The sequence below is a fragment of the Apium graveolens genome, chromosome 3 (genome assembly GCF_009905375.1).
Source record: "Apium graveolens cultivar Ventura chromosome 3, ASM990537v1, whole genome shotgun sequence".
Lineage (NCBI taxonomy): Eukaryota > Viridiplantae > Streptophyta > Magnoliopsida > Apiales > Apiaceae > Apium > Apium graveolens.
In genome coordinates, this window is record NC_133649.1 from 224419876 (window position 1) to 224491964 (window position 72089).

The 72089-nt window shown below is 36.8% G+C and overlaps 2 protein-coding genes and 1 non-coding gene across 8 annotated transcripts; all 3 read right to left on the reverse strand.

Annotated features, from left to right (window-relative positions):
* Nucleotides 1–2166: 2166 nt before the first annotated feature.
* Nucleotides 2167–13419, reverse strand: LOC141713137 (histone deacetylase 5). Of its 4 annotated transcripts, none has more exons than XM_074516420.1 (16): nucleotides 13053–13419; nucleotides 12534–12735; nucleotides 12014–12160; nucleotides 11808–11920; nucleotides 10682–10893; nucleotides 9696–9760; nucleotides 9198–9368; nucleotides 8841–8927; nucleotides 8084–8213; nucleotides 7878–7999; nucleotides 6544–6737; nucleotides 6190–6319; nucleotides 5252–5316; nucleotides 5060–5160; nucleotides 2918–3415; nucleotides 2167–2507 (listed from the first exon to the last, which is right to left on the reverse strand). In XM_074516420.1, the coding sequence occupies exons 1-16, from the start codon at nucleotides 13238–13240 to the stop codon at nucleotides 2167–2169; spliced, it is 2766 nt and encodes a 921-aa protein (XP_074372521.1). In that variant the 5' UTR covers nucleotides 13241–13419. The 4 variants fall into 4 exon arrangements, with proteins under 4 accessions (XP_074372521.1, XP_074372520.1, XP_074372523.1 ...); XM_074516419.1 differs by having other exon boundaries at nucleotides 8081–8213; nucleotides 13053–13418; XM_074516422.1 differs by lacking the exons at nucleotides 2167–2507; nucleotides 2918–3415 and having other exon boundaries at nucleotides 4695–5160; nucleotides 13053–13412.
* Nucleotides 13420–29863: 16444 nt separating this feature from the next.
* Nucleotides 29864–44290, reverse strand: LOC141713138 (poly(ADP-ribose) glycohydrolase 1-like). 3 transcript variants are annotated; one of them, XM_074516425.1, is made up of 11 exons: nucleotides 43698–44290; nucleotides 37864–38034; nucleotides 36930–37033; nucleotides 36142–36346; nucleotides 35594–35698; nucleotides 34894–35012; nucleotides 32796–32939; nucleotides 32449–32539; nucleotides 31633–31833; nucleotides 30735–30797; nucleotides 29864–30142 (listed from the first exon to the last, which is right to left on the reverse strand). In XM_074516425.1, the coding sequence occupies exons 1-11, from the start codon at nucleotides 43743–43745 to the stop codon at nucleotides 29984–29986; spliced, it is 1410 nt and encodes a 469-aa protein (XP_074372526.1). In that variant the 5' UTR covers nucleotides 43746–44290; the 3' UTR covers nucleotides 29864–29983. The 3 variants fall into 3 exon arrangements, with proteins under 3 accessions (XP_074372526.1, XP_074372525.1, XP_074372524.1); XM_074516424.1 differs by lacking the exon at nucleotides 43698–44290 and adding an exon at nucleotides 38239–38630 and having other exon boundaries at nucleotides 36142–36343; XM_074516423.1 differs by lacking the exon at nucleotides 43698–44290 and adding an exon at nucleotides 38239–38630.
* A 7167-nt stretch (nucleotides 44291–51457) lies between these two features.
* LOC141715981 (small nucleolar RNA R71) lies at nucleotides 51458–51564 on the reverse strand. Its single transcript, XR_012572718.1, has one exon. It is a non-coding gene; the product is annotated as a small nucleolar RNA R71 (small nucleolar RNA).
* Between the last annotated feature and the right edge of the window lie 20525 nt (nucleotides 51565–72089).

Sequence of the window (72089 nt, forward strand, 5' to 3'; positions counted from 1 at the left end):
TGGAATGAAGCAGTTGAATGGAAAGGTTTCAAAATGCCAGATCAACGATCTTCTACGTGATCTTGCCACAAACCAAGCACAAGACCACAAGTTGTTGGTTATTTTCGAGTCAAGAGTAAACAATCACACCCGATTGTTGGAAGAACAACTACGTCATGTTACTTAAAATAGAATTTATGGGTACTTCAAATTACTTGAACTTAGATTTGATGCATATCATTTGCATTTACCGGCGGTGCTTAATGTAAGTGGTAAAGTCGAATCAATGGAAATGAAGTTGACGTACCAGATTTTAAAATTTCAAACTGTTAGATATAAGATTATGATAAGTGTATCCGCATAATGGCCAGAATTGCAAAATAGCTGATGCTTAAAAAAATATCGTCAATATTTTGATACTAGTCGAGGCTTAACAAAAAAAATTACTGAATTTTAACTAAAAACTATGATTTTAATGGAAAAAAATTTACCAGAACAGTTGATGAAATTAAAAGATTTCGAAGATCAGGAAGTTGAGGATGGGGATGTCAAACAATGGATTGTAAAAAATTGAAGAAGATTAGGGTAAAAGTAGAACGTTTAGGGGGCGAAGAACCCACAACTTTGATTTTCAAATTTAGCTAATATGTCACGTAATGATGTATCACATTGTTTAGTTCTTCTATTAATTAAGAATTATAGAGAAGATAGTGTATTTTAATCGGGAATTTATTGAATGTGTCCCAAATTAATAAATCACTTTATAAAAATATCCCACTTTATTAAAAATTATTCATATATTCTATAGTTAAAATTTAACTTATATATAACCACTTTATATATATATATAAATTATAAAATTAATATATATCTATCAAATATTACCAGAATACCTTGATATATGTATTTTTAACCATTTTGTTTAAATAAGTCTATTAGGCCTCTGGCTCTATAGTAAGTACACTGAGCTCATTACTGGTGGTTAGTATATCATGCTTTTAACTACTTGGCAGGAAAACATTAAAATTAACCTATATACTCTATTAATTCTATTTTTAATAAAATAATTATAATTTACTATAAATGAAATACTGTGCAAGTAATTAAAATAATAATTTTTGTGGACTTTTATTTAAGTGCAACTAATAGTTCTAAATATTTTTTGGTTTATGATAAATAATAATAATAATTTAATTTGAAGCTTATATTTTATTACTAAATTATAAAAATTAAGGATATAAATGTCTTTTAAATATATATAGTAGTAAAATTAATCATGATTAACTTTAAATTAAAAATAATATTTGATTTAGGATATATTTCTAACTAAAGATAAAAATAGGACATATTTGTAAAGAAGCTTTTGAAATAGGACATATTAGAAGAAAAAAAACCTTTCTAATTTTTCTCCTGCTTATATTTTCTCGGATTTAGAAAACAGAAATAGTAATTATTTGTCCCAAAAGTATATCAATGTACAAATAAATCAGATGTATGAATGAATACATAACAGATTACTGGATGAAGAAACCCCTTTCAAAATAAAATTTATTTCATAGAGTCAGCTGCTACAAGCATAACCAAAAACAAAACAAAAGCAAAGCATAGTATGTTAATTTCTCAGATTTGAAATCACACACACAAAAACAAGAAAAGATGATTTCGTGTGTGCAACTTCATCATTCAATTCAACTTGAAACACAAAAGATGGTTGATGCAACTCGCAATTGAAAGATCTGAATAAGGTAAAATTCCATCTATATTTCATTTTGATAATACAATATATATATATATATATATATATATATATATATTTCAACATGATGTGTATATCTTAGCCCCCACAATTATACATTTAATATGTATACCTTGAATCCCACAATTATAATTTTCTCGTTGTCTTCCCTTGTGTTCAAACTAGCATCTGTACTAGATACCCAAGTTTGATAGTTAATGTACACTCATCAACAAACTTGCCCCTTGCCAACTAGATGAGAGGACTAATTCATCTCAAGTTTGTAGGTAGATGAACTGCAGACTAATCATTCTCATCAACAAAACTTTACCCCTTCCAAAGTACTTTTGATAATGTACACTATCACCAGATTCAGAGCAGCAGATATATTGATTTCCTGCTTCTCAACATTTTAATCCTTGTTTGCTTCAGTTGTTCTCGTCGTTGCCACTTCAAAGTGCTGAAATCCCGAGCCGAGCAACTTCAGATGCAAGAAAGGGTCTGAAACTGTGTTTAGAGGGGTCAAAAACATTGCCTTGGCCAATGCGTTCGGCGCATTTCTTGTAGCCTAAGATAAAAGCAGCATGTTTCGTCCTCACAAGCTCCGTCTTGCAGTCTTTCAACTGCTTATACTTTTCCCTGATGTTCAAGAGACTTGATGTAGGCTTTAGGGTAGCGTTATCACCCTTCTTGCTGACCACACCTACAACCTGATTCTTCAAATTATTTTTTGCTAACAATTCAATCATCGATATGTATGATAACGGATCTGCCAGGTCAAATAGAGCCTTCTCTGGAGACGAAAATGCAAACAGCGAGAATAATCGTTACTTTTGGTGCAATGTACATGTCAAAAGACGACAAATAATATCAAGCAAACTCGTGTTAGGCCGAAGCATAGTGGGAGAAACATGAAGAGCAAAGGGAGTGTGGAAAAGAGGGGGGAGCATGGTCACGAGGCAAATACGCTTGTAGATACATTTGACAACTAACGAGAAAAACTGTTAATGCATCTCTTGGTACATTTGTTGTCAACAAGTCAACAAAGTTGCACATAAAGTTAGCAAACTTTCATGTGTATGGTTTATGGCAAACACTTTGGAAAATAACCCAAATAAAGCACGCAAGACAAGAATGGCATGTGCAAAGATGCCTAGAGGTTAAAAAAACAATTGCAAAATTAAGCAGGAGAGATGGCATTACCAGTTGGGACAGTGGCTGTAGAGTCAGGAACATCATCCAAATGATTGAGCATTTCAGCTGAAGGGGGTACGAGTGAATTTTCTTGCTGATTGTCTATGGGGTCATACGTAGGATCCAGCAAAAGCTTCTTATATCTCAAGCCCTTCTCTTTGGCCTTCTTCACACACTCATTGTAGCCATCAACCTTTGCATTTGAAAGAGCCTCCTTAAACCTATCTCTCTGTTGTTGGAGTTCCGTCTCTAACACTTCAATTTTCCTTTTCAAGGATGCTATTTCACCAGTAGATTTCAACTCTACAATGTACTTCTCATGTTTGGCTTGTTCAAGCAATCTCTTGGCCATCTCCTGATTAATCTTTTCTAACATAACCTCGCTTTTTGCTTCCTCCAGTTCTTGAGTCAACTTCGATAGAGGAAGTTTCTCTTTGCCAACTGCAGATGGAGGTGGGTATCTAGCCACTTTTCTTCTTTTGGATCCATGAGTCGGGTTGTCAGACACTGCACAAGAAAGAAATCTATCAGCAAATGGAAGTGCAAAATTCTAAATACATCCATTCCTAAAGTTGTAGAGAAAACCAATAAATCTAAAACATACCAATTTCACATCCAGTGTTATCTAAACAGAATTGCAAAAATCAACGTGCTAACATTAATTCAGAAAGGTCTAAAATAAAATTGTGAAATCAAATTTACTAACATTCACTAGAAAGTAGTCATCTACACGTTTTTCGTTACCTAGGGCATGTATCTCATTTTTGCCGGACGAGATCATAGTATCTCAATTACTCCCCAAAAAAGTTGAAAGCACCTAGACTTGCGAGAATTTGGCAAGTACATAAAAGAGCATATCCATTCACATATGGTAAGTGTGCCCAAAATCCTTGTTTGATATCAAACTCAACGATAAGCAAACGAATGTATGTCGCATGTAAGCAACTGAATTAATTAAATAAATCGGGTTGCATAATGTATGTCTCTTCCGCGCATGTAAGCAACTGAATTAATTAAACAAATCGATGCGACCCGAACCCTAAATTCAAAACCCATTCAGATCCTTTTAGCAAAATCGACAACGCGCAACGGCCAAGCCCCTAAATTCAAGACCCATTGGGATCTTTTGAGCAAAATCGACAATGCGCACCGGCCAAACCCTAAATGCAAAAAACCCATTTGGATCTTTTTCGCAAAATCGACTATGAGTAAAGAACGTGTGTCAATGTAAAAACTACCCAAACCCCTAAATTCAAAACTCATATGGGTGTTCATAACCAAATCAACAATGAGCAAAGAACGTGTGTGGGTCATCCTTACATTCAAAACCAATTTAGATTTACCCCATATACTAAGTTTTAATAACTACAACAAAAATTGAATAGAAATGCGTTGAACTTACTTTTTTGGATGCAAAGAAAAAAGTGACGAGAAAGAGATTTGACCGGTTATATTGCCGGCATTGTCGCCGGAAAACAAACAGCTCGTTCTTTGAAAAACCCAAGTGTTGAAAATGATGAATAGGGTTCAAGATTTTAAAGTAGCTTTTCATATACACCCGGGAGGAAATGTTTTGATACTCTTATTACAAGACTCGGGGTTAGTTTTGTAATTTCAGTTTTTTTAATATTGTGTAAGTCAGTGGGGCCCATTTATAATCTTGATGAGACAAGGAGAATTGTAGTATTTATAAACGCTCGATGACAAATGGGGTTTATAGCACACTTGAAATGGGCCATCACATGTGAATATGTAGCCCAAACGATAACTAGTAAACACTTAAGGGTGTACCAAAATAAATATATAATAGAAGTTAAGAATGATGTCGTGGTTACATTTGGTAAAAAAAAAATCACCAAAAAGAGCGTACAATCCTAATTTCACAAAACATTCTACAACTCCAAACTAATGACTGACTACACATTCATATTGTACACGCCAAATCAAGCCAAGCAACCCTAACTCTCCCTCTCAATATCAGGCAGGGTCCGAGGTAGACAATGCTCTTACGTCACCTTAAAATCAAGCATGGTCCGAGGTAATATGTATGCAGGTCAATGCATGCTACATCAATATAAGCTTCAATTTACAATGTTTTAGAATAAGCTTCCTTAATGTAAGAAATAGCTGCGTCTTTTGAAAGCCGCTTACTTTCTGTTAGCCCTTTAACCAATGTATTGGCATATCCTTCGCAAGGTTGACAAAGTGGAAGCTTCCCGGTTCTGAAGCTCTCTATGTCGGAAACAGGGCACCTAAATAAATAGCAACAAATTTACACACTGTTTGTGCTCACAGTTTTAAATGAACAACAGATGATATGAGGATGAAAAGAAATGTACTTACGTCATTGTAAGTATAGGAATATCTTTTTCCTTTCCCAAGTAAACTACATTATGGTACCAGCCCGTCTGTACATGAAGCATCTATGGTTATGCAACAATAGACTGTATGACTGCAACAACACTCTCGCAACAGTTTATGCAAATTTGCAATAGGCCAATAGTTCAAAGCTATTATTCCTAATTTAATTGGTTGCAAGTGTAACTAAGGGATGAGGATCTAAAGTAGCTCGGTCAGTGCTCAGTACAGAAAGTAAGGTCATTCTTTACATGAAAAATATTTATCATTGGCATATTAACGCTCTTTTTTAGGATCATACTTAAAGTGTGTATTCAGCCAAATGCCCCCTAACAAACACGCTCATTAGAGGGGAATCTGAGAGAAGTTGCTGGGGAATCAGAGAAAAGTTGCTATGCACAAACAGTAAAATTTTCTGTCAACACTGTCATATTATCATGTTCTTAATACATCTGTAGTAATAGGTCTGGCTGGACTGATCAGCAAAGCTATCAAATTAGTTTTTACGAATTATGCTCTTTTCTTCAAGCAAATAGGACATTTACATATTATTGCAAAACAAAATAAAACTGCAACAAAAAAATTCCACACATGTTGAAATTATGATCCAAGGGTAAGAGTGAGAAAGAGAGAACAAAAAAACATGACTTGTTACTGGAAAATTATCGATTATGATTGGGCCACGTTCCTGGCTTATCATTTTGTTCAGAGATGTTATTGTAAATTTGAGGTGAGCGCAACAAAGTTTGATATCTCATTTAAGATGTCATCCACTGTTTAATTAATATCTTCAGGCTTCTGCAGGCTTTTTCATGTATAAAAGAATTTTTTCTCAGTGGAGAATTATCATTACTATAAAAGCATGCATAAATAAACCAAACATTGATGCTCATCTGTCATCATATCAAATCAGCAATACATACCTTTAGTGCTTCCACAGAAATGAACTGCTTGTCTGTGACTGAATGTAAATCACTCATATCAAATAAAGGAGAAGTTGCGTCAATGCTTGAAGTGTTCTCTTGAAGCAAGACATCATTGAACTGCTCAAGCCTGTAAAGGAATTGCAGGCATTGAATTCAACCGAAGAATTCACATGGACTTGAAATAAATAGGATCAATAACTGTGTGCACTTCCTAAAACTTATTTTTCTTTCCAAAAATAATTTAAGCATACAGTTTTACAAAAGCAAATGTTTAGCAAGTTTCATAATAAATTACTAGCCAAGATGTGTGATAATTATGTGGAAGAAACAAGAGTCATCTGGATCACTTACGTAATTTTATATAAACACATATGAGTTTCATCGCCTTCGGTGCTTTCAGGGTGCAGAAAAGCAACTCCTCCAGGGCCCCAAGTACTTGTACAATCATGACCAAAGAATAAACGATGTGGGACAGTCTTCCACACAGTTTCTTTTGGTTGGCTTTTGTCCATTGAGCCTGAACATTTCTTTCGCATGCCCTCGGTCTATGTTTAAACAATGTGCAAGGGGATCACAAAAACATAAAAATAAATTAAAACTAGTGCACTGTAGAACACAATCTTTTATCGAGTAGTGAATACTGAAAAGCTTTATTATTTGCTATCATCTGAATCCAGAACCTTAGTTATTCCCAAAAAAATTCTGATAGAAGTATAGAAAGCAAACTAAACTTGATACAAGTAAAGCATTCTTGTGTGTTTCTACATAAGCTTTTCCCAAAATATCTAACATTGTGTTCCAGTATCAATGAAGGAAAAGAAAAGAATGGAAAATGAGATACTTTCTTCTCTCTAAATCTTTCCAAAAGTGGGAAGAGGATTTTGGGGAACAACTATACAAGGACTTTCTTTCCAAATCTTTAGGGATCTTTTCTTTTTTTCCTTTAAAGTTTTTGGGAACAAGCTGAAAAAATCAATTCTTCGACTTTCTTTTCTTTCTCTCAAATAAAAAAGTTTCTGGAACAGAGTCTAAATGTCACAACTGACAATTTCAGGTTAATCTTGTCTGAAGTAATAAAGTATGGATCATAAAGAAACGCTCTAATCTGGGATGAATAATAATCTTTGACAAACTTGATTAAACAAAGGAAATATGGAGACATGAAAGTCATCTGAACTGTGTCCTTAGCTAATTTCATTTCATATTCTAATTTATTTTCCCACAACTTTAATGCAACTGCAATCCTTTCATTTTACTTTTAATCATCCTTCCGCACAAATTTTAAATGCAAGAGCCTACCCGACAGATATAAATGATATTGTGTAAATTATAACAAGATATCAACAGATAAATCTAACCTGATTTTTATTGGATGCAGTAGATTATTACATTAAGAGCTATAAATGAACTGAGGTTAATTTTGTTAATTTTTCAAAAAATTTGCCTCGGCTCGTGTAGGGAAATGCTCGGACCGGCTCGGTTCCTTTACAGCCCTAATTATATTTGTATTTTGTAAAGCAATGATAGAGGTTGTTCGCTGATTCTTTAGACCAATATTAGTATAAGAGGCATCAAGGGGGTTTTACCTAGTTCTAAAAATTCCGCAAAGAATCATAAGCTAGCTAGTCAAGTAAGTATGAAATGATTGTGAGACCACTTTTAAAGATGCAGCTTAAATGCTTTACCTGTCCGCCTTCAATATAGCATAGAAATCTTGATCTGCTCATATTAGATCCAAACGTAGCATACCAGACATCAACCTTTGAAAGCTTTGATCTCCAAGGAGGAGAAGCAGAGCTCACATTATCTGACATATTTAAGAAACTCGTTAGACAAAAAGATATAAAATAATTATATGGACATATGAATTATGATTTTGTTTGGTTACCACGAATTTGTTCATCAACTTTGAGTTTCAATAGGGGTTCTATGACATCCTCAACAACCTTCTCATTTTCCTCTGATTCTACTCTATGCAAATCATCATCATCATACTCCTCTTCTGAGTCGGAGCCATGGTACTTGAAGAAAAATCAAATCATAAGAGTTATACTAGTGAAGGTTAAAGGCAAAATAATGCATGTACCAAAATGATGGAGAGCAAAATATGCCAAAAGGAACTGAGGTTTGTTCTTGCAGACAAAATATAAAGAAAAAGTAGGAGTTTAGGCAAAAAAAATGTTTACTGCTCTAAAGTAGGAGTTCCGGATGATTCACAAATCTTACAAAATTATTTGAATATCACCAGAACTTGTACGAGGTGCTTGACTTTCACAGATATGTTCGTACTTGGTTTAAATTTGTATCAAGTAACAACATAAATGACAAAGAATTATTCTCGTGAAAAATAATAATGTCCAGTGTCCACTGCAATTGCCTTTTAAATACAATATTCTAGTAAAAACATTATCGTTCCTGAAAGTCAATTGTTTCCATGAACTTTAAGAATGGACTGGCAACAATTGGCCGCTATAGTTTCTTTTGGCGCTAACAAATCACATGGACATTATAAATGAGGGAGGGACTCGTGACACAAGAAAAGGCTAGATGCTAGAAACACAACACTAGAAATATCATCTGCATATCTAGTATCTAAGTGTAATAGGGTATAGTAATCCAGCTCTAGATACGTGGAAGGTATTGCTAACCTGAATTTGAGGTGCTTTCCTGCTGTTCAATTTTTCAGGCAATTTCTCAGCAAGTATTGGCCAGTACGGACACAATTCTTCACGAACCTGAAGAAAAATTCTATCTCGAGATCAGAAGTTCTGTCCATATTAGATGCATTGAAATCCATATTTTAATCTCTTATTATATCAAAATGAATCGTCAATCCAAATCTATTTTGGACAGAATTAATCCAAATCTATTTTGGACAGAATATGAGCAACAAAGGACATCCATCTATAATTACAAAGAGATACCCAAGTCATAGATGTAATGTACCAGCAATGAAGATGATCCAAGTGTAATTAAAAGAAATAAACAAGAGATAAGTAATGTACCAATCGTATCACTTGCCATGTGGAGTCAAATGGACAATTCTTAGAAGTTTCACTCCTATTTTTGTCCTCTAGCAACACCTTCACACAAGCAAGTACAGAATTTGCTATAGAAACAGGGTTGTATCCTCCTTCTAATGCCATAACAATCCTTCCCCCAGCAAACTCCATCAACTGGATAAAGCGTCCTCGAAGAAATTGTTTTTATTAGTATATTAATATACCTTTCAGATTTTCACAAAAAGATTCACAAAACCAAGAGGGAAAAAACGGGACGGTACATCCACAAGTAAAAGTTAATAGATCCACAATGTCCTCATCAAATGAAATATCAAGCTAAGCACATTCATGAAAGACCTTTTTAAAATACTTTTACATAATTATGGAAATATTTAAAAAACTTAAAACCTTAAAAAACCCTGAGGTAAACATTTTAAATAACATTTGTAGGGTACAGTTCAGGTAACTAAATAAAAGTCACAAAGTCACTTTGGTGCTCACCTTTTTCAACATGACAGAAAAGCCGGATGGTGTAACGCAACATCCACCAAGAGGATCATTGATGGCTGTACCAATTATACACTAATTAGAACGTGGCTCAAAGTTTTACACACTTACTACATGCAGAGGATAAAATTTATTCTTAAAATATTTCTAATAAAGAAGCTAAAGAAACAAAACGGTGGCCTTTCAAATATGGGTGAGTTATAAAACAAATGTTGAGACACACCAATTCATATATAAAAATTGAAGTCTAAATGGTGTTTAATTAAGATGAAGGCATGAACTTACTACTTTTGCTTAACAATTACTCCCTCACTCTCAAAATAATAGTCCTAATCTGACTTTTGTCAGTCGAATTGACCGAATTTTATTAAGCAAAAAAGTGACCAAATTTTAACCCAAAATTACACATTTTAGAAAATTAAACACATTTTAAGAATTAATTTCAAAAGTTATATCTAATCCACTTTAAAATTTATTTTTTAGATTTTAAAAATTATAAAAGAACACGTTCTAATTTTCAATTAAATTTCCGTTTATTTGACAACTGAAAACTCAAACTAACAATCATTATGAGATGGAGGGGCTAAATTTTTGACAAGTACCACATTTCAAATATTCATATAATGAGCTACATAAAACTAAAACAATGCTTTATATTACAACAATGTTTCCATTTTTACTTTGCTATTTAGTGCAGCTATGATTAAAAATGGTGCACTCTTTTCCACTGGACACAAATTGTGACACCAGTTTCCAATAAATATAAGATCCGCTTGGTCATCCAAACACTAATAATAGGACACTTCCCCTCCCAATTCTCTCTGTATGTGTGTGTGTGCGCGCAGGTTATGACTTTACATCTATCAGGCTAATCATGAAAACTTTTGGCAAATAATTTTTAACATCAATTTTAAGGAATTCATGACAAAATTAACAATATTAATAGAGATTTTGGTAGACACATAATGTAGTTATCTAACCAGCATCAAATCCAGCCGAGACTATAACCAGGTCCGGACTGAATTCCTTGGCAACTGGAATCAATATATGATCCCAAACTGCCAAATAGTCAGCATCTCCACACTGAGCATTCTCCCAGGGAACATTAATATTATATCCTGCACCTGGACCTTCTCCCGTCATATTATGTGAGCCATCATCTCCCGCTGGATAAAAGCTCCCAAAATCGTGCCTTTTTAAAAGAAATTGACAATATAACCACCAGAAGACTGAGTAACGAACTTGATTTAAGAAATGGACATGAATTCGTTAAGATTACCTTAATGAAAATAGTGAAAAGCTTATCAGAGAATGAAAAAACATATGATCATGTATGAGCGCGTTAAAAAATTCTCTTAGAAAGTACATAAAGGTCAATACAAACAAACAATAAATCAAAGTTTAATCTTTATATATTTAGTACTGACGCATTTAATAGGTCACATACATATTCAACTCCATTACTTACTGTGGTTTTTACTAATGTAAAAAATTTATCTTTTGAATAAACTTAACAGTTTATGCAGAGATACAAAACTTAAGTTCTGAAATTCTTCAATTTCACTTAATTTGATTAGTCAAAATCCAATTACAACACCCACCGTCCCACCCCAACAAAATAGTCCACTTTGAGTTCAAAAAAATAATTAATCAATTATGTTCCTTTAAAATCCTTATAAATAATTACCTCTACATAATTCAATAGTGAACATATGATGATGAATTTGGATCATGATCTTGATTCAATCATTCAATAATCTGTAAATTGAAATTGTCTCTATTTGAAAAAAAATCAGGTAAACTTCATTCTCATAGTACAACCTAGAGAACATGGTGCATTCCAATATTGAGAGAGATGAAAGGGATATTCGAAATTCTATGAGTTACATTTGTGTCACAAAAGCACACAAGACATGAATTATCCAATTTACAGACACAAGACAGCTTAACAATATCACACTACAGATAGGTCCCTTAAACGAAGGCAAAATAGCACAATCATGCAGGCAAATTGTAGTTGAGACATTCCAACAAAAACAAATATTAATTAGGATAACAAAGCACTAATTACTATTAACTATTAAAAACATATTTATTTCAAGGTACCTGTGTACGGAGAAAAATAGCACTCGAGGATCCTTCCAAAACATTTTTTGGGTCCCATTTCCGTGATGAACATCCCAATCGACGATCAAGATTTTCTTAATTCCTAACTCCGGCTGCAACATACACTCATACATAGTCAAAGGGCAAATACAAAACACTATTAGCATAAACAATGATCAAAAGACGACTTAAAGAGGAGCTCTCACTCTTTCATCCAACAAGAACCTTGTTGCGATTCCAACATTATTGTATAAGCAAAATCCCATAGGCTGATGTTGTTCTGCATGATGTCCAGGAGGTCGAACTATGGCAAAGGCAGAGTCCAATTCACCTTTAGCAACTTTTTCAGCAACCTAACGTAGCAAAGATTTCTCATTAGACGTTTATTCAAAATATAACTAAAACAAATCAGAGAAAATACTACATATTAAAGCATGAGTTTGGAATTCTATAACGTAGCAAAGATTTCTCATCAGACGTTTATTCAAAATATAACTAAAACAAATCAGAGAAAATACTACATATTAAAGCATGAGTTTGGAATTCTATTATTTTCACAAGTTGTAGAGCAAATATAAAACTACATATCTAGAACATTGGCAGTAATGATTGTTTCTCGTCTGACTTGATTGCGAAATGTAGTAGCCGATGTGCTAAAATGTTATAGTGGACTTTATAAAAGACGAAAATAATGTAGAGACTGTTTATGGATCTTATCCAATTTACCTCAATGACAGAACCTGCAGCTAGGTAAGCAGCTTCGGATGAACCTTCATTGAAATATATAGAATTAAACCTCGAAGCAATCCTGTTTCTTTGGGAACAGGATTTTTGGGAGCTAATATTCTTGATCAAATCAATGTGCTTTTTGGTGTGAACTAAAGCTAAATACTTATCATCTGCTTCTTTTGCATCTACAATCACGCATCTGAATAATAATAATAATAATATATAAAAACATTACGAAAAATGTCAGCACTAAATTATAATAATAACAGACAATGTACCATCTAAATATACACGTGCTTATACCTTGTTTCAGTTTTAGAAAAGAATAAAAGGTCATTATTAAATTAAATTTTCATTCGAAAATAATTGGTGGAGTTAAGTAATGTTCACAAAATTATTCGTAAGATAAATTAGTTTGAATTCGAAAAATACATTTTCTTTTTTTGATAATTACATTCGCTCCGAGTTGAAATATACTTGATATCTTAAAAAAAATAAAAAGAGAGAGAAAGAAACCTGTTGTGTATGCCAGCAGACTGAAGCATGTCCCAAATGGAGCGGATCCGGATCGGGTTTTCGGGGTGAAAATCATTTTGACGAGGACAAAAATGCTTACACATCCTGTCATCGTAAATTAACCCGACCCGACGCCCGTTTTGAACACCCGACCCGCTTTCACTCTTCTCGGATTCTGATGACTCCATTGACTGTTGATGACTCTCTCCTCTCTCTCTCTCTCTGTCTCTGTGATATAGAGAATTGGGGGGTTTTGAAAATAAGAGAGATAGAGAAAGAGATTAAAAGGAAAGAGAGAAAAAGCAGGTCTGGCTAGTTCCGCTTCTTCTTCTTTACTTTGAACACTGTTTGTGGGAAATTCAGATTCTGTCTTTATATTTTTCATTTTATTTTCATTTTTTAATAGACTCAAATTATAATGACTTCCCCTCACAAAAAAAATAATAATTGATAATAAGTTCAAATCCTCTATTCACTCCGCTTTGGTCAATTAATTATTGTATAATATATTAGCTTACGCAGGTCGTGATTAATATTAATATCTTCTTATTTCTATTTTATATATATTTAGTAAAATTTTATATAAATAATTAAATATTAAATAATAATTATATAGTTATAATTTCATTATATATAAGTTCAAGTTAAGTTCAAATAATATATATAGTAAATGATTGATGAGATTTTATTAATAAATGATAATGCAAATACTTGTTATTCTTGAAAAGGTACATGTATCTTTATAAATAATAATATAAATGTTTGTTGTTAACAGGATTTGAACCTGGAAATTTATATGTATCTTCTTCTTTTACTAAATACTTATTTATATTTTTATAAATAATAATATAAAATATTTGTTGTTGAAGGGATTCTAACCTGAGAATATGCCGAGTGTATATTTTTTTAGTATTTTCATCTAACGATTCTGATTATTGATGGAAAGGATAACCAAAATGAAGGATTAACCAAATTACAAATTATATATCATTCTAATTTAGTATAGTATAGATTTTGGACTGATGCAAGGATTATGAGAAATGTAAAAGTTGACCAATAAAAAAACAAGGAACATAGAAGGGAATAGAAAAAAAACCCAAATTATATTACTTTTAGATAATTATGACTATCATTTTCTCAAAATATGGTTGTTGGTGATACTCTAATACATTATCACCAACGTTTTAATATTTTAGCTTTCAATAATTCCTCGTTTGGCATTTAGAAAAGTTTTAAAAATAAATAAATAAATAACAAACGATCTAGGATTTAGTACTTTGGTCTTTACGTCGTAGAGTCTAAACCCACATTTATTCTAGGGTTTAGGGATTTCTCTGAACTCGGGAAATCAAAATTTAATTATTAACAGTTATTAATATTATAAGATTTATTAATTCTCAATTTGAATTTTAAAATTATAAAAAAAATTATATATTAGAATAAAATACAAAAAAAACGCTTCTTAAAGTAATAATTTTAAGCTTTAAAAGACAACATTATCTAACATTTTGGGTTAAAAGTTTATAAAAAAAATTAGCAAAAACACTAACCTAGGTAGAGTACAAGCTACGTTTGAGCCCCACGAAACTTTGACTTGTATTGTGTTTTCAATGTTAAAAAATTGAAAAAAACGTAAAACGCCAAGTGTATTTTTGTTAAATAAAAAAAATGGAGAGTGAAATTCCGTTTTATAGTAATATTTGGGATAATCTTTTTACAACATCATATTAAAGCTCATTCTCTGCTAAATAATGGCATTTGGACATGGGATAGGGGATCAGGACTCCATCATAATAATAATTTTATTATTTTTTTTTATGATAGGAAGTAAAAATGGGAATATTCTATTATGCACGGAAATTTGTAGTATTACATTTTTAAAAAGATAATTAATTTAGGATGAACTTTTGTTTTTATTATTAGAGTATGAGACATATATTTCTCTAAAAAGTTCTTTGTTCTTGCAAATTTCATCATTTACAAGAAGTTTTTATTTAATAATTAGGCTTACATATCACACAAAATATCATTTTTTTTAAATAATTAGACTTATATGTGTTGGCACTTTTTTTAGTGCATGTTCAGACAAATCTTGATAGTGAGTGGGAATCAAAGAAACGACAAAAGATACAGTTGAGATTACTGACCCAGAGTAAAGTAGACCTCAATAGAATTTCCTTCAAACAAATTTTTACGGAAACAAAGGTTCAAAAATATTTTATAAACATTTTTTTTCCTAAAAACTGTAAACATAAAGAATCTTAATGTTAAGTTTCAACAGTTATTTGAGAATTTGTATCAAAGAAATACATAAAAATAAAGCTAATAACGAGACGAAGATGAGAATTGTAGAGAGAAAAAAAGATGAGAAATCAAGAATACATATGTGCATATTCATCTGAATGAATTATCATATCAACATTCCGCTAATGATAACCATTAAATCCACTCTTTCTCATTTTCTCCGGATACCTCATGTATACTTTCAAACAATCATTTATTGCTTCAGTTTGTCCATTAATAGCATGATGATATACACAAGATATCTTGATTTATGTATCTTGCAATAAAAATAATGACCGCAAAAAAAATTGTTATGGGACATGACATCTTTATCACTGACAATAGTCTGAGGCCATACATATCATTTAAAAACATTGTCCAAATTAGCTTGTGCTACAGTCATGACAATAAAAAAATGTTTAAAAAGAATAAAATGACCATACTTGCTGTTATACCCAAAAATTGGTACAAGTGTTATCCGGGTCAAAAATGGGTCAATTAAATGAAATTAAGGCAAGAAAGCCAAGTTTAAAGAAGGATAAGGCAAACCCACTTTTTCAGAAAACTAAGGACGCGCCCTCCATGACGTATGGATCAAGGATTCCTTGAAGTCTCAAGGGGCGCACTCAGAACGATGAAGATATGAGAGGCCTTAACCCTGAGAACGGAGGATGCACCCACAATGCCATAGTGGTCAAGGCGCACCCTCCAATTATAAAGAAAGAAGGTTTTGGTCAGTTGCTTGGAGTTGCATCAACACTTAGAAGTGTTGGGGCGCGCCCTTACTGAAAAGATTGACTTGTAAGAAGATCCCCGCAAAATGTTTTGACGATTTTTTTAGATGCTTCAAGAGGGCCCCAAGCATCTGGGAAGGCCCCCATAATTAAAAGAGATGCTCCGGTTTGTCATGGCCGAGCCGAAGGTGGGTATGTGCCGATTACCCCTCGATAGTTGAATTATTCAAACGATACAACTTCAATCGTTGAGCTTATCGACGAAGATACTGATGGAAGAGAGGTGTCGCGGGTAGATAATCGGGTGGTAACTCACCCACACCGATCTAGACGGACTATGGAAGAGCGGCGCGAGGCAGAATCCTTGCCAACCAATGAGCAACAAGACTTTGATGCCCTGAAAGATCGTTTGAGGATCCATTTGAGAGACGATATCCTAAGGATGCTACTGTTGGAATGGCACAAAGATGCCAACCGAGGAGATATGACGCCCCGTGGTTCAACGCATGTGCCTTTGATTCCTTCCGGGAATCAGGAGCGGCACCGCGACCATGAGAGAGCTCCCTTTCGTGGATCGATAGAATGTCCAGGACTGTGGGAGTGATCGCCAGAGAAGGTTTCAATGGCAGAGAAGAGGTGGCGGCCGCTGATAAGTGGCATTTTATACCACTTAGAACGTCTTATAATGGCTTGAATTGATGTCTTGAAATCAAGTATTTTGTGTATTTGATGTATTTTCTAGTATTTGTGCATTTCAGGGTATTATTTGCATTTGTGGGGAGATTTCATCAAGAATAAGCCTTAGTATGTGCTTGGCATTGCAAGTGGGAAGTTAGGAGCAGAATGCAACAAAGAACGGGAGCAAAATAATTAAATTTTCCAGAAAGGTGTTGGGCACCCGCTTAGCCTGGCTGGGCGCCCGCTCAGGAAACTGGGCGCCCGCTCAGGATTGCTGGGCGGCCGCTCAGGGGCGCGAATTAAAAACCTGTTTTTTAGAGTTCTTGTTCTGCTGGACTTCTGACTTCTTAGATGGCTGGGTTTTGTGGGGCTTCTATATAAGTAGTTTTCAGAGACGTTTCACGTGTGTTAAATCGTGGTATTAATCGAGGAGCAAGGAGATAAGGAAGAAGACCGTTTTAGCACATCGCAACGAAGAGGAAGCATAGTTTCTTGTGATTCTTTTATTCGTTGTATCAGTGGATGCTAGTTTTCTTTTCTTTGAACCCATTTACTCTTGTGACGTACTCTGGTTTAATATAAGTAGTTTTATTAATTATTCTCGTGTGTTATTATCATGTTTTCATATGAACCCATGGTGACGATGAGTTCAATTATGGGCTAATCGTGATCATGGGGTCGTAACGGATTTGCTATGGAATTTTTTAGTTAGTTGTTTAATACCTTAGTGTGTGATGATTGTATGATATCTAGTATTGGTTGTGCTTATTCGTCTTATGTGTGTCGCGAACATATAAGATAGGGTGTTAATCTCTTGTGAAGCGACGGTGGATCTTGAGATTTAGAACTTGCCATGCTAGCATAGGTTCATGTATGAGTATGCATGATTAGTGGGTAACTCTAACCGTTTTACTTGCCCTGTGTAATCATAAGGAATAACTTGTGCTTAAATCGTTATGTTGTCAAATTCTGTAGACATATAGGGTCTCAACATAATTGATGACTATTCAACTTCTATCTTAATTGTGGATGTTTGGTATAATGGTATTGGTAAAACGAAAGTTGGATTTTATCAGTTTAGTGTTGTTCGATTAATATCATCACCGTTAGATGCTAAGGGTAATAGCAATAACTATTAAAGGAAGTAGTAATGAAGTTATGATTTCATGTGTGTTTAATATTGTTAATTCAAGAGTCAATTTAGTGTTTAATTCTTGTAGTTAATTATAGTTAATAATTAGTTAATCAATTCTATGTGTTATTGTCTTAACATTGAGAAGTAATCATACATTGGTGAGTGAGTGTTAATTGAACATAATTAGTCTGAGTCTATGTGGGAACGAACTAGAAAGTATTCTATATTACTTGCGAACGCGTATACTTGCGTGTATTATTAACGTGTGTTTTCTCCCTGACAAGTTTTTGGCGCTGCTGCCGGGGACTCGGCGTATTGTTTAGTTTATGCATTTACCATCAGTGGTCATTAGGACTCATTGATTGAGACGTGTTACTTATCGTTTCCGATTGTGTTTCAGGTACTTTAGCGAGCGTTTATGCAAACACGTTCTCGTACTCGCAAGAGGACTTTAGATACGGCTGAGGAGACAGACTCAGTTCTTGATATTCCGGAGAAGATAGATTTTGAAGATTCGGATAAAGAGAGTGAGCAGAAAGAACCAGTAATCATGGGTGATCGTATAGATCCGACAGATCCAGCTCTTATGGACTTTTCTCGGCCTAAAATTGATGACATTTAGTCAAGCATCCTTCATCCGGCTATTCAGGCTAATACTTTTGAAATCAAGTCGGGCACTATTCAGATGGTGCAGAATTATGTTTCTTTCGGAGGTGCTGTAACTAAAGACCCCAACATGCACATCAGGAATTTTGTCGAGATCTGTAGTACTTTCAAATATAATGGTGTGACTGGTGAGGCTATCAAGCTGAGGCTTTTCTCATTCTCTCTGAGGGATAAAGCTAAGGACTGGTTACATTCTGAACCAGCTGGGTCCATCACTACTTGGCAAGATCATGCGCAAAAGTTTTTGGTAAAGTTCTATCCAATGGCGAAGACTGCAGCTATGAGGAGTGCTCTTACTCAGTGTGCGCAGCAACCAACAGAATCTATGTGCGAAGCTTGGGAGCGCTACAAGGAGATGTTGAGAAAGTGTCCACATCATGGTATGCCTGACTGGATGGTGATCACTGGTTTCTATAATGGTTTGGGGGCCCAATCTCGGCCCATGCTCGATGTAGCAGCTGGAGGCGCTTTGTGGGCCAAAAGCTATACTGAGGCTTATAATCTTATTGAAACTATGGCTTCAAATGAGCATCAAAACCCAACTCAAAGGATGATGTTTGGGAAGGTAGCAGGTATTCTGGAAGTTGATGCAGCTACAGCTATTGCAGCGCAGCTCCAAGCGCTGTCTATGAAGGTCGATTCTTTAGCCACCTATGGAGTCAATCAGATAGCTATGGTCTGTGAGCTTTATGCATGTTCTCATGCTATGGATCAGTGTTCTCTTGTTAATGAATTTGTTCAGTATGTGAACAACTATCAGCGACCACAGCAGCCTGTTCCAGCTACTTATCATCCTAACAACAGAAATCATCCCAATTTCAGCTGGAGCAATACTCAGAATGCTATTCAGCAACCATATCAGCAAGGCATAAGTAAACAGTTTAATCCACCTGGATTCCAGCAACCACAACAGTATGCTAAAAGGCAATCATATCCTCAATAAGGAGGTGTTGCTCCACCTTCTAGTGCTGATTTCGAGGAACTCAAGCTGTTGTGCAAAAGTCAGGCTGTTTCTATCAAGACCTTGGAAAATTAAATCGGTCAAATAGCCAATGCAGTGCTCAATCGTCAACCTGGCACACTTCCCAGTGATACTGAAGTGCCGGGCAGGAAGGAAGCTAAAGAGCAAGTCAAGGCTATTACCTTAAGGTCTGGAAAAGTTACTGATGCTGAAAAAGCAAAAGACGGAGAAGCTGAAGTTGGTGATGAAGTGAAGCAAAAGGAGAAAGCGGCGGAACCAAGGAAGACTACTATTGAACACACTCTGCCTGAGGGTAATACAGGGGAGAAACAGCTATATCCTCCACCACCTTTCCCTAAGAGATTGCAACAACAAAAACTGGATAAGCAGTTCGGTAAGTTTCTGGAGGTGTTCAAGAAACTTCACATCAACATACCTTTCGCTGAGGCTTTAGAGCAAATGTCTAGTTATGCGAAATTCATGAAGAGTATTCTTTCAAGGAAGGTGAAACTGGATGACCTTGAGACCGTTGCTCTAACGGCAGTGTTGTGCTGCAACAGAAATTACCTCCAAAGCTTAAAAATACAGGTAGCTTCACCATTCCTTGCACCATTGGCAAGTTGTCTTTTGATAATGCCTGTGCGATTTGGGAGCAAGCATCAATCTGATGCCGTTGTCTATCTTCAAAAAGTTGAATTTGCCTGATCCAAAGCCCACCTACATGTCTCTACAATTGGCTGATCGTTCTATTACATATCCACGAGGCATAGTGGAGGACGTATTATTAAAGGTGGATAAGCACTTCTTCCCTGCAGACTTTGTCATTTTGGATTTCGAGGAAGATAAGAAGATTCCCATAATCTTGGGAAGACCTTTCTTGGCTACAGGACGTACCCTGATAGATGTGTAAAAAGGTGAACTTATTATGAGGGTGCATGATCAGGATGTGACATTCAATGTATTCAAAACGATGAAATTCCCTACAGAAGACGAGGAGTGCTTAAAGATGGATTTGATTGAGTCTGCGTTAACTTCAAAACTTGATCATATGCTAATGTCTGACGCATTAGAGAAAGCCTTAGTGGGGGAGTTTGATAGTGATGATGAGGATGGCAATGAGCAACTACAATATCTAAATGCTTCTCCTTGGAGGTGAAAGCTAGACATGCCATTTGAATCTCTTGGTACTTCTGATCTCAAGAATGCTGAAGGAAAGCTCAAACCATCTATTGAGGAAGCACCTACTTTGGAGCTTAAACCATTGCCTGAATACTTGAGGTATGCCTTTTTAAGCGATGCATCTACTTTACCTGTTATTATTGCATCTGACCTTTCAGGTAGTGAGGAGGACAAGCTCTTGAGGATTTTGAGAGAATTCAAATCGACTATTGGATGGACTATAGCAGATATCAAAGGGATCAGCCCTTCGTACTGCATGCATAAAAATCTGCTAGAGGAAGGTAGCAAGCCGACTGTTGAGCAACAACGACGACTTAATCCTATCATGAAAGAAGTGGTGAAGAAAGAAATTCTGAAGTGGCTGGATGCAGGAATCATATATCTTATTTCTGACAGTTCTTGGGTGAGCCCCGTGCAATGTGTACCTAAGAAATGAGGTATTACTGTGGTAACAAATGAGAAGAACGAGCTCATCCCCACTCGAACAGTCACAGGATGGAGGGTATGCATGGATTACAGAAAGTTGAACAAGGCCACGAGAAAGGATCACTTCCCTCTTCCATTTATTGATCAGATGCTTGACAGGTTTGCCGGTCATGAGTATTATTATCTTCTGGATGGCTATTCGGGGTATAATCAGATTTGCATTGCACCAGAGGATCAAGAAAAGACTACCTTCACTTGTCCATTTGGCACGTTCGCTTTTTGCAGAGTTTCGTTTGGCTTATGTGGTGCACCTGCCACTTTTCAGAGATGTATGATGGCTATATTCTCTGATATGATTGGAAATAATGTCGAAGTGTTCATGGACGACTTCTCCATCTTTGGACATTCGTATGATGAATGTTTGAATAATCTTCGTGCGGTGCTCAAAAGGTGTGTGGAAACTAATTTGGTTCTAAATTGGGAAAAATATCACTTTATGGTGCGTGAAGGCATTATTCTTGGGCATAAGGTCTCTAGCAAGGGTCTTAAGGTGGACAAAGCCAAGGTGGGAGTCATTGAAAATCTTCCACCACCTATTTCTGTGAAAGAAATCCGTAGTTTTCTTGGTCATGCGGGTTTTTATCGGCGTTTCATTAAGGACTTCTCGAAGATATCTAAGCCGTTGTGCAACTTGCTCGAGAAGGATGTGCCTTTCAAATTTGATGATAAATACTTGGCGGCATTCGAGACTCTCAAGAAGAGTTTGATAACAGCACCGATTGTTACGGAACCTGATTGGACAGGGCCTTTTGAGATGATGTGTGATGCGAGTGATTATGCGGTGGGAGCAGTTCTTGGGCAGCACAAGAATAATCTTTTTCATGTGGTCTACTATGCTAGTAAGACTTTAAATGGAGCTCAAATGAACTACACCACTACTGAGAAGGAGCTCTTGGCTATAGTCTTTGGTTTCGAAAAAATTCGATCTTTCTAGCTTGGGACAAAGGTGACAGTATTCACTGATCATGCGGTCATTCGCTATTTGGTTTCCAAGAAGGATTCGAAGCCTGGACTTATTCGTTGGGTGCTCTTGCTACAGGAATTTGAGTTAGAGATTAAGGATCGAAAAGGTACTGAGAATCAAGTAGCTGACCATCTCTCTAGATTGGAGAATCCCGATTCTACTTCACATGATAAGACATTGATCAACGAATCTTTTTCGGATGAGCAGTTGTTCGCAGTCCAGGAGGAAGAGCCATGGTTCGCAGATATTGTGAACTATCTTGTTGGCAATATAATGCCTCCTAATATGAATACAGCTCAAAAGAAGAAGTTTCTGCATGAGGTAAGTGGTACATGTGGGATAAACTGTATTTATTTAGACAAGGAGCTGACCAGATCATCAGGAGATGTATCCAATTCTGTGAGACGGAGGGGATATTACGAGACTGCCACTCCACAGTTTATGGTGGACATTATGGTGGTGAAAAGACAGCAGCTCGTATTCTGCAAGCAGGTTTTTTCTGGCCTACTTTGTTTAAGGATGCACATCAGTTCGTTTTAAGGTGTGATCATTGCCAAAGAGTGGGGAATCTTATGAGGAAGGATGAGATGCCGTTAAATGTGATGCTTGAAGTCGAGGTCTTTGATGTTTGGGGAATCGATTTCATGGGACCATTCGTCTCGTCCTGTAATAATCAGTACATCTTGCTGATAATCGATTATGTCTCAAAATGGGTAGAAGTCAAGGCTCTACCGACGAATGATGTAAAGGTAGTATTGAATTTTCTTTATAAGCAGATTTTCACAAGGTCCCCGAGTAATCATAAGTGATGAGGGGTCGCATTTCTGCAACCGTAAGTTCACTTCAATGATGCAGCGCTACAATGTGAATCATCGTGTTGCTACTGCCTATCATCCATAAACGAATGGTCAAGCGGAAGTGTCTAATAGAGAGATCAAGCGCATTCTAGAGAAAGTTGTTTGTCCGTCAATGAAGGATTGCTCTTTAAAGCTCGATGAAGATATTTGTGCTTATAGAACAGCATACAAGACTCCGCTTGGGATGTCCCCGTTTCAATTTGTTTATGGTAAGGGATGTCATTTACCTGCGGAGCTTGAGCATAAGTCTTATTGGGCGTTGAAGAAGTTGAACCTTGATCTAGATGCAGCTGGGAAGAAGTGAATGTTTCAGTTAAATGAACTTGATGAATTTCGATTCCAAGCGTACGGGAACAACAAAATGTACAAGGAAAAAGTGAAAAGGTGGCACGACAGGAAGCTATATCCTAAGTCATTTGTGTCGAGGCAGCAAGTTCTTTTATTCAACTCTCGTCTCCGACTTTTTCCTGGAAAGTTGAAATCAAGGTGGTCTGGACCTTTTATTGTCAAAACTGTGTTTCCACATGGAGCGGTGGAGATTTTTAAGAATAATCCGGGCCAAGCATTCAAGGTTAATGGTCAGCGTTTGAAGCATTACCATGGGGACACGGCAAACCGGGAAGTGGTTAGTGCCATTTTATTGTCAACTTGAGCAAGGTACGCTACATCAAGCTAATGACGTAAAAGAAGCGCTTCTTGGGAGGAAACCCGAGATTTGTTGTTATAGGAACCCTTAAAGGTCAGTAACCTATCCAAAACAAAAAAAAATCAGAAAAGGGCAAGAAAAAATATTTTTCCAGAGACCACCTGGGCGCCCGCTCAGCCTTGCTAGGCGGTCGCTCAGGATGCTGGGCGCCCGCTCAGCTCAGCTGGGCGGCCGCTCAGGACCCGTCTGCCTGAAAATTTTTTTAAGCCTAATAAAAATCCAAAAAAATCAGAAAACACAAAAAATAAAAACACAACCCACTACCCACGAATCCTTTTCCCATAAACCCATGTTTTTAACCCTCAACCCCACTCCTAATCAAATTTTAACCCTAATCTTTACCCTATATATACATACAACTATCCCATATACTCCCCCATACACTTTCAACCTTAAAACTCTCTCCCATATTCAAAAACACAAATCTTAAACACTTTTTCTCAGTTTCAATGGCACCCAAGAGATCCAGGACTATTGATAGCAACAATACTGTTCCTACTGCTGATTCTTTGAGGGGTACTGCTGCGAGACCTCGTTTGTTTGATAGGACTGCTGAGGAGGAGTATACTAGGCTTCTGGATAAGCCGATTTTGATGGAGAGGGGATTTTTACCATCGGGGAGGGATGGTGAGTTGTTGCCGATGAATGCTGAAAAGGGTTGGATTTCTTTTTGTGAATCGCCGGAGGCGGTTCCAATGAGCGTGGTTCGCGAGTTTTATGCGAACGCAAAGGCTGAAAAGAATGGGTTTACTGTTGTTCGTGTGCTTATGGTGGATTATCATCCTGAGGCGATTCGCCGTGTGATTGGGCAATGACAGATGAAGTCCACGGAGGAGAATTGGAATGAGAAGCCCTCCGAGGAGTTTGATTTGGATTTGATTTGTGCTACTCTCTTTCAACCGGACACGGTTTGGAAGTTCAAGACTGGGACTAATGAGTATCGTTCTTTTCCGACGATTGCGATGAACAGGTTTGCCCGTGCATGGAATGCCTTTATTTGTGCTAATATTCTGCCTACTTCACATGCACATGAGGTTACAGTTGAGCGAGCAAGGTTGTTATGGGGTATTTTGAATGAGGAGTATTATGTGGACCTTGGTGAGTTCATCTACCAAGGAATTCTGAAGTTTTTTAGGGGAGCGAAACACATGAACATCCTTTATGCATCTACTGTCACGAAGCTATGCCGAGTAGTGGGAGTTCATTGGCCTTCTCACGAGCAGTTGCAGATGCCAGCCGCTCCTATTGATTCAGGGACTCTGAATGCGATGCAGGAGTGGACGGGGGGAGAGCCCGAGGAGCATGGGTTGGGTTATCATCTTCCAGGAGGACGTCCAGCAGTTGGTGCTACCATGGCTAGGCCGGGGCGTGATTAGGCAGGCTCTTCTAGAGCTCAGGAGGGTGCTGGGATGGCTGATGCCCAGTATAGGAGGCTATCAAGGAGGATGAACGCTATGTACGAGACACATAGTAGGTTTGCTCAGGAGCTCACCCTTGCACTTGGGACTGCTTTTAGAGGCCTTGGAGCTGACATCCAGTGGCCCATTTTTGGTGAGGACTCTGCTTATCCGCCTCCTGATACTCCACCCTCAGAGGGTGATGATGATGATTTCTCCGAGTAGGTATACACTGAGTTCCTTTCTACTACCTTCACTGGGGATAATGAAGATTTTAAGTTTGGGGGTGGTACTTAAGGAATATTTTTGTGTGTGCGTCATATAGTTGCATATTCATGATAGTTTAGTTCATATAATTGCATATTTTTTCCATATAGTTTTTTTTATTTTATTTTATAGCTTTATTTATCATGTCATTTAGCTCATGCATTTACCATGATCCCTTTTGCGTTGCTTTACCAATTGATTTGTGATATTGATGCGAGTGTGGTGATAGCGTTAGAGTGATGTTGAGTCTTGTAGGATGACATGCATGCTAGAAACACTTGTAATTTCACTAAGTCTTAGAGTATGCTTAAGGACTAGATTGTTGTCATGGTTTGATGGTTTTTGAGGTTAATCTATTGATTATGCTTAGAATTTATAATAGGTTCTTAATGATAAAAGGCATGAAGAGAAAACATTGGAGTACAAATTGTAATTCATTGCTAATTGTGGCTAGGCGTCAAATGGCTAGTAGCCGGCTCGTATTTTTATGCGAGTAGTCTAGGGTTGAGCAAGATGGAGGCGAAACGTACTTGCTCAGAAATTTGAAAAAAAAATAATAAAAAAAGAAAGAAAAAATAAAAAAATGTAAATAGTTAATGCATAATTGATCACGAGTGGGATCTTTGGTATTCGAGTTATTAAGTTCTTAGGGGACTTTGTGCCTAGTGACCTAAGGCTTTTATAGTCTGGGATCCGCTAACCTAACGCTCGCTAAATGGATGCCATTGTATAAGTCTTTTGTGGACCTCACTCACTGCACGGTCAAATAAACATTGTTGTTGTGTTGAATTAAAAGCATGATTCCGTAATAAACTCCAGTAATCTTGAAGTGTTTAAGTCATTTTGTGCCTAGAATTTATTCTTTGTATAATCATGTGATTGCCTTGAAGATAGTCGAGTTATGATAATTGATCCAGTTTCGAAGCATATCTGTTAAGCATCCGCACACACCACGTTTCTGGTTGTATGTTAGGTTTGCATGATTTGATTGATCTTTATTCGCCTAATTGTATTTGTTGAGATGTCATAAGTTGGTCGGTTTGGTCGTAGTGAGGGGGATCGCTGCATTTCATGTAGATTGCATTCATGCATGTTTTTGTTTTGTTTTTGAGTCTGTGACGCTTGAGGACAAGTATCGATTTAAGTTTGGGGGTGTGATAAGTGGCATTTTATACCACTTAGAACGTCTTATAATGGCTTGAATTGATGTCTTGAAATCAAGTATTTTGTGTATTTGATGCGTTTTTCTAGTGTTTGTATATTTCAGGACATTACTTGCATTTGTAGGGAGATTTCATCAAGAATAAGCCTTAGTATGTGCTTGGCATTGCAAGTGGGAAGTTAGGAGCAGAATGCAGCAAAGAACGGGAGCAAAATAATTAAATTTTCCAGAAAGGTGTTGGGCGCCCGCTCAGCCTGGCTGTGCGGCCGCTCAGGAAGCTGGGCGCCCGCTCAGGATTGCTGGGCGGCCGCTCAGGGGCGCGAATTAAAAACCTGTTTTTTTAGAGTTCTTGTTCTGCTGGACTTCTGACTTCTTAGATGGTTGGGTTTTGTGGGGCTTCTATATAAGTAGTTTTCAGAGACGTTTCACGTGTGTTGAATCGTGGTATTAATCGAGGAGCAAGGAGATAAGGAAGAAGTCCGTTTTAGCACATCGCAACGAAGAGGAAGCATAGTTTCTTGTGATTCTTTTATTCGTTGTATCAGTGGATGCTAGTTTTATTTTCTTTGAACCTATTAACTCTTATGACGTACTCTGGTTTAATATAAGTAGTTTTATTAATTATTCTCGTGTGTTATTATCATATTTTCATATGAAGCCATGGTGACGATGAGTTCAATCATGGGCTAATCATGATCATGGGGTCGTAACGGATTTGCTATGGAATTCTTTAGTTAGTTGTTTAATACCTTAGTGTGTGATGATTGTATGATATCTAGTATTGGTTGTGCTTATCCGTCTTATGTGCGTCGCGAACATATAAGATAGGGTGTTAATCTCTTGTGAAGCGACGGTGGATCTTGAGATTTAGAACTTGCCATGCTAACATAGGTTCATGTATGAGTATGCATGATTAGTGGGTAACTCTAACCGTTTTACTTGCCCTGTGTAATCATAAGGAATAACTTGTGCTTAAATCGTTATGTCGTCAAATTCTGTAGACATATAGGGTCTCAACATAATTGATGACTATTCAACTTCTATCTTAATTGTGAATGTTTGGTAGAATGGTATTGGTACAACGAAAGTTGGCTTTTATCAGTTTAGTGTTGTTCGATTAATATCATCACCGTTACATGCTAAGGGTAATAGCAATAACTATTGAAGGAAGTTGTAATGAAGTTATGATCTCATGTGTGTTTAATATTGTTAATTCAAGTGTCAATTTAGTGTTTAATTCTTGTAGTTAATTATAGTTAATAATTAGTTAATCAATTCTATGTGTTATTATCTTAACATTGAGAAGTAATCATACATTGGTGAGTGAGTGTTAATTGAACATAATTAGTCTGAGTCTATGTGGGAACGAACTAGAAAGTATTATATATTACTTGCGAATGCGTATACTTGCGTGTATTATTAGCGCGTGTTTTCGCCCTAACAGCCGCGATGGATATTTGGATGGAAACCGACGCATCAACTATCGTGATTATAGAGACACCCATGTGTATAACCGAAAAGGAAGATACAATCGCATGGGATAATAGTCGAAGGGACATTCAGACAGATAATCGTAAGATTACTCAAGGCCGTGACCGAGGGTAAGGAGAGACTCGGGATGGTGATCAAGGGCGAAAGCAAGAGATACCCGTAGTATCGGGAGGAGCGCGGATAGACGTTCAAAATATTAATCAGCAACCAGTACCTCCGGGTGGGAACCAAGTAGCACCGCCTCCGCCTCAGCCTCAGACTCCACGACCTAATGGGCAAACAATCCCTGGAGTTGGGACTTTTAATGTGGATGCCTTGAAAAGACTACTTAGTCATTTGAACGGAGGGAGGGTAACAACGATAATCGAGATTCCTTCGCCATTCTCTGCAGCAGTTAGAGAAGTTCAGTTACCGGCTGAGTATCGTAACACGACTAATGACTTACGATTTCATGGAAGTTCGGATCCAATCGAGTTTCTGGGACGTTTTAATATAGAGATGGATGTTTATCAGGTTTCGGACTTGGTCAGATGTAAACTCTTGGTTGCAACCTTTAGAGAAAGTGCTCAATAGTGGTTCCAAAAGCTTGAACCTGGAGTAATCACTTTTTAGGATCAAATGAAATCTTTATTTTTGACGAAATTCCAAGCGACAGTGAGGTATGCTCCATCAATCACGACCTTGGCTAATGTCAAATATCGGGAGAATGAGAGTCTGACATCCTACTTTAAAAGGTTCAACGCTGAATATACTAGCGCGAGGGATGCCTCAGACGAAACTCTAAAAAAATTCTTAATTGTTGGATTTAGAGTCAGTTCAGAAATCTGGAAGTATTTTCCGTGGAAGGATTCGATTACTATGACAGATGTTTTGGCCCAAACGAAATTTTTTACAATCGTGAAAATTTTTTTGGCCGAAGTTCGCCCCATCTCCCAAGTAAACCATAAGAGTAAAATAAGGAAAATGAATACATCCCCAAGTCCTAGATATCGAAGGGATAATTGATTGTATCAAGGAAATATAGAAAGGTAAAGCTAACAAGAAGCAGAATATGAGAATTGTAGAGAGAAGATTAGATGAGAACAAAAACACAAATTTGTATATTTTTCTGAATCAATTATCATGTTACAAGTTTATAATTTTATACAGCTAGTAATTTGACAGCTAATCACACTTTGATTTTACACGGTCCTTCTTCCACATTCTTATTCATTGCATCTTGACGTACTTCTGATCGAAAGACTTGATCAATTCATCCATTGTAGTCGTTTTCCTAGTCTTATAAGCCGGTTTTTAATTTAAGAATTTTATTAAACACCTTGTATGCACTGCTCGTTTCATGTTTATTAATGGTATCTTGTAATATTACTTACCCCAATAACCGATTATCACATGAAAAAAATGCCATGATACCATTATTAACGTGAAGAATCTATACGTTAAATTTTCAACAATCATTTTAAATTTTGAATTTAAAATGAAATCAATATTTACAAACCGCTCCTCTTATAAAGATCAAAATTATTAATTTTTTGAGACTAATTTTCTTTTTTCATTCTTCTTTGTGATCCTAGGTGTGCTATCAATAACTGTACCCACAAGAAACGAGACGTAAAAAAATAAGTGTTCGATAGTTGTTCAATCTTCATATTTTTGCACAACATATGTTTTCTTTTCAGATATTAAAATTGATATTAAAATTTCATTAAAATTATCTAACATCCGGGAAAACTTGTGTACATTTGGATTATATGATAATTTTTCTGGGAAGAGAGAAACTTTTTTTTTCTGATATTTTATTTCCATAGAAGTTATCTATGAAAAAATTACTCATGACAAAAACACTAATTTAACAAGTTCTGTAATATGTCCAAATTGTCGTTCTTGCCATGTCTGTTCTTGTCACGTCTCGCATACATTTTTGTTGACTGGCTAGTTGGCTACATGTGAATAGCTACAATTAATTCAATATATCTCCATAGGATCATGGACATTTAACGATGGAAGGAGCCAACTGCAAAAGCCAACACTGGTTTCTCCTTTCAGTCTTTGAGATGAATACTCTATCAACATACTCCAAAGGTCTCCCACACTCCATTTTTGTAATGTTATCCACCGAGTCACCTGCCAACAACTCAACTCTCTAAATATTGCTATGAGTAATGACTAATGAGTAGAGGATCATAGGACTACTATCCAGTTTTTTTCTTCAAGTCAAACCCAAAATTCACTTGTTAAAAGAAAAACCTTGATAATAATGAAATTCAACACCTTGAAGAGTAATGGTGAGCAACAATACAACAGTAAGATCTATGGCCTGCTTCGATTATCACAACTAGACCAAAGGCAACAGTTGCAACATCAAAATCTACGTTTGCGTTCATATACACAACTACTAAACCAAAGTTTACAACTGTAAGACCTTAGGTATAGTAGAATCGCCCTCATCCTTTTAATGTAAGGTCAAGGCTTCAAGCCCTTGTCAAAACGCATAATAGTTTGCTAATCTGAGACTAAAAATTTTAACATGAGCAAATTAGAACAGCAAACACAGACCTGGTGTGTGGGGAAAATATACAGTCGATGAATTGGTCAAATTAGCGAATATTATCTATAGTAACAAACGTGGATAGTACGAAACTATTCAAATGAGCCATCACCGATGCAAGTTACACATTACCTTTGCTAATATTTTCAGCAAGAAGAAACGCATTACCTGGTCAAGAGACTGCAGTTCCTCTATACCAAATGTATAATATGAGATGAAAGGTCTTAATGCCTGGAAAGAAGTAGAAGGATACACATAAATAAAATCATTGAAAGTAATCTGTAAAGGTTTTTCTATATCACCAATGTTTTGGGAAGAAACTGTATCCTAAAAAATGTAAACAATATCCAAAACTGCTGACCACAATAAACTCGGCAGTAAATCTAAATATGGAAAACACAAAATGAAGCAGTACACTAATCCAGAAGAAAATGGAAGCAATGTTCTTGTCCGAATTTTCCCTAATTTATAAGCCTTAATCCCAAAATATATTATCAATAATCTTAAACCCCGACCACGAAAATACATCCTACGAACATATATAAATGTCTTCTATTTGTAACAGCACCTTCAGCCAGCCCTATAAAATGACAACAGAAACAATAGAAGACTTAAAGTTTCTTTCAGTGTAGCAAATTTCTTAAATACCATATCTATGGTCATCATAATATAATCATATGTATAATACAAAAATATTAAAATGCAATCATGAAAAACAAGAACAAAACCTCGATTATTACTGCCAACCTCATCATAATTGCTAACCATCACAAATTAATGAATGAGCTTACGTGTTAGAAAATGTTATGGTGTACATATTAGCTGCTACAATAGCATTTTTAGACTCTCAAACTACACCAACTGAAGACAACCAAAAGTTCTTGGCACTCAACAAGAGCAATGTAACATATAATAAGAATCACGAACTCATAGAAACTCATCCCAAACATAAAATTCGAAAAATTAAAAAGGGATCCTTCAATACAAGCTCTTTTAATCTTATAGCCAGTTGACTAGTCGAGTTTACTACACAAACAGCAGATCACTGCATCAGCACAGAATTTACCTGAGAAGCAGCGAGCCACTGGATTATGGCCTTAAGTTCAGGGTCACCACCAAAAGCACCACAACCCCAATTTCCTGTTGCGATTCCAATATTATCATTTTGGCCCATAAACTGATTACCCTTTGGTTCCAAGTCCTTGATCAACCTATCAGTTGTACGTATTTTAATATCTCCTGAAGATGTTGATGTGGTTTCATTCATCTGAAAAAACCAGATTACAAGGGGTAAGCAATTGTCTGACTCGCACAGAAAGATTTATAGAACTAAAGTTGACTAGTCAATCATATGTTTGATCTTTACTTCTTGTGCCAGATAATATCGAGGTGATGTTAAGATGTGATTATTGTATTTTCTAGACTTATCTATTGTTTTTAAGGTGATGGTTTCTTCCATTGTGCAACTATATCGATACAGCATTAAGGTTTTCGTTTTTCTTTGTCCTCTCCCAATGCTGATGGTTTTGGACTGCTATTCTTGATTACCAAATATTCTCTCTATAAATAATACATAATGTAAACCATTCTGCGATGGAAGTGGATAAAAGAAAATGTGTGAGGAAGGTTCAGAAGTAAAAGACATAGGGCAACCAATTTTATAGTATGAGGATGTGTGTGTGTGAGAGACAGGTGTCTATGTGTGGGTGTGCATAAAGGTGAGTCGATTGGGATGAAGGGTATGTTTGTGTGTGCATATAGGGGATCTTTGTCTGACTATGGATTCGGTTGTGTCTGGGTGAGTGCAAGTATCTCTATGCCATGTGGGCGGGGGAGTTCACCAAATAAGAAAGAGAAATTCATACAAGCTTGTAACTTTTACCATATAAACATCCTCTGATGTGCAATTCTGAGGTCTGACATGCTGCAAATAACACTGATCAATAAATCCACAGAACGCCTTGTTGATCTCCCTGATATAGACAAATTGGTTTGTCAAAATATTTATGGCAGCAGTTACTCGACAGGTAAATGAAATTTGTACAAATATAGAGATTTTGCATATAATGCATTCACAACTAAATTCAAAGATTTTGCATATACGCAAGATGATCAATTATACAAAACATGCATAAAATGCTCAAAAGGCAAGGCTAAAATAATATAGGAAAATCAAGCATATTGAACATGCACAAAGTGCTAAGAAAACCAAGGCTAAAATTTTAATACCGCATCATGTATTCAACTTTGTATTGTCTGTATCCTGGGTTGCTCTTTGCATCTATTGCTATGATTCTCGTTTTCCTTCTTCCAATAATATCAACGTCCCTTTTATCCACACAGTCGCCTGAAAAATGAAAGGACGAAGCATACCTAGAGCAAATTATATTCATTTTAGAGAACTTAATTATAACAGTTATGTAAATAAAATATATATACACAATGAAAAGGGACATAAAACAGATGTTAGCAGGTATAACAGAACCAGACAATTATAATTAACATGCATACAGAGACTATGACAGGTAGTGTCGTGCATCCCTAATTGTTTACTTTCTTCGTTCTTTAAATATTGTGAACCACAACACCTTCAAATTGCATTACCTTACCCAAAATAATGTACCGAGATATTCACGCTTAGAATTCATGCTCAATTATGAGGAATATAAGACGTAAAAATCTTAAAGCATTCTCTATTGGTGTCTAAGAAAGTAACCTAACAGCCACAAAGCTTGATTTTCTAAATAGCGCCCTGACTTCAAAGATTTTGAAGGATGTGATCAGCTTGAATACTTTTTTACACTATGTTACTAAGATTTTTCTAAAGATTAAAATAGATACAGGGTCTTCTTTTTTCAATTTTTTGTTTTACTTTCTGGCTTATGTGCTATGAATTAATCCAAACTCCTTGTATATAAGAGGATAAATCTAGATAATTCACTTTTCATTACCTAAACTAGTAAGAAAACTTGGTTTTCATTACATGCTAAACTTGCTTCAAAAAGTACAAACCAATTTATAGTCATGTCAATCCATAATGCATATTTCTACCCGTAAATCTCATTATATCAATTTGTTATCAAAGTTTACTCACACAGATTGCAAGAGTAAAAAATTAATTACGACTGACTGCTGGATCCATATTTCAAAGTCATTCATACTATTTGGTTATGAGAAATACTTTTCATATATTCTTGATTTGTCTTAATTTCTCCAAGTAATCTTCAGTTTGTTATCATGAAGGAAAAGAGGCTACTACAGCAAAGAGATTGGGTGACTGAAGGTTAATGTTTTTGGAAAGATCAAAGGCAGTTAAAGAATAAGATTTGAGAATAATGAGTCAGGAGAGTAAGGCTCTAACTCTAATTCTAAAATGATATTAACATGTTATGCATGAATAAACTAAGGGATAGAACTTAATATATTTCAATACAAACGTCAGTTTTATGGTTTCAAAAAAAGCATTAGTTTTTAAAAAAAATCTCATTATAACTAAAAATTCATCAATTCATATTAATCAACAATGTAAAATTAAAAAGGACTACAGTGTTATCCTAACAGCAAAATAACTGCTCCTGATCCATATCCTATATCTACGAATGATAACCAGGTACCATAATTTGATCAAATTCCAACCTTTACTAACAACACTAACCTTAATACTAAATACCTAAATCATTGTTATCATCAAGATTTATAATTTTTTTGTCTAAAAGGGTATGTTAGAAGGAAAAGTAATCGCAGGGTTGTTTAAATTTGCAAGTTACTAACATACAACAAAACCAATACGGAATTACATGAAAATAGTAAACACCTTAAAGTTATAATTTAGGAGAACTTGAGCTGGCAGTCGACAAAATCAAATGGCTAAGGGAACAGAGTGTAGCTAATTTGAATGATTGGTAACATCATTTTTTATACAAGGAGAGTATTGAAGTAGTCATATTTCCAATAGTACAATTTTCCCAAGAGACAAATCTTTAAGTTGGCCCATAAAATACAAGATAAACTAATAAAACAACCACAGTCTATCAAGTCCCAACATTACAAAACCTTTTCATGTACAATAGGAAAAACCACATGTCTAAGCAACCTAGAGCATACTACAACATTATTAAAAAACAATACATATACAAACCTTGAAACCCACAATAACTCGAATACTATATATAGACAGATCATATACCAAGTTCATATCATAATTGAAAAGAGAAATTACAACAAAATTATGCCAGCGCCCAAGAAGTATATTATAGTTTCATAGTATGTATCTCAAAGGCCTGTAATACAAGTACAAAAAATATATACTCATATTAGTCGTACTTACCCTGTATAATTAGAAAACCTTTCTGTACCGACAATTTCTATGGCCTCATTCTTTGCCATGGCAGGCAAGAAAAGCATGCCTAATATTAACTCTGGATTGATCATAAAACGAATTTCTTCCTAACAAAAAAAGACAATAAATCATTTATTACTATAAAAGTACTTAGCAATTTATACATATGATATTAGCATAAATGACTAACTGAAGGTTAAATATAGATTATAACACAAGAGCATACAAACACGGTTGTTTAAGCTAGAGAGAATCCAATTCAACGTGCCGGGGATCAACAATTTTTATAGCTGAACTAAGCTTCATAGTTTCGTTAAATTACTGAAATAAACAAATGAATAAAATCTTCATTAATCATTAATTTATATACCAGTGGTCGTTAATAAAACATATGCAAAGCATACCGAAAAGATTCTGATATATAGGTCCAAAGATAATTATTAAATCTCATTTTCTCCTAATTGATATATGCAACTTTATCTTCTACAAGCTGGACCTAATAACAGTGAATATGGAGATGAAAGACATTCTTAGGATTGCATGCTTTGCATATGGTAGGTGGAATTATATAAATTCTAGCACTCCTGCATCTTCATCAAACCAACAGTTTATAGGTTTAAAAAAATCAGCCATTATAATTTCTGAAAATTTAAAGAAAGTACAAATCATTAAATTAAAATAAGAGTACCTGCAAACAACCCCTATGGAGAACACCACCACCTAGATACTTGTTTGCAAAATCCACTTCAAGAGCTTCCTTGGTTTGATCTTCGATTAAGCCTGAACTATAAACCTAGTAAGAACACATATAGTAATATTGATTATTATACGATAACAACTATGTAAATGTATCTTAAATGAGCTATAACTAAATCAGGAAGACCTTAATTCCAGTATAGTTTGGGGTGAAGGCCAACTTTAACATTTTTTTGACAAAATTGAAATAAAATAGCTATTTTCAATTTTTGGACATTTTGAGCCGGCGGAATACATATTCGCCAAATAGGTATACCATAAGTGAGATACATAATTAGAAAATGGGTACCCCATTTTTAATTTTATTTTCAGATACATATGGATGGAATAGCTCATACAAAACGAGTATCTCATTTTGTAAATGTGTATCACCAAGGCTAAAACTTGTCCATCACTTAAAAAATGGTTATTTTGTCAATTTAAACTAAAACAAGGTTATTTTTGGCTATTTATAGTTAGGCTGCAGTCATTTGTCGTTACCTGAAATGGGCAAAGGGAAACAGCGGATTTGTTCCAAAAACCAGGTGTCGGATAGGAGATGGCAAAAGAACTCTGTTGCAGAGGAAGAACTTTTCTCTGAAACGAAATATTCCCCCCAGGCATATTTGATGAAATCCTCTCAAAATAGTGAACGATGCACTTGATCTTATTTTCTTGTTTCTCATCATAACTGTCATAGAGACTTCTGAAAAACATACAATTTATTAATGTGTGTCAACCTCTGGCTTAAGCGGAAATATAAAATATTATTGTATGAGAAATGGAGTTTGAGTATTCAATCTACAAGAAGACTAAGAATGAAACTAATGATGTTATAACTTTTGTTATCACCAATATGGCAAGTTATTAGTATCAAATATTAAGAAAATCTCTTAAAACTCTCAAAGTCTTTGGCTGACCATGAAAAGAATGACTCTCCAAGTCTTTGGCTGAGCATGCGAAACCCACAACGTAATCAAAATAACTTAGTTATAAAGCCTCAATTACTGTGTTCGGAATGAAGCTTTTATAGAAACAATACAATTGTTAAACGCCTGAGAACCAAGGGGGTTAAGGAAAAAAAAGTTTAACCAAGTCACTAAGAAAGTGTAATCTATAACTTGGAAATATACTATTCACTACGAAATTAATCTATACTAGATATAAAGATGGCAATGGGTAATTTCGCTGCTTTTGTAAAAATCAAACCATAACCACTAAGCATGAATAACTCTCTAACAAATTTATTAAATGAGCATAAAGTGCAAAAGACTATAAAGTTAACATACGCAAATAATTGATCAAAGTTGATTGTTGGCAGACATTTGGCACTTCTGATAGCAACTGGAAATAGACAAAGGGTGGAGCATGCAAGAAGTGCACCAGCCAATTCCTGGTTTCAATTTAATGAATATCGATATTAAAAAAACATAAGCATAGGCAAGAGAACTGCCCTAGGTGGCATTAAAACCTTAAAAAGTACTTATATGTACATCGACATGAACAAGTTACAAAATATTTCGACAAGCACACAAGTAAAACAGAGCATGATTTGAAGTTGTAATTATATTTTATACAACATGACTCTTGTGGAGGGTAGTTGACTCTTCCCGTACAATCATAAAAAATATAAAATTCTTCTCACCGAAACCACAATACTCATGGACTACTGTAAGGAATAAATAATAAAAAACTGCAAATGATTGTAAAAAACAAAAAAAGATCTTAAATAATTGTTCAAAAATAAATGTTAAGAAAAACAATGCATGAAAATTCTATTTTTGTCTTTATATTTTAGATTTAATACTATTTTAGCCTCAGAGTTTTCATACCTGTAGACCCTCAAAGAAATAGAATGTACCTCCTAGCCCCAGATTTAAAGTTTGGCAGGTATACAAATCTACTTTGTTTCTTCGTTTCTTTATTTACTTGTTCCTCTTGTAAAGGGTACTTGTAAAGAATGTGTCAAGAATAAATTTGTCAAAGGGTTGATATATAGACAAGTCATGTCTACATTGAAACCTAAAACAAGTAATTAAACATCCCCTTAGCAAAACTAGACATGTTTGTGACAGTTTCCCTGAAGAAAGGCAGCTACATTACAATTACAAATTGCATTTGTATATCAACATGAGTAGCAATCACAAACAAAACAATTACAAGATGACCAAACATTAAAATCAGGTAAGATAAAACACACAAAAAATATATTATATGAATAACCTGACTAAGAACCACAATTCCAGCATCTTGTGACTCCAACAACCGTAAAGCAGTCCCTTCTTGTGCATTTGCATAATGAGACTCCAACAGTGATGGCAACCTCAGCAACAACTTTGCCAACTCCGGCACCACATCTCCAAACCATTTGGCCGCCTCGGCACGCGACATTAACTAAACACAACACATACATAATTCACATAAAAATAAAAATAAAAAATTAATTAACAAGTAAATTTACCCATTACATTATATGAAACAGTTTTTACGGTGAGAACAATTGCTGTGCACATTTAAAAAGACTTGTTCTCCGTCTTTATAAATGTGCACAATAACAACAATTGTTATCACTAAAAATGATGGATTACTAGTACACACATCGTCGAAGAAAAGTGAGAAGCCGTTGGGAGTAGAGAAAGCCAAGGGATCGGAGGCGAGAGAGAGGGAGTTTCTCAAGTCGGAAATGGCGAGAAAAAGAAGTTCACCGGAATCAACATTACTTAATTGAGGACCATTGGAGAGTGCTTTTAAGGCTTCTACAATAAGAGGTGGCCAGAACAGAGTGGATGATCGGAGAACCACCGGTAGATACCGGATAATTGACTTGAGCTCCTTAACATTCTCCATTTTCTATACTTACTCTGTTTCTTCTTCAAGTAACTGGAGTTTGTTTCAAATACGACTAAAACTGAAACTGATTCAAGTAACTGGGTTATCGGAGAGGTTCATCGGCAAGGATAAAAATTGATTTATTAATATATTATATTACTCAATTTGTTTTTAAGACTTCTTTTAATGGGAAAAATTAAGATAGTTTTTTATTTAGCCCCGGGATACGAACTACACAGACGAGAATATTTTTTTTGTCCTAATTTTTTTTTTCAATTTTAAACGATAAAGAAAGTTCATACAAATTTATGAGCAAGCGATCAGTATCGCAATGCCTCATTAAATAGCAAATATTATAATATAAAAAACAAATTCATCGGAACATGCACAATATTTTTATTCATGATCTTTAACATTATCCTAACAAACTCAACATCATTTCAAATGTATCAAAAGCAAAATGCATGAACATGTGTTAAACCTCAATGAACTTCTCCACTTCTTACTTGATGGCTTCCTGCGGGCAAAACCCTTTTCTTCTGTTTCACGATTTTTCGATTTGGATCCACGTTCAACTTATGGGTGATCAACTCTGGGTCTATGCTGAGAAAATCTACTACCGACCACGCAAATACATCATTATTCTCTTGCAAGAATTTTACTAGCTTCCCTCTAAGGGGTTCATCTAATGATACTCCAATGACCTTTTCAGGGTCTTCGGTAGCCAAAGGAATAGGGATCAAATCTTCCGTTGGCTTTCCTCGTTTCTCATCATTCTCACGGATATCCAGGTCTTCAATAGGTAAGACCTGCCCCCTACTCCATCTGCCCTTAGCGAGGCTACATAACATCTTCTGGCCATCTTCCGGTCTAACCTTTCTTCTCCTATTCCGTTCCAAGTTGGAAACTTGATCACGAAATGGTAGGATGAGGGGACTGTCTTGAAGGCATGTATTCCTGTTCTTCCCATGATTGCATTGTAAGTCGATCCAACCTTTACCACTACAAAGTTCAACATGTGTGTTGCTTGCCTTGGTTCCTGACCCATAGTCAAAGGTAGCTTAATTATTTCTTTCACGGGGCACTTGACTCCAGCAAAACCATATATCGGCATATCAATTGAGGTTAATTGAGAATCATTGTAACCTATCCTTATGAAGGTATTGAAGGGTTCCGAGCACATAAACGCAACTGAAATATTAATTAAAACGTGAAAAATCAGAGTTTTCGAAACCCACCGCAGGATACATGCGAAAAACAGATATTTAATTCGTATATCAGATTGTTTACCTTAAGAAGCTTTATAATTATGGTTGTCAAAAGGAGATCCTAACTTTAACCGAACACCACATATCCCGCCTTAACGATCTACGCCGTAGAGGTATCCACACGAAAGCTGGTATGGAGGAGGTGTGTACTAGCACAAAAAATGGACCTGTTTTCCCCTCTCTCACTCTCTCACCTTTAGCTGCTAGGGTTTTATGTTTTTATCAAATAAAAACGTAACCCTAATTTTAGCCTTAAGGATGTTTATATCAAGAGGCCAAAAACAGTCCTAACCCTAATCCAAGTTAGAGTTTATTAAAATCTGAAATTTTATTTATTTAATAATTAAATTTTACTCAATTACTAAATAACAACTGAATTTCGAATTTAATAACATACAAATTTGAAATTCATTTATCCCATTAATTAAGTCCAACTTTATTAATAATAAATAATTCAAATTTCCTTTTTAATTTAAATCCGAATTTGAATTAAATATTCCTCCATGCTTTCTTTGTGCGACCCTATAGGTTATTATTACGTTGTCAATAATTTAAATATCTCATATTTAAATTATAAATAATGAGTGGCATCTAGTAATACATCATTGCTGCCCAAGTAAAAATAATTAAATCGGTGATCGATTAAACATTTCGTGAATATTGTACAATGTAATATAATCCCTTTAATCAAATATTATAGAATAAACTAGAGGCATGTAATGTGTCATCCCCATCATAGTTTAATCAAAGTTTCCTTGATCAATGAGTAGACTATCATATCAAATCAACATTTGAGCGCGACCAAGTATTTCATAGTGTAGCTCACACAAGAGGCCAATAATATCACTCCTAAAATAGGAGGGTTAAATCACATCTAGATCATTTATATTTCTCATACAATTCATAATATACCCAATATCCACTTTTATCATTACCCGGTCAAGGATAACTTTTAATGAAATCAATGTATATTAATTCTCGTATAGAAATACAACGACTTCAGGTCTAAGGACCATTACATCATTATCGCTGTGAGAATTACTTATGACACAACAGACATGTAGAATCTCACATTGGGTCTGTCCAGCACCATGTACATATACATATGTCTGTGTTTTTTAATTTAGTATCACTATACCTATGATCAATGAGGTATGATCATCAGTCAACAAACACACTAGTCTTAATGCATTATTATTGTCCCTTAATAATAATACTCGATTAGGGACCTTTAGGAATATTGATGCTATATTCATAATCTCATTTCTAAGTCACGTACTTAGAGATATAGAATTGCATATCATATTCCAAGAATATTTATTAATCTAAAATTTATATCGCAGTAAATTAAGAATTAATAAACTATAAAGGGAATAATCGATAGAACATAAATATTAATAATCCTAATGTCTTAAACTAAAACATCATAGTGTTGTCTCTAGGGCACAAACACTAACAGGTATCATAGAGGAAGATGTCCACCAATGCTCCATCATCTACAAGGACTCTTTTCACCGCACTGTTTCCTATTATGGGTGTTATGACTAGCGGATCATCATGGAGAAACTTGACCCCTTCCAAGTCGAAATTATCAAATACCATAGTCACTTCTGTCCTGGCCCTTTTCGGAGCTTCCCCCACTATGTGCATGACTTCTCGAGCATAAGTTTCCTTGAGTTCTTAGACAATCCAACATCAGTTGGTCCTTGTGGAATCTAGAATATTTGATTTTATCTAGATTTGCAGGATCAGCCTTCAGGAATTTAAGCAAACGAACATCCCTATCTTTCTTGATTTCCATCAAGATCTGGATTCTAGGAACATTCATCCTAGCATATTTGGTAAACTTTTGTCCAGACCCTCCCTTCTTCAGAGTGTCGACATTTTTCTTAACTCTAGGATACTCATCATTGGCATTGTATTCTATATCAGTCTTCCGCTTCTTGCCACCAGCGGGCTCGTTATTCACCACCGTCTTCTTCATACTTTCCTCCACCTTGATATACTTCCCGGCCCTATCTTGGAGCTGTAACATGCTTTCAGGGGGGCGCTTAGCCAAGGACATCTTGAAGAACTCATATCTAGTTCCCTGATGCAGTGCTATCTTAGCTACCTTGTCGTGAAGATCTGGGACCTTCAAGGCTTTTTTTGTGAAACGATTTAGATAATCTCTCAAGGACTCCTTTGCTCCTTGCACAATGCTCATGAGAGATGGTGAACTTTTCTCATGTTCTCAACCACTGATAAATTGCTTAATGAAAGCTTGAATTAAATCTCTGAAGGACCCAATTGAGTTCGGAGGCAAACGACTGTACCACCTTTGAGCCATTCCTGATAAGGTTTGGGGAAAAGCTCGACATTTGATTGCATCATTCACGGGCTGCAACAACAGTGCATTAGAGAATATCCTGACATGATTAGCAGGAATCTCCAGTACCATCATATGCTTTGATAGTGGGTATCTTGAACTTCCTTGAGATGTGGGAATTCATTATCTCTTCATTGAATGATGAATTTGGATCATCAGGATCTCCTAGGGGCATAAGATCACTTGGATCGGCCCTTGGGGTAACATCCCTTCTTGGTATTGGACCATCCAGGTCTATGATTGGAGGAAGATCTTTCCGCCTCGGAGCAAGTGGGGGTCTTGGGGTCAGGTGCGTCTCCAGGTCGCGCTTCAACCTTTAGATCTCGGCTTCATGAGCCTTGATCCTCTCCTGGACATCTTGGAGATTTGTCCCTCGAGTGCTCCTAGGGCGCTGGTTAGAATCAGGCATCGGCTCTTTACCAGCGCGCCTCCTTCTCCAAGCAACATCGTCATCCGATGATTCAGAGTCTCTATCAGTATAAGGTCCAGAGAATTCTTGACCCTCCGGAATAGGAGCCAAGCCACGTATGTATTGGGGCGTCCGCCCTTATGCTTCACTCCGATTAGAGTGTCCACTTCCTCCAACCTCGGGGTATAGGAGCATCCCGTAAGGGGGTTTAGTGGTCATGATCGTTGAGTACTCATATCCACAGGTCGAGAATTCACAGGTGTATGTAGCTGCTGAAATTGAGGATTATTCCTTGAGGAGCTGGGGGATTCGTCCCTTGTGGATGAGCCTCAGTTGCTCCTACCAGAGTTCCCCCTTGGGTGGAGGCATAGGTTGAGTGTGGGGATATCTCTATCACTGATGATATTTTTTGGGTCGTCCCAGCCGGTGTTCCTTCAGGGGCGTTGTTTCTGCTCCGTGTGTTCACCATGGTTGTTATTTCCCACAGATGGTGCCAAATGTTATGGGTAAAAAACTATAATATATTTAATGCTAGGGTTCGTGAGCTTCAAGACTATTTGACTGCTCTCGTACTTCGTGACTCAATCTGCCTTCACAAGATGCCTACGTACCTTGTTGTATGTTAAAGATCAAGTCAAAAAATGTAGTTCTAATTTATGGGGTGAGGCCCCTTATATACGCATGAGATGCCTCGATTGGATTAGGGTTAGGAGACTTGGTAAGTAAGTCTCCGTCTTTGAATGGACTTCAGAGTCCTAGAATGAAGGAAGCAGATTCATTACTGGTTTAGGTGCCTTGAACGCTGCTCATCACAAAATTGTATCATTGATTGAACTCATTTAATGAGCTGTTAATTTTCCATATTTATTAATTACAAAATTAATAAATAACCAAGATTTCAGGGCCTCATTAATTGCGTTTCGTTACTGGACCGTATCACGTCTAATTAATTCAACATTAATTATATTTCTGACCCAATTTCAGGCCCGTATCAGACCCTATATGAACTTAGGGTCATTATTAGAGAAAAAAATCACATCATCAGCATATTGAACCAGATTGAAAACATTATCTGAACCATCTGGTTTAAAACCTTTAATGATATTCCTGTGTTGAGCTTTTTTAACCAATCTATTCAAAAGTTCTCCTACAATCAGAAATAAAAAAGGGGCAAGAGGATCACCTTGTCCGACTTCTCTTTGTGGAGAGAATTCTGAAGTAGGACTTCCATTGATCAAAATCGAAATCCTTGCAGATCTTAGAATCTTCTCTATCCAATTACACCATTTGGTCCCCATACTCAGACATTTACATGCATTGATCAAACAGTTTCAGTTAACAGAGTCATAGGCCTTAGAAAAATCAACTTTGAAGATCACCATATATGTTTGACTGAGTTTGATGTTGTTAATAATTTCATTAACCAGCAAAATGCATTCCGATATGCTTCTCTCTTGAATGAAGCCAAACTGGTCCTCTGCTATAAATTTCGGAAGCAACGGTTTAAGGCGATTAGCCAAAACTTTCAACAGCAGTTTAAACAAAGAATTTATTAGGCCGATAGGCCTAAACTCAGAGAAAACTTGAGGATCACGGACTTTAGGTAGCATAAAGAAGAATGAGGAGTTGGCACCATTTGGGATTTTGGCTTCATAGAATTTTTTTTAAAAGAAGTTCAAAACTTGGTTCTTTAACCACATCCAAAGTTTCTTAATCCATCCAGCATTGAAACCATCTGGGCCAGGCGCTTTTGATGAGTTCATATCCTCCAAAGCATATCTGATTTCCTCAATAATGAACGGTCTTTCTAAACAAGAAAAAATGTAAGAAACTCCATCATTGAAAAGGCTTTGAAAAGAGCAAAGAAGATCATCATCTTTATTTTCAAAAATATTCTGGAAATGAAAGCTTGCCTAATTCTAGAGTTATCTTAGATGAACTGGTTGTTCACCTAGATTCTCTGAATTCTGCTGAAACTTTTCCTTCTATGAATCCTACTATGAAAGAAGTTGGAGTAAGTATCACCATCTATCTTCTAGTTGAGACATGCTCTTTGTTGAGATTGCAGATTCTTTCTTTTGTATAATGCTTGCAGCTTCATATAAATCTCAATCTTCTCATTCTCCTCCAATCTCCCTTCACTGATACTAAGATCTCTCTGAAACGATTAATAACCACAGACGGATCTGCCTCGCTATTAATCTTCCATTGCTTTATAGCTCCTTTAAGTTTCTTAAGGGACAAGAAACAATTCTCTCCATTTCAGTTTTCCAGGTTTTGCAACACTGAAACCTGAAAACTAAATTCTGAAAGCCACTCATCGAAATCCCTGGAAGGTTTTGGACCCTAATCTCCGGTTGAGCTTTGTAAAGAGACTGGCTTATGATCAGAGTGTCTCCTGCACCAACCTAAAGCCGACCATTCTAAACCATTAACCCAAGCTTCATTAATCAGAATCCTATCTAATTTACTCCTTTTTATTTTCTGACCAAACCATGTGAAGTTAAAATTGTTGCCATATACTTCACTGAAATTCAAATCATCTATAAATGAATTAAATCTAATAGCATCCTTCTCTTGAAAGATACAACCATCCTTATCTTCCTTTCTACCGATACTCTTAAAGTCACCCATGATGCATACAACTTCCCCACCATATTCATGCGACAAAGCTGTCAAGATATCCCAGAAAATCACTTTCTCTTTCTCCTGATGCGGACCATGCACACATTCACTATATTGACCAACTTATTTTCATGCACCAACCTACCTCTACACCATAAAATATGACGAAAACTGAAAATTTTGTCTAACAAAACTGAACTGTTGTCCCAGATAGTAATTAAACCTCCATACAAACCTACTGCATCGACTGCAAGCCAATTAAAATTTGTATTCATCCAAACCTCCTCCGTAATCTTATTAGACCAAACCTGACATTTTGATTCTTGAATTAACAAAACAGAAGGACCAGATTCTTTGATTAATCTTCTCAAGTTACATTTTGCCACTATATTTCCCACTCCCTTGATATTCTAACCGGTTATGGACAAATTCTGCATAAAGAGATGATATAGAATTATAGACTCAAAAAGACGACCTAACTTACTGAATCTTATTCAGTCTCCTTGTAATCATTCCTATGGCCTCCTCTTCTGTTTTACCAAAAGTAAGGCCTAGTTGGACTCCAACATTGTACACCTCTCTAGCCATGTCCTTATCATTTTTGAAAAAACTAGGGTTAGTTTCTTGCTCATTAGTGTTATCCTTTTGTTTTTTCCGGTCCTTATTTTCTTCCCATCCTGTTGTTTTTCAGAGAATAGTCAAAAAAATTGAACTTACTTACTTTTTTTGCCTCCCACACCTTTGTTTCACCTTCAAATTTTTCATCTTCGTACAGATCTCCTTTTTCACTTTATTGTCTACTTTTGAGCACCTCTCTCCTCCATCCATATAAGAGATAGATATAGAGTTAGACTTTGAGCTGTCGGAGTCCACCGTTGCCATATCTCTACACTTCCATAAAGAATATGAGTGAAAAAGCCTTACTTTTGTGTCTAAAACACCTGTAGCTGGCTGATGACACCAATTCTGAAGTCTCGATTCTCTAAAATCTTGCTCTTTACAGACTGGTTCAATGTCTAAAGAGTTACTTGAAAAGTCATGACCTGTTTTGCAGAAAATCTCATCATCCTCCAGATTTTTCTTGTAATTACCTCCAGTTTCCTGTATCAACGTTGAGCCACCAACTAATTCTGTAAAGTTGGAATGATCCACTTTTAACTCCACATCATCACAGGTTGCAAAATTAACCCCAGAATCATTACAAAGATCTATACCCTAAAATTTATTAAGGTTAACCTCTTGAAAATGTTGATGTTCTACAAAACCATCTTCTTTGCTACACCATGATTAGTTCGAAAGAGACTCACTATCTGAAGATTGAGGAGATCTACTTTGATGCGAACTTTTCAATTTTCATACCTTGTTTCATGCAAAATTCTGATATGAGAATATCCACTGTAGAACCCTCTACTGAGATTGATAGAGAAGAACAGATAGGTTCTAAAGATGTTGTCAATAAGCAGAATATAGGAACCCTTATATCACCAAAAACATCTCTAATGAAATTCCAAGACTCCAACACTCCCCATCTACTAAATAATTTTGACAGCCCCTCAACTTCAAATTAGCATCTGGAAGACCCACCACCTTAACCCAAACCCTTCTCTTTGCTATAAAATCATACAAGGTTGACTTTCTATGAGACTTAATACATCCTCCAATGTCATCCCAATTAATAAGACTAATCTCCTAATTCTCCAAGAAGGTGAGGATAAATCTCTTCTGATCTATTTTTGAAATTGCTTGACACGGGTACCCATTAGACAACATGAATTCAGACACTGAATCAGAGGCGTAGTCGTCAACTGTTACACTGTTATTAATCTTCACTCTATCATTGTCCTCTCCATGACAACCGGATTGGTTTCCCACTAAAACAGATATTACCATTCCTTTTCATAATCTGCATTGCCCCTTCCACATTCGTAGTTTTGATAAAACCAAATCTATTACCAAATTTGTCCTTTTTCCTAGGAAAGCTAATATCTTTAATAGGACAAATCTGTTTCAAGCATTTCCAGACCTCCATTTGATATGCTCCTTCATCTAACTGAGTGAAGAAAAGTTCTGTATTCCTTTGGACAAATTGATGCTGATCATACCCTTTTGTGCTCTTCTAATCTGTTTTTGGATTTCCTCTATCAATATTAGATCGAACTGCTTCCGCAAAAGATTTGTTGAATTGAGGTGTCACCTTTGTTTCATCATTTGATTTTAAATGGCGTGTCACCTTTGTTTCAACATTTGATTCCATCATGTCTCTCCTGAGAAACTCTCTTTTCCAATTTTTTATCAGAGTTTTCCGATGGATTTGCTGGAGCGCTTCCGTTATCTTGTCATCCTGGTCGTAAACTACTGCCTGCAACACCTCAGCGTCAACCATACTTGCATGACTAAAAATGAATTCCATCACTAATTCCTTTTCTTCCACTAGTCCAAGCTTTTTTTTCTGAGTGAACTCCATCCTTAAAACCTAGCGAGCCTTTCCTATCTCTGAGGTTCCTCTTGTCACCCTTGATACTATTTCTCCCGTAAATCCTCTCTCCTCGCAAAATATTCTCTCTATTCTCTCTCATGGCTACTCACAGAGGACTTTATCCGCTATAGGAAAACAAGAAAAAACCGACCACACATAACCGACCGATAACGATTTGGCTTCAATATAACCGACCACCAGGTTGGTCGGTTATGTAAGAGGATAAACGACGCAGTTTTGATGATGTGGCAGAGCTAAAACCAACCGCAAGTTGGTGGTCGGTTATAACAGCTAAATACGACCTAGTTTTGCTGATGTGACACAAGTAAAACCGACCACGTTGATGTGGTCGGTTAAAACCCTAGTTGGAGGCCATTAAAACCGACCAACCGCGTTGGTCGGTTATAGGTAAAAATATAAAATTAATATAAAGTACAAAAAAGTACCCATTATATATACAAAACAGTGTCGTTTTACTGCAATTTTTATAACCGACCGTCGTCGGTCGGTTTAAAGCTATTTTTTTATTTTTTTTGTGTTATATCTTTCTGTTAGATATATTTGATAATGTCATGACTAATATGATTTATGTTTAGTTTTCAGATCTTACTTAAACAGGACAAAACAGTACTTAACTGAAATCAGCACTTATACTGAAGTCAGAACTTAAGTGATCAGTACTTAAGGTTCAGGAGATATTTATCAGGAGATAATATCAGAACTTAAAGGAAACTTTCAGATAAGGAAGGCGGCTGATTGAAAGGAAAGAAAATCAAGACAAACGTAAGAAGAGATATGCATGAAGAAGGAATTCTATGAAGAATAGAATACTTGGAAGAAATGATATCTGATTGATATATTTTAGGAAGCAGAATTATATTCCATATCAATTAGCGATTATCTTGTAACCGTGTAGTATATAAACACAGACATAGGGTTTACACTATAAGTGTTATCATTATCGAGAATATTATTCATTGTAACCCTAACAGCTCTCGTGATATTTGTTCATCACTGAGAGAGGACAGTTCCATATTGTAACAGAGTTTATTGCATTGAATAAAGTCTATTTTCTGTTACTTGTGTTATTTGAATTCAATTTGATTGTGCTATACACTGTATTCAACCCCCTTCTACAGTGTGTGTGACCTAACAAGTGGTATCAGAGCCTATCTGTTAACACACAAATAGTTTAAGATCCAAAAACAATCATGTCTGAAGTAGAAACTCCAACGAAGCCCACCAAAACTGAAGAACCACCAAAGACTCAAATCCATAGTCGATATGAGGCTATTAGAGTTCCCATACTGAAGCCATCTGAATATCCCATATGGAAGGTGATGATGACTATGTTTCTGGAAGCTACTGATCCAGAATATCTTGACAGAATCCACGAAGGACCTCACAAGCCAACAAAACTCGCCGTTGTAGTTGCAGGTGAAGCAACAAAGTCTGTACCAAAGGAGAAGAGTGATTACACTGCTGAAGATATTGCTTCAATTGCTAAGGATGCTAAGGTACGCCACTTGTTGCATAGTGCCATTGATAATGTAATGTCAAATATGGTAATTAACTGCAAGACTGCAAAGGAGATATGTGATGCCTTGGAGACAAGGTGCCAGGGAACTGATTCGATTAAGAAGAACATGAAGACAATACTCACTCAAGAGTATGAACACTTTGACTCAAGGCCTAATGAGTCATTGACTGATTTATATGACAGATTTGTGAAACTATTGAATGATTTGTCACTAGTTGATAAGGAGTATTGATAAGTGGCATTTTATACCACTTAGAACGTCTTAAAATAGCTTAAATTGGTGTCTTGAAATCAAGTATTTTGTGTATTTGATGCGTTTTTCTAGTGTTTGTGCATTTCAGGGTAATGGTTGCATTTCGGAGGAGTAATCATCAAGAATAAGCCTTGGCATATGTTCAGCATTGCGAGAGGAAAGAAAGGGGCAGATTACAGCGAAGAAATGGAGCAAACTCAGGAATTTTCCAGTAGGGTCCTGAGCGCCCGCTCAGCTATGCTGAGCGGCCGCGCAGGGTCGGGAAAAAAATAAATTATTTTAAGACTTCTACTTCTGTTTGGCTTCCAACTTCTATGTAATCTGAGTTTTATGGGACTATTATATAAGTAAATTTAGAGACGTTTTCACAGGGTTGGATCGTTGTATTAAGCAAGGAGAGAAGGAGACAAGGAAGAAGACCGTTTTAGCACACCGCAACGAAGATGAAGCATATTTTCTTGTGATTCTTTATTTCGTTATAACGTTGGATGCTAGTTTTCTTTGCTTTGAACCTAATTACTCTTGTGACGTACTCTGGTTTAATATAATTAGTTCAGTTATTATTCTCTTGTGTTTGTTTATCATGTTTTCATATGAACCCATGATGACAATAAGTGCTATCATGGGCTAATCGTGATCATGGGGTCGTAACGGATTTACTATGGAATTCTTTAGTTAGTTGTTTAATACCTTAGTGTGTGATGATTGTATGATATCTAGTATTGGTTGTGCGTATTCGTCTTATGTGCGTCGCGAACATATAAGATAGGGTGTTAATCTCTTGTGAAGCGACGGTGGATCTCGAGATTTAGAACTTGCCATGCTAGCATATGTTCATGTATGATGTTGCATGATTAGTGGGTAACTCTAACCGTTTATTCGCCCTGTGTAATCAAAAGGAATAATTTGTGCTTAAATCATTATGTTGTCAATTTCTGTAGACATATAGGGACTCAACATAATTGATGCCTATTCAACTTCTATCTTAATGGTGGATGTTTGGTAGAATGGTATTAGTACAATGAAAGTTGGCTTTTATCAGTTTCGTGTTATTCGATTAATATCATCACTGTTGCATGCTAAGGGTAATAACAATAATCATTGAAGGAAGTAGTAATGAAGTTGTGATCTCATGAGTGTTTTAATATTGTTAATTCGAAGTGTTAATTAAGTGGTTAATTAAGTAGTTAATTATAATTAATATTTAGTCAACAATTCTAAGTGTTAGTGTCTTAACATTGAGAAGTAATCATACATTGGTGAGTGAGTTTAATTGAACAATAATTAGTCTGAGTCTCTGTGGGAACGAACTAGAAAGTATTCTATATTACTTGCGAACGCGTATACTTGCGTGTATTATTAGCGCGTGTTTTTGCCCTAACAAGTTTTTGGCGCCGCTGCCGGGGACTCGGCGTATTTGTTTAGTTTATGTACTTACCATCATTGGTCGTTAGGACTCAGTGATTAAGACGTATTTGTTACTTATTGTTTCTGGTTGTGTTTCAGGTACTTTAGCGAGCGTTTATGCAAACTCGTTCTCGTACTCGTAAGAGGACTTTAGATACAGCTGAAGAGACAGACGAAGTTCTTGATATTCTGGAGAAGATAGAATTTGAAGATTCGGATTCAGGAAGTGAGCAGAAAGAACCAGTAATCATGGGTGATCGTATTGTTCCGGCCGATCCGGCTCTTATGGACTTTTCTCGGCCTAAAATTGATGACATTCAGTCAAGCATTCTTCATCCGGCTATTCAAGCTAACACCTTTGAAATCAAGCCGGGTACTATTCAGATGGTGCAGAATTCTGTTTCTTTTGGAGGAGCTGCTACTGAAGACCCCAACATGCACATAAGGAATTTTGTCGAGATCTGCAGTACTTTCAAGTATAATGGCGTGACTGATGAGGCTATCAAGCTGAGGCTTTTCCCATTCTCACTGAGGGATAAAGCTAAGGACTGGCTACATTCTGAACCAGTTGGGTCCATCACTACTTGGCAAGATATTGCACAAAAGTTTCTGGTGAAGTTTTATCCGATGGCAAAGACTGCTGCTATGAGGAGTGCTCTTACTCAGTTTGCGCAGCAACCTACAAAATCTATGTGCGAAGCTTGGGAACGCTACAAGGAAATGTTGAGAAAGTGTCCACATCATGGAATGCCCGATTGGATGGTGATCACTGGTTTCTATAATGGTTTGGGGGCCCAATCTCGGCCCATACTCGATGCAGCAGCTAGAGGCTCCTTGTGGGCCAAAAGCTATACTGAGGCTTATAATCTTATCGAGACTATGACTGCAAATGAGCATCAAAACCCAACTCAGAGGATGATGCCTGGGAAGGTAGTAGGTATTCTGGAAGTCGATGCAGCCACTGTTATTGCAGCGCAGCTCCAAGCGCTGTCTATGAAGGTCGATTCTCTAGCTACATATGGAGTTAATCAAATAGCTATGGTCTGTGAGCTTTGTGCAGGTTCTCATGCTACAGATCAGTGTTCTCTTGTCAACGAATCTGTTCAGTATGTGAACAATTATCCGCGACAACAGCAGCCTGTGTCAGCTACTTATCATCCTAACAACAAAAATCATCCAAATTTCAACTGGGGTAATAATCAGAATGCTATTCAGCCACTATATCAGCAAGGTGTGAGTAAACAGTTCAATCCACCTGGATTCCAGCAACCGCAGCAATATGCTCGAAGGCAATCATATCCTCAACAGGGAAGTGCAGCTGCACCTACTAGTGCTGATTTTGAGGAACTTAAGCTGTTATGCAAGAGTCAGGCGGTTTCTATCAAGACCTTGGAAAATCAAATCAGTCAAATAGCCAATGCAGTGCTCAATCGTCAACCTGGAACACTTCCCAGTGACACGGAAGTACCAGGCAGGAAGGAAGCTAAAGAGCGCGTCAAGGCTATTACCTTAAGGTCTGGGAAAGTTGCTGATGCTGAAAAGGCAAAAGAAGAAGCTGAAGTTGGAGATGAAGAAGCTAAGCAAAAGGAGAAAGTGGCGGAACCAAGAAAGAGTACTGTTGAACACACTCTACCTGAGGGTAATACAGGGGAGAAACAGCTCTATCCTCCACCACCTTTCTCTAAGAGATTGCAACAACAAAAGCTGGATAAGCAGTTCGGTAAGTTTCTGGAGGTGTTCAAGAAACTTCACATCAATATACCTTTCGCTGAGGCTCTGGAGCAAATGCCTAGTTATGCGAAGTTTATGAAGAGTATTCTTTCAAGAAAGGTGAAACTGGATGACCTTGAGACCGTTGCTCTAACGGAAGAATGCAGCGCTGTGCTGCAGCAAAAGTTACCTCCAAAGCTTAAAGATCCAGGTAGCTTCACCATTCCTTGCACCATTGGCAAGTTGTCGTTTGACAAGTGCCTTTGTGATTTGGGAGCAAAGCATCAATCTGATGTCGTTGTCGATCTTTAAAAAGTTGGATTTGCCTGATCCAAAACCCACCTACATGTCTCTACAATTGGCTGATCGTTTTATTATTTACCCAAGGGGCATAGTGGAAGATGTGCTAGTCAAGGTGGATAAGCTCTTCTTTCCTGCAGACTTTATTATTCTGGATTTCGAGGAAGATAAGAAGATTCCCATAATCTTGGGAAGACCTTTCTTGGCTACTGGCCGTACCTTGATAGATGTGCAGAAAGGTGAACTTACTATGCGGGTACAGGATCAGGATGTGACCTTCAATATATTCAAAGCAATGAAATTCCCTACAGAAGATGAGGAGTGCTTAAAAGTTGAAGTGATTGATTCTGCGGTTACTTCAGAACTCGATCATATGCTAATGTCTGATGCATTAGAAAAGGCCTTAGTGGGGGATTTTGACAGTGATGATGAAGATGGCAACGAGCAATTACAATATCTGAATGCTTCTCCCTGGAGGCAAAAGCTGGACATGTCGTTTGAATCTCTTGGTACTTCTGACCTCAAGAATGCTGAAGGAAAGCTCAAACCATCAATTGAGGAAGCACCTACCTTGGAGCTCAAGCCATTACCTGAACACTTGAGGTATGCTTTTTTAGGTGATGCATCTACTTTACCAGTTATTATTACATCTGACCTTTCAAGTAGTGAGGAAGACAAGCTCTTAAGGATTTTGAGAGAATTCAAATCAGCTATTGGATGGACCATAGCAGACATCAAAGGGATCAACCCTTCATATTGTATGCATAAGATTCTGCTAGAGGAGGGTAGTAAGCCAACTGTTGAGCAGCAGCGCAGACTTAATCCTATCATGAAGGAGGTGGTGAAGAAAGAAATTCTGAAATGGCTGGATGCAGGCATCATTTATCCTATTTCTGACAGTTCTTGGGTGAGCCCCGTACAATGTGTGCCTAAGAAATGAGGTATCACTGTGGTAGCAAATGAGAAGAATGAGCTCATCCCCACTCGAACAGTTACAGGATGGAGAGTATGCATGGATTACCGAAAGTTGAACAAGGCCACGAGGAATGATCACTTCCCTCTTCCATTTATTGATCAGATGCTTGACATGTTGGCTGGTCATGAGTATTATTGTCTTCTGGATGGCTACTCAGGGTATAATCAGATTTGTATTGCACCAGAGGATCAAGAAAAGACTACCTTCACTTGTCCATTTGGCACGTTTGCTTTTCGCAGAGTTTCGTTTCGGTTATGTGGAGCACCGGCCACTTTTTAGAGATGTATGATGGCTATATTCTCTGACATGATTGGGAATAATGTTGAGGTGTTCATGGACGACTTCTCCGTCTTTGGACATTCGTATGATGAATGTTTGAATAATCTTCGTGCCGTGCTCAAAAGGTGTGTGGAAACTAATTTGGTGCTCAATTGGGAAAAATGTCATTTTATGGTGTGTGAAGGCATTATTCTTGGGCATAAGGTCTCTAGCAAGGGTCTTGAGGTGGATAAAGCCAAGGTGGGAGTCATGAAAAATCTTCCACCACCTATTTCTGTGAAAGGAATCTGTAGTTTTTTTGGTCATGCGGGTTTTTATCGGCGGTTCATCAAGGACTTTTCAAAGATATCTAAGCCGTTGTGCAACTTGCTTGAGAAAGATGTGCCTTTCAAATTTGATGATGAATGTTTGACGACATTCGAGACTCTGAAGAAGAGTTTAATCACTGCGCCAGTTATTACAACACCGGATTGGATAGAGCCTTTTGAGATGATGTGTGATGCAAGTGATTATGCGGTAGGTGCAGTTCTTGGGCAGCGCAAGAATAATCTCTTTCATGTGGTCTACTATGCTAGTAAGACCTTAAATGGGGCCCAAATGAACTACACCACTACTGAGAAAGAGCTCTTGGCTATAGTCTTTGGTTTCGAGAAATTTCGATCTTATCTGCTTGGGACAAAAGTGACAGTATTCACTGATCATGCGGCCATTCGCTATTTGGTTTCCAAGAAGGATTCAAAGCCGAGACTCATTTATTGGGTGCTCTTACTTCAGGAATTTGAGTTAGAGATCAAGGATCGAAAAGGTACTGATAATCAAGTAGCTGACCATCTCTCTAGATTGGAGAATCCCGAGTCTACTTCACAGGATAAGACATTGATCAACGAATCTTTTCCAGATGAGCAGTTGTTCGTAGTTCGGGAGGAAGAGCCATGGTTTGCAGATATTGTAAACTATCTTGTCAGCAATATAATGCCTCCTAATTTGACCTCAGCTCAAAAGAAGAAGTTTCTGCATGAGGTGAAGTGGTATATGTGGGATGAACCATATTTGTTTAGACAGGGAGCTGACCAGATCATCAGGAGATGTATCCCGTTCTGTGAGACGGAGAGGATATTACGAGACTGCCACTCTCTGAAGGCCGGGCACCGTTTGGACCTTCAAGACTGGAACTAATGAGTATCGTCATTTTCCGGCAATCGCGATGAACAGGTATGCCTGTGCATGGAATGCGTTTATTTGTGCTAATATTTTGCTTTCTTCGCATGCACATGAGGTTACAGTTGAGAGAGCATAGTTGTTGTGGGGAATTTTGAATGAGGAGTACTATGTGGACTTTGGTGAGTTTATCTACCAAGGAATTCTAAAGTTTTTGAGGGGAGCTAAGCACATGAACATCCCTTATGCATCCACGGTCACGAAGCTTTACCGAGCAGTAGGAGTGAACTGGCCGGCTCATGAGCAGTTGCAGTTGCCGGCCGCTCCGATTGATTCTGGGATTCTGAATGGGATGCAGGAGTGGACCGGTGGTGGGCCCGAGGAGCATGGGCTGAGTTACCATCTTCCAGGAGGGCGTCCAGCACGAGGTACTACTATGGCTAGGCCTAGGCGTGATGAGGCTAGTTCTTCGAGAGCTCAGGAGGGTGCTGGGATGGCAGATACCCAGTATAGGAGGCTGTCACTGAAAGAGATATATCCTAAGTCCAATCATGTATGAGGATTTAGAAATAACTTTTTATGTAATCTGTTTTGATTTCATTGATATTAATAAAAGACTTGTTTTGTTTTTATTACGGGCTCTATCTATTTAAGTGTTTAAATAAGATATACCATAGTTTAGAGTAAAGCTTTTTATGGATTATGATGAGATCATAATAGTGAGACCTAAAAGATGATAACTCTAAACTTAAATAGTTCCTGGTCATAGGATTACTAACTGGTAATTAATAATCCGCAAAGATCGGTACATACTATGCTTGCTTCATTATGAAGGATGTCTGTTCTCATAGATATTTGTGTGGTGACACTATAGCTAGTATGTAGGTGCTTATTATAGAATAAGTTCACTGAACATGACTCGCACAGCTGAACAACTGATGGAGTTCACTCACGTGTCAACAGTTGTTCACATAGTGATAGTTGTACAAGTATCCTTAGACTTGAGGTCATCATAGTCATCTTGTGTACACTGAACTATGCTTTGGTTTAGTTCTTAGTCTCCAGGGACAATTATTAGGGCTCTACTGGGAATAGGAATTTGTACACGAAGATAGTGTATGATCAATAAATGATCTACCCCTTCCAGTAAAGGAAGAGAATGTTCATAGCTGATCCACTTATGCTAGTTCAGGAATCTCTGGCCAGAGTGAATGAAATTAGAAAGGAGTTTCTAATTTACATATAACTGAGCATAGTGATTGGGAAAGCAAATGATTAAATTAGATAGGCTTGACACAAGATCCATGCCTTGTATTTAATCAGGACATTGGAGGGTAGAAGGAGTTAATTGTACGGTAACTATTCACTGAGAGGTTCTTGGTATTCTAAGCAGTGAATTCATATTATTCGGATAGTCGCGATATGTTGAGAAGCATCACTCACGATGTAGAATAAATATAATTAATCAGTTAATTATATTTAGTGAATTTTAATATTCATATAAATAATTAATAATAGTTTATTATTATTTATTTCTACTACCGGCATAATATTGAACCTACAGGGTCACACCATAAAAGAATATTTTCTTTGATGAAATAATGAGAGAGAGAATTATTTTCTAAATAGTTTAGAAAAAGAAATAATGATTAAAATAGTTTTAATTATTATTAAAGCATTTTATGAAGATAAAATATGGGGGTTAATATATATAAAGATATATTATAAAACCCTAGGAGAGTCCTATAAATAGAATGAGATGGATGGCTCATTTATAAAAAAAATACACAACTTTGGTTTTGTGAAAACCCTAGCCTCCATCTTCTTCCTCTCTCTCTCTCCCAAAAACTCCATTTTTATAAAAGCTTAGTTTTATAAAAAGGTATATCGAAGCGGATCGTTCTTGGTGGATACCGGTAGAGTGCTTCACACACTGAAGAGCAACTGCTAGCACTCCAATTTTATAAAGCTTCGATTCACGAGGTATGGTTTTGATTCCTCAGTTTTTCCCTTTTATATGTTTTTTTCTATATGTGCGGTATATGGTTTTTACGGAATAATAGTTATTTCACGCTTCCGCTCATCCGTAAATTCCATCATCGGTATCAGAGCTAGGTTCTGCATATAGAGATTCATATAAAAAATTTCAGATTTTTTAATGCATGTATGGATTTATTATGATTTTTGCAATTTTATTTGGATTTAATTATGAATTAATTCGAAATAATTTTTGCATGAGATTTTGACTACTGATCTGGGTTCTACAAGTGTTGTAGATCATCTAGATATTTTTTTCATAATTTTGTGATGTGTAGATTATTTGTTATGAATTTTTAAAATTTTTTAATTAAAATTCATAAAATAATTATGGATGTGAATAATTATGATTAAAATTTGCACAAGGACCCATGGCTGATCTGGTATTTTTCTGCTACTCCCTGATTTGAGAAATCATATTATTTTGATTTTTGTTAATTTATTAATTAAATGTTAATTAATTTATTAATAATAAAATTAAAATAATAAATTAATAAGGAGTTATTAAGGGAGGGAGTAAAAGGAAAGGGGTTACAATTTTTTTTTTGTAACAGCCGGATGGAAGCAGACAGGTCGCGGCAGGAAGAAAAAAAAAATTGCAAAACCTGCTATCGGCTGCTGCAGGCGCGTGCAGCGCACGCGGGGCGGGGGGGGGGGTGTTGCGCATTCCGTGAATGCGTTACACACTGTTGCGCATTTACGGAATGCGTTACACGCGTAAATGGCTCAACAGTGTTGTAACGCATTACGTACATGCGTTACAGCTCGTATGTCCACATTAAATTTGATTTTTTGGGAGTTTCGTAACTCCGTTTTGGGCGTGCAATATATCGTTGGATTCGTTTTTCTGAGACGGATCTAATGGAGTGGTCAAATATTTTTTATATAAAAGTTTTGAACTGTTTATATTCCTGATAGTGTTTTAAAGCACGTTTTAATTGTTTTAATTGCTTTTAAATACTATAATAAATCCATACATCATTATATTAATGTGTGACATGATATTACTTGCATGCTTACTTGTTTATTTATTTTTATATATGAGATATATGTCCGTGTTTACCATGCGATGATAGATTTAGGTGAACTTAAATCAATATAAGGCGTGCTCTAGAAAATCTAGAATATGAATCGTTTCTTGCCTTGACAATAATATTATGAATACAATCATGGGATTCTTATGTTTATGAAACACGTAATTAAATATGAATTTTCAATTTTGAGAGAAAGGATGATTCTGTCAACAACAGATTTCTATCTGTAAGAAAGGGTTATTAAGTGACGCCTCTTGACAATGCTCCACCCGATCTGGTAATCATCTGATTATCGATTATTGATTTGAAATATTTAATTTAAAAGGAAGAATCTCTTTATAATATGATTATGATTGTAACGTAATATAATCCCTCTAAAATTAAATAATATCAAGTAGTAATTGGCCAATGACACAACGGGCTTGTGTCGGTCATAGCCTTCCAACATGATAGAAAGTAGTTCTTATTTTTAAATCATTTTCGGTTCGTGCTACAGCCGAGGGATTTGATTTCAAAATAAGAAATACTTGTCTATTACATAGAGATGTGTACATTGAATTAGAATCTAAAGGTCGGTACGTGCCACAGCCGTGGGCCGTTGGAGACTGATTCAATTGTACGGAATGTTGGGTTAGACATGACTTAGAATATTGAGTTTGTCGTGCCACAGCCGTGACTCAAGTATTCAAGAGGCTAAAGTTTGATTAGGGAATAACATAAGATGTAATTGACAAGAGTTGTCTGCCTATTGAACATTACATGGCGGTTCGTGCCACAGCCGAAGTTGTGTGATGGAATGTAGGATCCCTATTCCCACTAGCATTATGAATGCTTAATTTTTCACGTAGGGGGTTGAATAAATTAGATGAACTAGTGGGAGCCACTTATGAATAAAGACACGATTCATATAGTGTTTTGAAATGGAATTGAATATTTGCTAAGTGTTGTTATGTGTTTATCATTTACAGATTTACTATATTATGTCTTCTGCACTATCACTCAGGAGCATACTAGATGCTCACAAGTTGACTGATCCTAATTTAGCTGTATGCTTTCACTGTAACAAGTTAGGGCACTGGAAGAGAAACTGCAAGGTTTACCTTGCAGAATTGAAGAAGAGGAAGGGTAGTAAGACTACCGCTTCTGATTCAGGCATGTTCATGATCGAAGTTAATATGTCACTAGGTCAAATTTCTACTTGGGTATTAGATACCGCCTGTGGTTCTCATATTTGCAATTCGTTGCAAGGACTAAAGGGAAGTAGGAATCTTGAAAAAGATGAGGTGATTCTACGTATGGGCAATGGAGCAAGGGTTACGACCATATCTGTAGGATCATTTAGTTTACATATGCCTACGGGCAAGACTATTATTGTTGTGAATATGTTGTGTACTTGATGATTACCTAAACAAAACATCTAAGTAAATTTTACTTAGTGAAATAATGTAGCACTCGACGGATAAGAATTATAGTCCCGACGGATAACTCGTTTTAGTCCTGACGGATGAGTAACTTATTATCCATCGAGTGAGTAGCTTATGTAATAATAAGTTTGTAGCACAGTGTTGTATGCACCTTTGTATAGAATCTGTAGTAGTATATAAGTCATGTTGACTTTAACTAGATATGCAGAATAGGTTGATTAACTGTACATAAGCAATGTCTTGTAATTCTGTATAAGTGAAATGAAGTCAAGTGCCAAAATAGCTATCAACGGATGCTTAACAAAGCTTCGACAGATGATCAAATGACTTTCAACGAATGTTTAAAATAACAGTCGACGGATGATCAAGTAAGTCATCGACGGATGATCTGAAAGTCGACGGATGATCATATCAAGATTCAAACATCAGTTGAACAGTGAAAGCTGACACACAGCCGTCGAGTTGGATACAAACACACTGTGGAAGCCCATTAACTGGGTAATAGAGGACGAAAAGCAGCAAAGATCAAGACTGTTAGATTTTATATTTATTCAGTTCTTTTGACTTTGTAATCTTGGTAATATATAAACCAAGAGAGTAGCAAATAGAAAAACAACTAAGAGAGCTAAGAAACAAACACATAGAAATCTTTGTAAGCACTATCTTTAGCATTTCCTGTGTTCTTAGTAGTTCTATTTTGTATAAGCAGCTGTGAGCATTTCTGCACACAGAGTCCTCTCGATATATTAAATATATCTCTGGTGGAATTGTTTAAATCCACCAGAAAGTTTTTAAAGACTCTTGTTTTTAATTACTCTTGTTTTGATTCATTAAAGTTTATATTCCGCATTGTGTTAATCAAAACAAATATATCTATAATCGAGTTGAACATTTTTATTTCAAGAAAAAGTTCAAGAATTCCATTCAACCCCCCTTCTGTAATTCTTGCTATATTGTTAAGGGACTAACAATTGGTATCAGAGCAGGCTCTTAATCTACAAAGAGTTTAAAGATCAAAACAATACAGCAAGATGAACAAGAAAGATGTTGGAGTCAAGATTCCTTTTCTTGATAAAGATAATTACCATCATTGGAAGGTAAAGATGCATCTTCATATGCTTTCTCAAAATGAGGCCTATGTGGACTGCATAGAAAGAGGCCCTCATGTTCCAATGAGAGCTGCAACAGGAAATGAACCATCTGTTCCAAAGCCAAGGCATGAATGGTCTGAACCTGATCTTGAACAAGTCAGGAAAGATAAAAAGGCCATGAACATTCTATTCAATGGTGTTGATGCAGATATGTTTGATAACATCATCAACTGCAAGACTGCCAAGGAAGTTTGGGACACAATACAGATAATCTGTGATGGTACTGAGCAAGTAAGAGAAAATAAAATGCAGCTCCTGATTCAGCAATATGAGCATTTTCACAATGAAGAAAGTGAGTCACTCACTGACATTTTTAGTAGATTCCAAAAGCTACTAAATGCTCTTAAATTGCATGGAAGAGTCTATCAGATTAAAGACTCCAATCTGAAATTTCTCAGATCTCTTCCAAAGGAATGGAAACCAATGACAGTCTCATTGAGAAACTCTCAAGATTATAAGGAGTTTACTTTGGAGAGACTGTATGGCATTCTGAAGACCTATGAGCTTGAAATAGAGCAGGATGAAAGAATGGAGAGAGGAAAGAAGAAAGGAGGATCCATTGCACTAGTGGCTGAACTGGAAAAGGAGAAGGAAGTGAAGATGGAAGCTGTGGAATCAACTTCAAAGGCCTGTGAAAGCAAGGGTAAAGGGCTAGCTGCAGAAAGTGAAGATTCTTTGAGTCAAGATGACATGGAGGACATTGATGAGCACCTAGCATTCCTTTCAAGAAGATTTGCCAAGCTCAAGTTCAAGAAGAACTTTGGAGCTGCCAAGCCAAATATAAACATGGTGGATAAGTCAAAATTCAAGTGTTTCAAATGTGGCTTGGCAGGGCATTTTGCAAATGAGTGTAGAAAGTCAGATTCCAGTAAGAAGAGATTTGAGTCTGTGGATTATAAGCAAAAATACTTTGATCTACTCAAACAGAAGGAAAGGGCTTTTATTACACAAGAGAATGACTGGGCAGCTGATGGTTTGGATGAAAATGAGGATGTCAGCTATGTCAATCTAGCCCTTATGGCCAAATTTGATGAAACAGAGATAAGTTTCTCAAGCAATCAGGTAATTACTACAAACCTTGCACATTTATCTAAAACTGAGTGTAATGATGCAATAAATGACATGTCTACAAAATTGTATCATTTGCGTGTTACACTTAAGTCCCTCACTAAAGAAAATGCTAAAATCAAAGAAAACAACTTGTTTTTGAGTGAGAGGAATAATGTGCTTGAGTCTCAATTTGTTGAGTTTGAGAAACTAAAAATTGAGTGTAGAATTGCTAAGGAGGAATTAACTGAGTCCTTGAAAAAGGAAGAAATTTTAAAGAAGCGACTTGATCGTGAACAGGAGGTGATTAAAGCATGGAAAACATCCAGAGATGTTCATGCTCAAATCACCAAAGTTCAAGAAATTGAGTCCTTTTGTGATGAAGCCTGGAAAAAGAATAAGGAGAAACTAGAACCTATTTTGGTAGATGGATTGCTGACAGATGTCTCGATGGATGATGAGGACTATCCGTCGGATAACAAAATGTGTTATCCGTCGAATGATAAAAATCCTAATCCGTCGGTTGTGAGCAAACCCATTAGCAAAGCCAAATTAACCAAGCTAAATGAAAAGTATGGGTCTGTTTCCAAGAACTTTGTTTCAGGGGAGTCAAGTCAAGCCAAGAAAGGGAAGAAGGCTAATGTTGGTCACATGACTGTCAAACAGTTGAGTGACAGACTTGAGAAGATAGAGGTAAAAACAGAGACTAAAAGGAAAAACAATAGGAATGGTAAAGTAGGGATTAACAAACATAATAACTACACACCTGACAAATATGCTCCTAGAAAAATCTGTGTCAAATGTGGTAGTGTAAATCATTTGTCTGATAATTGTAAATCTGCCATGCCTACTCCCATGTCTGTTCAGCCTCAATTCTCTAACATGAATGCCATGCCTCCTATGCCTGTTAATGCTATGCCTACACAGAACATGAATGCACAGTTTGCTAACATGCCATTTGCACCTAATCCATATTATGTTGCATACAATATGCCTCAAATGCCATTTAGCATGCCTTACTGGAATAACATGTTTGCACCAAGCATGCCATTTCCTGTTAGCCATAACATGCATAATAATTCTGTTGCATCTAGTGGTTTCAAAGGCCCAACCCAAATGACTAAGGAAGAATCTGAAATTCCTAAGTCAAATGAGTTAAGACCTAAGAAACAGAAGAAGAAAGCTAACAAGGCAGGACCCAAGGAAACTTGGGTACCAAAATCAACTTGATTTGATTTTGATGTGTGCAGGGAAACGGAAGGAATCTTTGGTACTTGGATAGTGGTTGTTCAAGACACATGACTGGTGATTCTACCCTGCTCACAGAGTTTGAAGAGAGAGCTGGCCCAAGTATCACTTTTGGAGATGACAGCAAACGTTATACTGTGGGATATGGCTTGATTTCAAAGGACAATGTCATCATTGAAGAGGTTGCCTTAGTGGATGGTCTCAAACACAATCTGTTGAGTATCAGCCAGCTTTGTGATAAAGGCAACTCAGTAACCTTCAACAAAGAAACCTGTGTTGTGATTAATAATCAAAACAACAAAGTGGTTCTCACTGGTGTGAGAAGAGGAAATGTGTATCTAGCTGACTTCAACTCAACTAAAGCAGAATCTGTAACTTGTCTTCTCAGTAAAGCAAGTCAAGATGAAAGTTGGCTATGGAACAAGAAGCTATCCCATTTGAACTTCAAGACCATGAATGAGCTGGTAAAGAAAGAGCTGGTTAGAGGCATTCCTCTGGTGGAGTTTACAAAGGATGGACTGTGTGATGCCTGCCAAAAAGGGAAGCAAATTAAAGCATCTTTCAGGAAGAAACTTGATTCAACAATTGAAGAACCTCTGCAACTGCTTCACATGGATTTGTTTGGACCAGTCAATATATTGTCAATCTCAAAGAAAAGATTTTGCCTAGTAATTGTAGATGATTTCTCAAAGTTCTCTTGGACCTATTTCCTAAAGTCCAAAGATGAAGCTAGTGAAATCATCATCAATCACATAAGGCAAGTTAACAATCATCCTGATTTCAAAGTTAGAAGAATCAGGAGTGACAATGGAACTGAGTTCAAGAACTATGCCATGAGAGCATTCTGTGAGGAAAATGGGATCTTGCATGAGTTTTCAGCAGCAAGGACTCCACAACAGAATGGAGTAGTGGAAAGAAAGAATAGATCTCTTATTGAAGCTGCAAGGACAATGCTTGAATAATCAAAATTACCAACATATTTCTGGGCTGAATCTGTCAACACTGCATGCTACACTTAGAACATCTCTCTGATTAATCAAGCAAAATGCAAGACACCTTATCAATTTTCAAAAACAAGAAGCCAACTCTGAACTTTCTTCATGTCTTTGGCTGTAAATGCTATATTCTGAGAAATCAAACTGATCAAAATGGGAAGTTTGATGCTAAAGCAGATGAAGGAATTTTTGTTGGATATGCTGTTGGTAAAGTATATAGAGTCTACAATCTAAGAACCAACATTGTTGTTGAATCTATACATGTTGTGTTTGATGATAAAAAGATTGAAGGACTAAAAGATGGAGATTACCATGAGAGCCTCAAATTCGACAATGTTTAGATGATCAGTGATGAAAGTGATGATGAGAGTGATCAAGAAAAAGTATCTAAGGATAATACAGACAAATCTACTACAAATGAAGCACAAAACTCAACATCCGTCGAGTTACTTAATGCTTCATCCGTCGGAAGGCAATCTGTATTATCCGTCGGAAGACAACCTGCCTCATCCGTCGATACTCAAAATTCACCATCCGTCGGGTTATCAAAAGGAGCAGGAAGTCAAGGCAGATCACCCATAGAAAGCACCCCAATCTCAAATCAAAGATCCACAAACTCAGGGGGAGTTTCTAGCAATCAAAACTCAATCACACATCAAGACAACATTGAGGTCTCTTCATCTAGGGCTAATCTACCTCAACCAAGAAAATGGACAAAAGATCACCCCTTTGAACTGATTATTGGTGATGTTTCTTCCAGAGTTCAAACCAGGAGAGCAACTCAAGAAGAATATCTATACAGCAGTTTCCTGTCTAAGGAAGAACCAAAGAAGGTAGAAGAAGCCTTATTAGATCCTGATTGGATTTTAGCTATGCAAGAGGAGCTAAACCAATTTGAAAGCAATAAAGTATGGAAGCTGGTACCCAAGCCTAAAGGAAAGAATCCAATAGACACCAAATGGGTATTCAGAAACAAGATGGATGAAAATGGCATAGTAGTAAGGAACAATGCAAGATTGGTTGCTAAAGGCTATTGTCAGCAAGAAGGGATAGATTTTGATGAAACATTTGCTCCTGTTGCAAGAATTGAAGCCATCAGAATCTTCTTAGCCTATGCAGCCCATGCCAATTTCAAAGTCTATCAAATGGATGTCAAAAGTGCCTTTCTGAATGGAGATTTGGAGGAAGAAGTGTATGTAAGTCAACCTCCTGGCTTTGAAGATCCAAATTTCCCAGAGTATGTCTATTATCTACTGAAAGCACTTTATGGACTGAAGCAAGCACCTAGAGCCTGGTATGACACTTTATCAAAGTTCCTTATGGAAAGTCACTTCACAAGAGGTACTGTAGATAAAACTTTATTTTTCAGAAATGTGAATGGCTCTAACATACTTGTTCAAATTTATGTAGATGATATTATTTTTGGCTCTACAGATGAGAAACTTTGTAAAAAGTTTGCCAAACTGATGCAAAGCAAGTATGAAATGAGTATGATGGGAGAACTAACTTACTTTCTTGGTTTACAAGTTAAGCAAGTTAGTGATGGAATATTCATTAGTCAAACTAAATATATTTTTGATCTTTTAAAGAAGTTTGATCTAATGGATTGCACATCTGCAAAAACTCCCATGGCCACTGCAACTAAGCTTGAACTAAACACTACTGAAAAATCTGTGGACATTTCAAGTTATAGAGGCATGGTTGGCTCACTTCTGTACTTAACAGCCAGTAGGCCAGATATAATATTTGCTACATATTTGTGTGCTAGATTTCAGGCTGATCCTTGAGAGTCTCATTTGATAGCTATTAAAAGAATTTTCAGATATCTCAAAGGAACACCAAACCTTGGCATTTGGTATCCTAGAGATTCTGGTTTTGATCTAACTGATTATTCAGATGCAGATTATGCAGGTTGCAGAATTGATAGAAAAAGCACAACAGGAACCTGTCAATTTTTAGGAGACAAGCTTGTGTCCTGGTTCAGTAAAAAGCAAAATTCAGTTTTTACTTCCACAGCTGAAGCTGAATATATTGCTGCTGGCAGTTGCTGTGCACAAATTTTATGGATGAAAAATCAATTGCTAGACTATGGTTTGCAAGTTGAAAGGATTCCTATTTTCTGTGACAACACAAGTGCAATTGCCATCACTGAAAATCCAGTGCAACATTCAAGGACAAAGCATATAGACATCAAGTACCATTTCATAAGGGAACATGTAATGAATGGTACTGTAGAGTTACATTTTGTTCCAAGTGAGAAGCAACTTGCAGATATTTTTACCAAGCCACTGGATGAATCCACCTTTTCTAGGTTGGTAAGTGAGTTAGGTATGCTTAATTACTCTTGAATTTATCTGTATTATTCTTGCAATTTGAAAAGAAGCCAGAAATTTAGTTGATTTTTAGTCTTGGATGAAATTTTGGCTAAGTCAAAATTTGTATCTCGACGGATGACCATTATCCATCGGGTTGAGTCATCCGTCGATATACAAATTGTAAATAAAAATCAATTACTTTTCTGGAATATTTTAAAGCTCGACGGATAACATTTTATCCTCATCCGTCGAAGTATCTAAATCTGAATTGTTAATTCCCTGAATATTATCCATCGAGTATACTTACAGTTTATAAGCATTACACGACGGATAATGGGTGGAAATTTTAAAAGCTTATTTTAAAACGGTCGTTTTAGGCAATTTCTATTGGGTAATTTACTTCTCTTTATTATTTTCATCCGTTGAGTCTGAGCAAAGTATAAAAGCCTATTTCATTCTAATCATTTTCTTTTATCATTCTCAAATTCAACTGTGTTATTTCATTCTCTCTCAAGCAAAAATCCTCTTTCTCTTCAAGCTTTTCTTCTCTAACAATGGCACCCGTAGTAAAGATCATGTCATAGACTGGGTTCATCTATGAGAAGAACAACTTCACTGCCTTGGTCAATAAGGGGATTCAGCAATCTGAAGACTATCATAAGATAATGGACTTCGTGAAGAACTGCAAGTTAAGTTTTGCTATGCTGGAATCACCCACAATCTATTGTGAAGTTGTTGAGGAAATGTGGACAACAGCAATCTATAACTCTACTGACAAAACCATCACTCTGACCATCAAAGGTAATGATTTCTGTATCAATAGTGATGTAATAAAAGCATGTTTCAAGATTCCTGATGATAATGTAACTGCACCACACACTGACACTGATATTGTCAATATGCTTAATTCCATTCATTATGCACTTCCTACTGCAAAACTAAGTGAAATTAGAAGACTAGGTCTTAGGAAGGAATGGAGTTACTTGTGTGATGTAATAACTAAAGTCTTTTCTGGAAAAATCAGTAATTTTGATTCTGTGAATATTTGCATGCTTAACATGCTATACATGCTAGTTACAGACAAATATTATAATTTCAGTGACCTTGTTGTGTATGAGTTAGGTTTTAAATTAGGTGACTTAGCCAAAAGAGGAAAGAATATTTACTATGCTAGATTTTTTATGCTTTTGGCTAACCATCTTTGTCAAGAGATTGAACTTGAGAACCCAAACAACAAATTAGCTTGTTGGGTTCAAGAGAGAAGAATCATTGCAGACTTGAACAGAGCCAACCATCACAGGGATGTGCCAATGTTCTATTTTCCTGTAATGCTGACACCTAAGGTAAGTAAGGTAAGTTTATCCATACCCTCAACTATTCCAATCTCTTCTATTTCTTTGACTTCAGGCATAGCTATGGCAACTGTGAAAATGACCAAACAGTTGCCTGCCAAAGCTGCCAAAACAACTCCAATTCCCAAATCCAAATCAAAGAAAACCCCCTCTGGTATCTCTCAAAAGGTACCAGTTGAAAAATCTACCAAAGCCAAAGAGGGGAGTGTGAAGGAGGGTAAGATAGGTGAGGGAAGGGGTGAACATCAAAGAAACCCCAAGGATAAGGTTGGAGAGATGAGTGAATCCCAGCCTAGCCACACTGCAGTTTCCCAACAAACTGCAGTGCTTAAAAAGGACAGAAGCTCACCTCTAACTGCATCCTCCCAAAAGGATGTGGCTATTGAACAAAGCTCTCATCCAAGAGCACAGGCCAAGAGGGTTAGGGACACAAGCTCACACCAAACTTACACTAGAAAGAAGAAATCCAAAATAACTGGGGATGCACAGGGCACACAATTAGTGCAAACTGGTGCTAAAGACACAGTCCCTGCACCTTCTCAAATTCAGATTGATGTGGCTCCAATAAATGTGGAGTCACAGCCAAAATCTCTCATTATAGAAGCCATTGAAAAACAATATTCACCAACCAACTCACTGGAAGTGGACATGATAAACACTTCAATTCCTGATTCCCCTTCTTTAACTCTGTTGGGGAAGCCAAAATCCAGTACAAGTGAGCATCATCTTTTAGATGATTTGTTGGCTCACTTGCCAATTCTTTCTGATTCTAGTGTGACATATGTGCCTCAAATAACTTCAATCAACACAGAGTCAACAATAGTTTCTCTTCCCACCTCATTCATTTCCACTCTCTCGATGGATATTGCTCATCCGTCGAGTAGTGATTGTATACCGACGGATAAGCTTAACAGCAGTTATCCGTCGGATAGCTTTACCACTCACCCGACGGATATCACTTATCCGTCGAGTGTCTCTGCACAACTTCAAACTTCAATAATTTCAAGTGCAGAAGATTTGGTGGTAATACAATCACTCTTAGGACTGAGAGAGGAGAGTGCATTGAGTGAGAGGCTGGGTTGCTCCCAGGCAAAAGGAGAGGAAAAGAGTGAATCTCAGCAATCCATTCATTCAGGATTGGCAAAAGTGAGTGAGAGGAGTCCCACCTTAGTAGGTGAAGGTGAGGGTGTGAGGGTGGGGAGCCAGGGTGAGACCCTGATGCAACAAAAGAGAGAACATGAGAGAAAAGCAGGTACTGGAGAAATAAGGATGGAACCAGCCATTGCTAGTGAGTCAATGATTATGGATGATGCTGAAATGGAAAGATAATTTCAGCAACATTACAAAGCTGTAATTGATAACATTTCCTTGGATGCTGACACTTTTACTCACCCTGTTTCAGCCTATCAACTGTTGGCTGCTCAGGGCAATGTGGAGGCAGAGCAGACTTTGCACTTAGTACACACCACAGAATCTCTTCAAAGAGATAAAGCTGCTGTAAACAGGATGCCTCCTCAAGCTGGAGAGCCATCTGAAGAATTTGGAGTAAATTCTGATGATGATGACTCTAGTTCTTTGAATGGTAGCATGAACTTAGGGGGAGCTGAAGGCCCAAGTTTTACTTTAAGTATACCTGAATGGGCATGGGCAAAGGAATTTACATCAGGACAATTTGAGGTGTCTTTGGTAAAACAAGTAACAGCTATTCAGCAAGCCCTTCAGGAAGCTTCAGATGCTGGCACCAAGGCTGTTCTTAAAGCTCATCTAGACTCTTTGCACTTAATGAAGATCCAACACTCAAGACAGAATATCAGTGTGGATGAATTGAAAAAGGAGATAGCTGACTTAAAGACATACAACTCTGAGAATCTGGATTCAATAATGCCATATGGTACCATGCATGATCTATTACTAAGGTTGAGAAGATAATCAGATTCTGACAAGAAGATAGCCAAGCTGGAGACCAGAGTTCAAGTTATTGAGAATTCAGTGGCTCTACTTCTTCAAAATCAACAGACTCAGACAAATCTTCTCATGCAACTGGCTAAAGCACAAGGCCTAACTCCTCCACTTGATGATAACAAAAAGGGGGAGAGAGAATCAAGTAAGGGGGAGAAAGGACCAACTGAGGGGGAGAACATTTTAGTTCAAATCAGTAAAGTAATTGTACCTTCAATTACTATCTCCAAGCCACCAGTTGCAGATGGTATAGATCTTATAAATGCAGCAGCAGCAAATTTGAAAGATGCTGATAAAGAAGAGTTGACTCTGATCAACTGGAAAAAGATTGATGAGGAAATACAGAAAAAGTTTCAATTAGTCCAGGAACCAGATCAGTCAGCCATCCATCACTCTCATGTCAAGCCAATCAATGTGAATGAGATGAGCATGAACTATCTGGAGAAAGGACAATCTTCCTGCATCAAGACTAAAAAGGCTGAGATAATTCTTAAACCAAGGGCAAACTATCCAAAGTCATCTTTGAAGAACCCTATGGATACTGTGTATGAGACACCCAAGCCTGATGAAAAGAAGCTTCTGTCAAGATCTATTCTCCTCTACAAAGATCCAGCTGATTCAGCCTCAAGAAAGAGAATTGCAAAGATATTCAGAAATGGGAAGGAAATTTGTGTGGTAGCTGGACATCCATAATTTGCTCATGCAAAGGAAGAAGAAAAAGTCAGATTGAAGCAGGAAAAGAGGCAAGCTGCTCTAGATGCAAAGAAGTCTAAACAAAAGAAAGAACAGTTTGCTATCTTGACCAAGCTACAGGCTGTGAACTCTTCTCAACAAATTCCCTCTCAACCAACTCAAGCTACTGAATCAAAGAAGAAGATTGAAGAACAGAAGAAATCTCCAAGAAAGAAAGAACTGGCTAAAAGAACAAAAAAAAGTTGGATATTGTTAATAAGGAATTGGAAGATCAATTTCCAATGAAATCCACTAAAGCTGAAACTCAAGCATCAAAGCCCTCTGTGGTATTTGAAGACATAAGGGTGGTAGACCCCTATAGGAACATACATGGAGAGCCTATTGTGCTAAAGGATGAGCCAATAGAGTGGGATAAATTACCAATTCCTGACTTCAACTTGCCAATTCTCACCAAGCCAAGAAGGACAAAATCAAGGGCAGTCAAGAAAGTGAAGCTGTCACCTCTCAAATCCAAGGCAGTAGTCAAAGCTCAACTCAAGATCAACAAGGGAGACTACTTGTACTTGTGTGACATCAAAGAATTCTCAGACCTAAACCATTATCTGGAGGAGCTGGATGAGGTAAGGGCAATTGATGCATACAGAAACCTACCTGAAAGGTTGGTATTCATTCATCAAGTCTTGATAAGCCAAGTTCTGAAAACTTAAATTCTGAAGGATCCAACTCAGAGAGCATAGTTTCAGGGGGAGCATCAGAAAATGTTGATAAAGATGGCATGGATCATGGGGGAGCATCCAGTTCTAGAGAAAACCTTCCATCTGCAAGGAAGTGGACTAAATCACATACACCTGACTTAATTATTGGAAATCCTGATGCAGGTGTCAGAACTAGAACAGCTACTTCAATTGAATGTCTCTATAATTCTTTTCTTTCTTAGAATGAACCAAAGAAAGTGGAAGAAGCTCTTCAAGATGCTGATTGGGTGCAGGCAATGCAGGAAGAGTTAAATGAATTTGAAAGAAACAAAGTCTGGACCCTAGTGCCAAGACCAAAGAACAGATCTGTTGTTGGTACAAAGTGAGTATTCAGAAACAAAACTGATAGTGATGGCATAATTACAAGGAATAAAGCAAGGTTGGTTGTAAAAGGATATTCTCAACATGAGGGAATTGATTATGATGAAACATTTGCACCAGTTGCTAGATTGGAAGCCATAAGGATATTTTTGGCTTATGCTGCTCACAAAAAGTTTACTGTCTTTCAAATAAATGTGAAAAGTGCTTTTCTTAATGGAGAATTGGAAGAGGAAGTATATGTTGAACAACCTCCAGGCTTTGTAGATCCCCAATATTCAAATCATGTCTACAGGCTTGATAAAGCACTTTATGGCCTTAAGCAAGCTCCAAGAGCATGGTATGAGACTTTAGCTCAGTTTCTTCTGGAAAGTGGATTTAACAGAGGAACTATAGACAAAACACTGTTCTACCTCAACCATGAAAATGACTTGCTTTTGGTTCAGATATATGTTGATGATATCATCTTTGGTTCTACAAATGACAGACTTTACAAGAAGTTTGCCAAACTGATGCAGTCAAG

Coding starts and splice junctions, on each gene's coding strand:
- LOC141713137 (XM_074516419.1), bottom strand. CDS start 13,240: ATGGAGTCATCAGAATCCGAGAAGAGTGAAAGCGGGTCGGGTGTTCAA. Junction 12,161..12,533: donor CTGCAGGTTCTGTCATTGAG/GTAAATTGGATA, acceptor TTGCTACGTTAG/GTTGCTGAAAAAGTTGCTAA. Junction 9,369..9,695: donor TTTCTGTCATGTTGAAAAAG/GTGAGCACCAAA, acceptor CGCTTTATCCAG/TTGATGGAGTTTGCTGGGGG.
- LOC141713138 (XM_074516423.1), bottom strand. CDS start 38,487: ATGGAGAATGTTAAGGAGCTCAAGTCAATTATCCGGTATCTACCGGTG. Junction 38,035..38,238: donor TCTCACTTTTCTTCGACGAT/GTGTGTACTAGT, acceptor TGTTGTGTTTAG/TTAATGTCGCGTGCCGAGGC. Junction 35,699..36,141: donor TTTCCCTTTGCCCATTTCAG/GTAACGACAAAT, acceptor TGTTCTTACTAG/GTTTATAGTTCAGGCTTAAT.